The following is a 51,468-nucleotide window of genomic DNA, read 5'->3' on the forward strand; positions in this document are numbered from 1 at the left end:
TAAAATCAGGCTGTCAGACACAAAGTTTGTATATTTTCATCTGTTGCAAAGATTTTTTTTTCTGTTGTTAAAGCATGTATTGACAGAAATATGCTGTCACTCATCCCACTGCAAAAATTTCAGTTCGATTTGTTAGCTTATTAATTAACCAGGCTTTGTTCTGATTTTCAAGGAAGGGTCCCCCCAAAACATTTAGATACAAATACTGACTTCCTTGCATAAATATAAAACTATTCTGTGGCCACAGCAGCATTCAATTCTCAATGAGAACTTTGCAAACCCTTCATTTAACAAATGCCTCCCAAAAATAGGAAGCACCAGCTTTTATTGATATTAAAGGAATAAAATAACATGGAAAAACTGTCATTACATTCCATGGGTGCCCAGTCACCACACATTTCAGGTAAGTCTTGGGTAGACCAATATTATTCTATCACTACAATAAACACAACCACCAAAAAAACTTGGAGGTATTTTACTAATATTCTCATGTTACATTTTAACTTAAGTTTACAAAAATATTGCACATAAAAATTAAAATCACTTAATACTCTGTGTGTTTGAGAGTATTATTCTCAAGATTTGTATAATAATGTGAAACCATTGACTTATTTACTCCCATGATTGCTTAGCTATCAAAATGTCACAAATCTTGGATATACAAGCATACATGGATTGCTCTCCTGTAGATCCCTGACTGCCTCCTCTCTTCCATTTTTGCCTAAGGGTGCAAAAATTGTTATTTCCTTTTACCATTAGGGGAGAGCAATCTTCCTTTTGGTAACAGTTTTAAAAGTAGATTTTATAGACCTGAAAGGTTTCCAGAACTGCACATACAGTAACAAACCCACACAAAAAAATCAGAGCGTAATATTTCTAACAGTTTTCAAAAACCATACATTTTTGAAGAGCATATTTATTTTACATATTGCTTACCTCAAGAATGAATCTGAGGATGTTTTTTATTATATCAAACATACTTTCAAAATATTTTTTTCTATTTTGGCCTTGTCTAGACATCAGTTATATTTTTAAAACTTCATATTTTCAGTTCCCTCTTCTAGAAGTCACTTTTGGGTTACCGAAAGCAGCGTCACTGACTTGATGCTGAAGAACATAATCACTATCTAACCATAACATGAGGCAGAAAAGCTACAGAGAAAAAGCACCTTATTTTCCATACTAATATTAAAGTATTAGAGCAAACAACAGCCTTAGTTACCTGCCTTTTGTAGAAAAGGTTCTTCATTTTAAATATGATGCAATCTAAAGCTATATTCTTCCTCTCCCTCCAAGAGATACCACCCCAAGATTTAAAAAAACCAGTGTCCTGGTGGTTTACCCAGACAATGTAAAGAGATCTCCAGCTCAAACTGTGTGCACAGGCTGAACTGACAAACATTTACACAGTGCCCTGCTTCCTTTCCACTGTTTGTGCTTCGGATCTGGGAGTCTGCATCTCCCCATGACAAACACCTGAAAAAGTAACAACTTCAGAATGGATTCCATTTTCACTCACCATAAATGTGACCAAAATCCAAGCGAGGAGAAATATTTGGGCTCCTAAATAACTTTGAAAGCTATAGTGTTAGAATTTGAAGTGTCTGACTTACAGAACCAGTTTCAGTGAGTGCATTTTAGTTTGGTTTCTCAGAATGAACTAGGAGGCTAGGAAAAAGTAATAAATTCTCTAAAGATACAGGATTTTGACAGGCTCTATGTTTTTTAAAGCAAGTTTCACAATTCACCTTCAAAGTCCAGGCCAAATTAGTAAATCCTTCCTGTTGCTTTCATGAGGGAGTATGAAAACACTCAGTAATTCACTTCCTTCCATTCCAGCTAACAATGTTATTTCCCATCTGCTGATTTTACAAGCCTCTTCTTGCACAAGTTACACTACTTGTAGAGTGCACCCTTGTTTAACCAAGATTTGCTGCTTACATACATGAGTCTTCCTCATTCAGATCCAACACTTTCACACTCTGAATTTTCTCAGAAGGAAACAGAGACATTCTTTATCTGGAACCCAGACCAGTGAGGGCCACATGGAGTCAAATTATAACAAATTATACATTTATTATATGGATAAGAGAAACTTTTCCCTAAACCTGCCTTTAGCAAGAAAAGCTGTTGCAAAGAATCTATTTTAAATTGAAAGATTACTATAGGAAAATTATCTACAGATGTCTGTGGGATTTAGATGAACTTCAAATAAGCTTAAGTACTTTTCATAAGCTTGTTCTAAAGTATTTAAGCAAGAAGAATGTGACACAGATTGTTAATTGAAAAGATTTTGCATCTGTTTTAAAATAATAAATACCTAGAAGAGATAATTCAGAGGAATATGTTTTTCACCAGTTCTATAAATCTCCATGTAGGACTTTATTTATTGGGATTTCAACAGAAATTTCTTAATTAATCAGAATATTCTTTGGATGGAATTCACATAATATATTTCACAATAAGATACCAGAAGTTTGTGGGGTTTTTTTGGAAGGGGTTCTAGTAAAATGTTCTTACAGCCAAAAGCTTTTTCTCACCAACCCTAGTATTTTCACTGTCTTGCAACAATCTGATACATTTTCTGAAATGATTTCACAATAATGAAAATGGATAAACTGTCCTACACCAGAAAAAAACCCCAGTAAACAAAGCTATAGCCAAACTATTTATTTAAAACTGAAGATTCGCATATGCATGAGATTTTTTTTCTCATGGTTTAATTTTAGGCAGCATAATAGATTTTTTTATTACACAGGCTTCCTAAAGGGCCTCTAAATTAGAAAAAATATTCCTCTAAATTAGAAAAAATATTATCTCAAAATTTTGAAAAAAAATTAAATTTATAGATATTGAAAAGATTTAAAACAGGTTTTGAAAAAAGCCAGAAGGTCACATACACTGTGGGTTTTGGCTCTGATATGATTACCTTGCTTGAAATGCATACTCAAAGACATGTAAAGGTACTGTGATTTACACAACTTCACACTGCAATCATGCAAACAGCACCCTTGTTAATGGGACTTATAATGATAAACCACATTAGTGCATTGAATCCTACAGCAAAGCCTCCAAGTACTGAAAACAAAACAAGAGCTCAGTGAGGTTTTTACTCCAGATACTGGGGTTTTATTTCTGAATTTGTTGTGGAAATACACGGAGTTTCACAAAAAAAAAAAAAACTACATCAAATCTATGCACCAAAAAGGCTGCAAAGAAGAGAATGACCTTCCTTTTTGGAGTAAAGGTTTGTTTGTCTTTTGACTCTTGGATAAATGATTATGCCATTTGAGTGAATCCACACTTGAGCAGTTTTAAGAAAACAAAACTACACATTCAAAGCTGTGGTAACTTTCTGCTGTTCATCATCTGCTGCAAGAGCAAAGATGGCCAAAATTCCTGATAAGGGGCCAAAAATATTTCTTTTTAAAATGCCTTACTTTTCAGAATTTAAACATGTATTTTCCGTGTTATTCAATTTTGTGTTTATGTATCAAAAGCATCAAAGTGATAAATATTTACTACTCCACTGTCAAAACTCTGAAAACACCAGTGAAATTATTGATGTCTAGAAGTGCTAGTCTCTTCTTGAAGAAAGAATTCCAAGTGGTCAACAGTTTATCCTGAGTGCATCAAACTGCTCAAAGAATTTCTTTTGCCTCCATTGTACTTATTACAGTTAGCATTTTAAGGGTTCAGCTCATTCCCTCTCTCCACCTCAAATATATGTTATTTGCTCCTGATTTTGTAGAAAATTTCAGTTCACAGCCCTTTTTTCACTGTTTTGTTATGTTCATCTAGGCACCTGAGCAAAACATACCAGAGAACATTTCAGCAATGCTTGTTTTTAAACTATCTTTGATTATATAATTTTTTTTTCCAATTACATGCTTTCCCACTTTGCTAAAATATTTATTCACATGCTACATGTTGAATAAAATTCTCCAAGTCAGCTAGGGAATCATAAAGAGAATCATCTGTGTCCTGACTTCTGAGAAACTTTCGAAGGGTATCTAAAGCACTCAAAGCCTCATTTTTGGATGGTAAAAGCTGTTCAGCTCCCTGTAGTTGACTGCCTTCATCCTTATCTTCATCACCAACAAATGTCTCAGCTTTATCTGATGCACTTTCTTTGGCACACATCCTTTCATTATTTGTAGGCACTTCATAAGTTACCAAGCCATCATCTATAGCTGCATAATCTTCCAGAGACAAGCCTTCTGGAAACTCTACCCCAGCTGCCCGTGCATGTGCAATCAAATCAAAATCACTTTCAACTTCATTGTCATTTTCATTTGTCTCAGTTTCTAATTTGAAAGTTGCTCCATTGCAACTTTTTGCAATAGTCTCTGGTGTTACTTCCCTCCAGCACAGGTACAGCATCTCAATTGCATCAAGAAGGGTCAGCATAAACTCTTTATTACTTTCTACGCAGTCAACAAATCTCTTGATAAGACAGCGCCTGTATTTTACCTTCAGAGTTTTGATAATCCTTTCTTTCATAGCTATACATGAAGAAGAGTCTGGAGGAAAGAACACTAATTTGACAGACTTCAGGTTCTTTACTTCTGTGTGAGCTGGGAGAAAATCAACAAGAATAACCACTTGGCGCTGCTGTGCTTGAAATCTGTGATCCAGTTTGTGCATCCACTGTTCAAAGATTCCTGAAGTCATGCACGCCCTATCATTTGCTTCATAATCCACTGGCAGTGATTTCACATCTTTGAAAGAGTGTGGACTTTTGCTTTTTCCTATAATGAGCAGTGGGAGTTTCTCAGAGCCATCCATATTTGTACCCACCACCACAGTCACGCTCTCTTTGCTTTCTTTGCTTACAGAAAAAGTTTCCCCTTTAAATGTAAACGTGTTATGTGGTAACATCTGATACAACAACCCAGTCTCCTGTATGTAAAACACATTTTTTGGCTGATAATCATTTAAATTACAAGGAAGCACATTTTGGTACCAAGGAGTTGGAGCACCCACTGCAGGAGTAGCAGCTGCTTCTACAGGCTGAGCTCTGAAAACTAAACCGTACCTCGACTTGAAACGATCGAGCCAGCCATTGCTGCATTTAAAATCACTGTGTCCAAGCTTCTGGGCAAAATCATTCGCCTTGAGGCGCAACATGGGGCCATTGACCGGCACATTCAAGCACTGTGCAATTCTGTACCACTTCATCAATGCATCCTCCAGGTCGGCATAAAAAGCAGTCCTCAGTCTTTTCCTTTTAGGATCAAACCGCAAAGTTTCAAAGGCTTCCAAAACTTTTTCCTTATTCTTCATAATCGAAGACAGGGAGTTCCTCTTGATGCCATACTTGGCTGCAATGTCCGCCTTTTTCTTGCCGCTTTCCACAGCGCTTATGATGTCGATTTTCTCCTCGATAGTTATGCTTTTCTTCCTCCTCACTGTGGCTTCGGGCAGAGCCTCTGCCATGGCACCGAGCAGCGTCTCCCGGGCGCGCTCATCCGCGCCCACAGCCGGCCAGGCTCCTTCCCTGCCGCTCCGGCCGCTTTCCCAGCCGGCGGCCCCACCTCAGGGACTCTGCCCTCGGCGGGGCTGGAGCAGCCTCCCGGGCGGTGCCGGCGGTGGTTGCCATGGCTGCGACCATAGATATGACGGCCTAGAGAGGCCGCCGCCGCCGTCATCCCTTTCCGGCCCGGCGCTTCCGGCTCCTGCTGCCACCGGAGAAGGAAGAAAATAAAGCTTGAGAGGGGCCGCCGGCGCCGCCCCGCCCGGCCTCCTCCGTCCCCCCTTCCCTCCTTCCGTCCTGCCCTGTCGTCCCCCGCAGCACGAAGCCCCCGGGGCCGCAGCGGCGCCGCCGGCAGGTGAGGGACGGACCGGGCCGGGCCGGGGCAGCCTCTGGGCCCGGGTTCGGGGAGGGCCGGGCCGCGCCTCCCGCTCCGTCCCGTCCGACGTGTCACCTCGCGGGGGCGGCCGCCCTTCGCCGGGCTCCGGGCCGCCCTTGCCCGGGCACCGGCAGCGCCCGGCGGGTCGGGGTCAGCCCGGCTTGTACGGCCCGGTCCGGGCATGCTGGGCGGCAGGACAGGGAGAGCAGCGCCCTGATCGGGAGCAGGCGGGTTCCCCGAGAGAGAGAGGGAAGCTGTGTGTTGGTGGAGGAAGAAAGCTGTAGATGCTGTGTAAATTTTGTGCCCCTGGGAGTTATTCCACACCCTGGCAATTACTGCTTTAAGTGTGCCAATTTGTGTTTTGCTTACTGTTCTTAAAGCATGGAAGAGCTTTGGTGTTGTGCGACAAGGAGGTGTTGCATGTGTAATTGTCTCCAAAGGAGTGGCAGTTCTTATGGTACCGCTCTAATAGGTTATTTTTAACCAAAAGCCACTAATAGCCTTTAATTGCATGAAAGTCTTTGGAGGGGATCATTCTGAACATCCAGCCCAGGATGTAGTTTCGGTTTCTCATGTGTGCTTTCTGTGCTTGATGGAAAAGGTAGTAAGGAGTTATCACTTTGCAGTTGGCGGCTCTGTTACTTAAGAGTTGATTCTCTAGAGAAGATAACAGAAGGGTTCTTTTTGCAGGGCTGGAGAAGGATGTCATTTGATCAGTGCAACTCCAAAACTTTCTGAATCGTGTTTATGTTTATGTATGTATGTGCACGTGTACTCACACAGTTAAAATGTCAAGAATAAGAAACACAGAAGAGTGTTAGATTGGCAGAACTGGAAGCTGAGGCAGTAGCTTGATCAGCTGTTTTTTTCTGATTTGGTAAAAGTTGAAACCATAATGGCAGCCCATGGCTCAGCTAATCTGGAGATGAGCAGAGCATTAAATTGTTTAGGGCCAGGTTGACATAGCATGGAGAGTGTGAAAAGTCAGCAGCAACCCTGTTCTCCAGTCTTCTTCTCCATCATGTCTTCTAACTCCCCATAATTAGATCTTGCAGGTGGAGCAGCCAGGAAATTCAAGAGCATTTTGAAGAAACTATGGTGAGATTGCAGCAGGAAGTGTTTAATACAGTTCTTTATAGTACTTTTTTTTTTTTTTAAAGGTAGTATTTTTATAGTATAGCATTTTTTTTAAAGATGGTTGATCTCTATCTTGACAAGAATTAGTGAAAGTGTTCTTAGTTAGAAATTGAAATAGTCATTAAAATGGTCATTTTCCTACCAGCACTGGGATATTCTTCAGTGTTACAAAAATTTACATTCTTTATGCAGTTAAGTAATGAGACAACAATAGAAGTGTGTAATAAACTTAATTTTAGACAGAAGGTGTCTTGCTGTTGTCTTATTGGCAGTTAATTTAGGAGAAAAGTAAGTGAAGGAACCAGTGAATCTTTCTTAGAAAAGCCAATCTGATTGTTGAGAATACCACGGTTCTCATTTCTGAGACCATCAATCATTTACCTAAGTGATATAGGTATGTGAGGAATATACTTCTTATTCAAAATTAATTTATTGTTGATGACATTTACTTCATATTTTCATGAATAAGCAAATATGAATTTGCCTTTTTAATGAAAAGTACATAAGTATGCTCTTATAACCATTAATTATAAATGGTTAAATGTCTCTTTATGTCTCCATCCTAGAGGAAGCTTCCCATGTTGTTTGTAAGTTCTTGTTTTGTTTTGCTTTTTATTTTACCAGTTGAAGAAGTGATACTTAAATCCCCAGGACTCGAAAATCATGTGGTTTTGTTTATGATGAACAAACCTTGAAATAATCCAATATGCATTTAAGGTAGCTGCACTATGAGGGGAATGACTCTTAGTCTGATCTGTGTCTTGTGTTCTGCTGTGGTGCAGTATTTGTGTTTGGGATTATCCCCACTGGGATAGTGGGGTAAAGGAGAACCCAGAAGGGCAGGAGTGATGTGGACAGGGTTTTGGTTCTTGTGGAACCGAATATGCATCAACCATGTTTTTTCCAAGTAGAATCTCTTTGAGTTGTTCTATTGCAGCAGATGGGAGCAAATTTCCTGGTACAGCAGTCACCTAATGTGTTCTAAAGTTGTGGCTGCTGTAGTGAAGAAACAAACTAAGCCCTGGATAACACAATCCATGCTGTTCTGGGGATTAGCAGCTTCTTACAAAGAACAGCCCTTTGTCTGGCACCTGCAAGAACTACAGAGATGCTAAAGTCTGTGTGCATTTCTGTAGTGGAACTTTAAATGGTAGATGTGTGTAGATGTTGTGATTACCACAATTTCACATGAGTGTCTTCATTTCTGAATCTTGGTGAAGATTAGAAAGTTTTCATCCTTGCATCCAGTATTTGATGCTTACATCCCCATTTCTTTTCTGTAGAAGCAGTAATCAGGAAATTCTGTAGTTAAATTTGAATGTGCAGTTGAACTTCTTATGAAAGCCACCTTTAATCTACATTTTTTCACCTTCTCATCTTTTAAAATTGATCACTGTGATCCTGCAGAGCTGTGTTGAAACTGTTAGCACTACTTGTAGGAAAATAACACTACAAAAAATTGAGCATGGAGGGGTGTTCTAACATAAATCCTGAATTTATTTGGGTTTAAAAAAATTAATCATTTGCTTTTATGCAGTGTCTTCTACATTGATTTGTGAGATGGTTCTTGTCTCTAGGTTCTTAAATCTATCAAAAGTTCTTAAATCAATCAAAAATGTTTTTGCCTGTAGCATTTAATAGTTTAGAACAGTGTTACCATGGTACATAGGCTTGTATGTGATGGACAAATATAACTCCAGGAACACTGATGTGGTAGAACTGAAGAACAGGTTGTCTTAAAGAAGGCTCTACCACAAGATGAATTTAGCTTTTTGTTTAACAAGTAGAGCAAGGAAATAACACTTATTGTCTTATTCTATCATGTAATTGTTTTAGCTACTCAGAAATAAGCTGTTAAGCACAGAGGTTGTTTTCAGCCACAAGCAGAGTTTGAACAGGACCATGGGGGCAAACAGCATCTCTGCTGTACAGTCTTCCATGTTCAAAAGAAATTTGAAAAATTAAGGAAGCTATTTAAGGACATTAAACTTATTTCTTAATTACTTCAAAGGGAACTTTACTCTGATCCTAGAAAAGTCCAACTTCATTCAGTGGTAGCCCTGAATTAACTGTTTTTCTGGAGAAAATCTCTTATTTTACATATTTGGTTTTCCAAAATAAAGTGATAGGTTATCCAGTGCAATATGATCTAGATGATCTAGGTGATTCAGTTTCTCAGCCTTTGTGTCCTTATTTTATTTCCCTTGCTATGTGAGCTGCTTACCTTATTAATTATTTGCTTTAGTTAGAATGTTTTGTAGTTCAGGAATTTGAAATACAATATAAACACAAATAGTAATCTCTTTATAAATTTTCTTAATCTGGTATGTGTCTGAGCATGTATGAAATGGTGCAAGACTTAATGAACTGAAGTCATGTGTGATTGTATGCAATACTGGCAGATTAATTAATTTTTAATGATTGGTTGTCTCCTCCTCTCAAACAGCTGAGTGAATTGTGGTGTCACCTGTAGTTACCAGCTATTTGGAATCAAATTGAGATAATTTCCTTACTTAAGATAAAATTGTGTATGTAATTCATCTTTCATGATCACTATATTCACAGAGTTGATTTCTTTCTCATGTGCTTAGTGTTAACAACTTTCATTGCTTCTGCAGCTGAGATCTTTTTGAGGCTACAATGAAAGGGATTCTGTTCTAGTAAACACAACAGATTTAACAGCTTAATAAGTTTCAGTGGCTTAGCATTAATGTAATCTTGCAATGTTTGGATAAATCTTATGCCTTAACAAAATGGTGATCTTTGCAGTGGTAGGATACAGTCAGTGTACTGTTGCAAGTGGCAGGATATATGTCACCTGAAGAACCTTGTTTGACTTCCAGGGTTTTATGTTGCAAGCTTAGTTGTCTGTGGGGAAAGGTTGCTTTGGCAGTGGAAGCTTACACTAAACTGTATTCCTAATCCTTCTTAGATTTTTGGAGAGCTGAAGGCCTGGTCACTATCAAAAGAAGGAGGTTTCACTTTGCTTTAGCAGAACTTGTAAAAGAAAAGTTTTCTGAACGCCTGCTTTGGTTTCTGTGAGGTGCAACATCCAGCTCCTTTCACTTCAATTAATGCATGCCAAACCTGTTTGGTTTTCAGGTATGTCAGAACACAGCAGTGAATCCACAACACTTGATGAGTCTCATCCATCTGCAGAAGAGATCCAGTCTGGCTGTGAGGTGATTGAGTGATAGTTATATTAGTGTAAAATCAACCAATCCTAACAAGTTTCAGATTCCCAAAAATTCTGCTTTACATAGCACAGTGTTGTTAGTATGGGGATATAAGTTCATGCACAGCATCTTGAATGGGTGGGGTTGGTTTTGAGATCCCATTAAGAACAGTCCAATTAATTCATAGCAAGGGATTACTTCAGCCACAACGTAGCCTGTTGCTGTGCTGCAGTATTTGTTTTGTAAGTTTAATAGATTTAGGCATGGTAGAAGCTGAAATGTGTGAGTATTGCAGGAAGAAAGAGTTGGTATTCAAAGACATCAATCTTTGTGTAACCTCACTATAACAAGGTATTTTATCTATTGCAGAAGGAGTGAATCTTTTTTCCCTTAGAGCAGATACAGTTTTCACCTTCTCTCTGGAGAAGTTTGTGACAGATTTGAATTAAGAACAAGGTTCCTAAGGTTCCCAATATTATTTAGCTAATCAGATGTGTTTGGGATGCTCTTTTCAGAAAGATAGGGTCAACATTTTCCTTACTGTTCTAGAGTAAAAATGAAAACAAGTAATGCTTACTTTATCACTATTGGAGTTTCAGTAACAGTGAATTGTTTTCAAACTTTCAGTAAAAACAAAATAGTGATTCTCTTTAGCATATTTCCAGGTCTCATATTTGTAAACACAGATGTACAAAGAAAACATAGATTGTTACCGAAGGACAATTCTGTTTTTTCAAAATAAAACATGCATCTGAAATGCAGTGTTTTACTCTAGTGCTTATGTTATTCATGTCTAATACATCAATACAAATTTAGGAACTTATTTAGATTTAGTTTAGGTTGTTTATACATATGATAAATTTTCTTCTGAGGAATCAATTTCTTTGTATGCTTAGTTTAAAGTTTTAAGTCAGCTATGGGCTGCACTTGCCAAAGAGACACTTGATTCAGCAATCATACTCCCTATTTCAGCAGAAATGCTGCTGTGTTTTGGTGGTTTAGTTTTCTCTCAGATCAATAACCTTACCCTGGTTGTCTGGACTTACAGGAGCACACATCCAGAGGTAAAGAGAAATGGCTGCTGGATGTGGCAGTAGCCTACAGTCAGAGTAAGTATTTTGAGATGCTGCACTGCTGATGCTGTGGGCAGTGCTCCATTCTCAGTGGCTTCTTCACTGCATTACTGCCTGCTCTGTTTCATAGGTGCAAGTGTTGGAGATGTGCCTGCTTGGGAGACTTGATGGGAGTGGAAAAATGACCCATCCTCTTTTTGAGCACAGGTCACTTTCTTTTGATCTGCAGTGTTTCCAGAATCTTGTTTGCTGTGCAAATACATTTTTCTGGCTCAGGAAGGAGATGAAGGGATGGTGAAAGCTGCTGGGGGAAAGAGTTGGGGGAAAAGGGCAAGGAGTGGTTCTTAACAGCAGTGCAAGCTTAAACTGTTAACTAAAATGGAGATGATGGTTTCTTGTTATGTCTGAGTTAAATTAGCAGTTTATCCCACTTCCCCTTTTCAGCTGCTCATTTCAAGGCTTTGGTGCTTGTCTGACCTCATTGCAAACTGATTCAGCTCACCGAAGCTGGAAAATTAACCTGTTGAAAAGGTCTGTTGCCAGGCTAGTGAGTTGTGTGTGGTGTCTGTAGTCAGGTGAGTGTTGGGGAGGTGAGGCACTGTGTGGTTCACAGTAGAGACTGGAAAGTAGAGTGGTGAAATGTCCCCTTTTCAGCAGTGGGAAATTGTTGTAGTTCAAACGTAGCATGGAACTGACATTAGCAAGTAATTTTTTGCTTTCTCTGAACTAGATACATAGGTCTGACTCAAGTAGGAATGCCAAAAAAATAGGTTAATTTCTTCTAGTTGTCCAGAGAGGCTCATGAATTTTTGTTTCCTAATATATGTATTTATTAGAGATGTGTGCATGTGCTTTGAGCATGTATATCCCTGAATAAAAGCATAAAAATATATCAATGTCAATATTTGCAAAATTATTTTAGATTCTTGTTGAGAAGCACCTAAGTCAAGGTGTTTTTCCTTTTATTAGAGATGCAGTTTTGTTTGTGATCCGTAGCAAAGTGCCCCTTGACAGAAAAGGACTTTCCCTTTGAACTGTGTTATCTGATAATTTGTGGAAAGAACAGAAGTAGCTGTGAACTGAACGTGGCCTATGCTAATGCTTCTGTATTATGCAAGTAGCTGTGACAGGCCAAGCATTTTGAAAAATACCTCACTTGACCATATCAAGTAGAAGTGTAGTTCCTAGCAGCCTTAGTGCTTAATTAAGCACATATGAGATTTAGAGCAAGCTTAAGAAACTTGAGCTATTGGACAGATTTCCCAAATGGAAATGTGATGTGGCAGGTAACTAGGGCATCTAGTATAATGATGCTGTATAGCAACTCTCTGTGAGGAGCAGGGAGTTGGACTTGATGATCCTTATGGGTCCCTTACAACTTGAGATAGTCTATATTCTATGAAATAAAACAAATTACTGTTTTTAAAGTACTCATAAAATAAGCATAGACCTTTTGGTGTGCTTCAGTAGAAGCACATTTATTGGAGCCTACAGACAGTGACTGTTAAAAAATCTTGAGACACCTCAAGACTAATAAAGGAAATTAGGCTCACAAATGTAATTGAAGTGGTGATATGTGAAAGTGGAAGAAATATTAGTAATGACAGAAGACGTTCCAGTTAAGAATGATGCAAGTGATGCTCAGTAAGTACCAGTAAAATCTTTGTGTTATATGCATACTCTGTAAAGCTTCACATGTTGTTGGAGAAGCTGATGGTATTTCAGATCGTGATCTCAGCTGGGCCTCTTCCTGACCCTTGGGTTGAAAAGAGCTGGTTCAGTTTGATGATTTAAGAACTTTAAGGGTATAAGGGTACCTATTCTCAAGTACCTGTTGATGGTACACCTTGTCTTGCCAGTCTGGCACAGGTGTACGGACTGGTTTGAGGACTTGAGGCAACTTTTATGTAAGTGAACAAATGCTGCCTTGGTTGTATGTTGATTTTTCTTCTATTTACACTTTAGATGACTGGTGAAACTGCCTTGCAGAGTTAGGAGCAGCTTTTTCAAAGGGATGAAATTTTCACTTCCTCTGTATTTTGGAGTGTTAAGCTGCCATTCTCTCTTCAGGTGCTTGTAAATGATGTGCAGTTCTTCTGGGAATGTCTATTCAAGGCTATACATTAGGTTGTACTTGAAAGCAGTGTACTTGAAACACAGCTGCTGCTACTGTTCGTGATGCAGCTGCATTTGAAACTAACTTTGAGTCCTGGATTCTCTTGGTACTTTTGAGCTCTTTTGGCACTTCTGTATTTCACTTCACGTTTGCTGCTGTGGATTTCATGAGAGTTGCATACCAACAGTTTAGTCAGAAGGTGGCGCTATATTATGGTAAAATAAGAAGCAGCTGAAACTATTTTAAAGTTTGGAATCATTGCTTTTCTTGTAACACATAATTAAACATACTGCTCTTCTCTAGTATTTACTGCTTATTAATTGCAAGTACAATTTTTTTAGCCAAGCTCATTATAATTCGAGATACAGAAACTACTCTAAAACTCAAATGTGCATGTAAAACATTTGTCTGAGGCAATGCCTCATTTGTGTCTTACTCCCCCAATGCCAATGGGTTAAATTTTCGTTTTCCTTTTCTCTTAGCTCTGGAAACTTTAAATAACTTCTTACTGAGTGGTGCTAGAGTATTACTGTGATTTAATGATGTGATTAAATAGACATATACAGACTGAGCATATCAGAGGATTTCCAGTTGGAGTTTGAAATAAAATCAACTGTTATGAAACCCATACATCAAATATTTTCATATGGATTACTTATTGGAAATGTAAGACAAACACTAACCTGTTTCTTTTTACAGGGAAGTGCAATGGCTCAAGAATCTCCCAAAAATTCAGCGGCAGAAATTCCTGTGACTAGCAATGGACAGCTGGAAGATTCTCATGAACACAGCTTTAACAGGGTCAGAATTTTCTTTGCTGTCTATTATGGTACCATTATCAGAAATGCTGAAGTTACAATTCCGTGTTTAGCAGTCTTCACTTGATGTAGTTTTCTGGAGGTTTACTGAAGAAACGCCTTTGAAGCTCATAGATAATTGTGAGAGTTGACATAACAGTGGTTGCGTGTTGCAATGATATTTTTCTGTGCAAAAGGCACGTTCGAAGTGGCAGAGGCTGAGTTCTTCCCCCTCCGCTCGGTGCAGGTGAACGATCCGTTCTGCTCGTGCCCGGGCGTCCAGCAGAGGGCGCTGGGGCACAGCCTGTGGAATTTGGGGTTGGGCTCCTTTTATTTGGATTTTCGTTTGAAATTGTCCACGTTTTCTTGATATCTGCTGAGGCTTAGGTTTTAAAAAAAGCTCTTAAGTTTTAACAGTTCCATACTGACTTGCAGTGCAGAATTATTCTTAAAAGAAATACTAAGCAGAACTGCAGCATTTTATTCTGTTTTTAAAATGCTGATTAGAGGGGGGAACCTTCATGAGGTTTGTTGTTCAACTAAGATCTACCAGAGACATAATGTAAAAATTAGTACCGTGTTTAATGAAATAAAGTTAAAACTACATTTCTATGAAGATATATGTTTAGGGAGACCAACTTGGGAAATGCATCTTGAAGTGGTAAAGAATTTGGGTTCACCTCAAAGCAGGGAAACAGACTGAGTAATTTGAAGCTTGATGATCTTGCTGCTGCTGTGACTTGACTGCTGTCTAAGTTACCTTTTCCTTACTTAGTGATTCTTCTGCAGTGCAGTACATGCAACAGTTATGTACAGCAAATGGAACTTGCACTCTTGGTGACTGCATTAGGGTCTGTGCTCAGGCAAAATGTAAAGCTGGAATTTTAAGGTGGTTTTTTGTCTATGGACATATGTGAAAGTTGGAGTAGATTTTTCTTGCATGCTAATTGTTTTGCTGGCTTGGAGTCAACTATATTTTGAAACTTTTACTTTGACAAAAATGGGTCGAATCTTAGGTCAAATTGCAGAAAAACCTGTACTCTGCAAGCATATTTGAACTTGCTGTAATTATTTTTGCAGTGCTTATTCTGAGATCAATGAAGAAGTGCACTTCAATTATTTTTTTGAACTGTCTTGTACAAGTTCGCACCTGCATGTGTGACCTGAAGTCAAAATATGTGATAATCAAGGCTTCTTATAAACAAAACAAAGAAAATAAACTTCTTGGAATTAACATCTAGGTCTGTTTACTAATCTGTTAGTCTCAAATTCTAATATTTAGCTTCTATTCATCTTGCTTCATGTTTGTTATTTCTAATGCTTAATGCCTGCTTTCTCTTTTTGTCCTTGCCAGGTAATTTTTTGCTTTAACCTAAAGCAATATGCATTGCACCACAAGAATTTTGGGGTCTTTTTTCCTACAATTTATGGAAATGATAAGCCAAGTACTGATTTTTATGAAGTCACTTAAGAAAGGGGCAAGAAATCCTGACCACTCTAATTTGCAGTGTTACCACAGTGCTCAGTAAGAGTATGTGACCACAGTAGAGTTTAGAGCACTCCAGTGTGCTGATTTTGATTGCACCTTCTTGGGAAGCTGGGGAACAAAGTTACTATAATTTCCTGCTTCCATATTTGTATGATCAGGGAAATAGTCATCTAGATGCTGTACAATTCAGATGTAAAGAACAAAATACTTCTTGTTCTGTACTTTTCCATCTTCTGCAGCTATTTTGCCACCAAGACTTGAGCAGCTTTTTGCATATTTTTAAGTGAAGAGGTATTTATACAACCTTTTGTTTAGAATTCTTTGATTAAAAAAACTGCACTTCCCTCTAAAGTTGTGTTCTGTTTGGCACTTCCATGAGACCTTGTCCATAAGCTGCTCAGGCATGAAAATGCACATTTGTGTTTCACCAAATGCAGTATTAATATGCATTCAAGCATGAGAAGTATTTCATTTTGTGAGGCAGTGCAGAGCAAATGTATTTACCTGAAAATGACAAGTAGGGTTGCTCCTTCTTTAAAGAAAGATGCCATTAGTTTTGCAGAACATCATACAGCATAGATTGTCATAATGTCACTTCAGAAGGAAGTTTGTTAGTTCCATTTTTGTGGGAATGTGACATAGCACTAATTGGTGCACCTTCTTGGTAAAATACATATTTAAAAGGTAACTTAAGTGTTTTCCTAACTGTAAAATCTCAGTCAGAAATATGCTGCTACATTCTAATTCTCTAATAAGACATGCCTGTGGAATTCAGACAAGTTTTGTCCTGCCCATATGAAGGATGGAAACTTTTACTGAAAAAAGCTGTAGCTTCAGTCATCACTGGATCGAATATCTAACGTTCTTTCAGTACAGAAAAGCTTGACATAGTGGTTTTTAACTCCCCAAGCTCTGTTGGATCTCACTTGAACTTTAAGAACTTGATGTGTGGAACTGTTTGCTAATGTTTGGGTATTTGTTAGACAGAACGCTTCAGCATTTCCTAATCAAAAGTTTTTCTTATTACTTTGTATAAGAAAGCCCAACGTACAAAAAGTCTGGCTAGTTTATATTATTCACTTGTTTTACTTCAATTATCCCTGACTTCCAGAGCCCAGTTTTGGACTGTTGGAATGATGTGATTAGCATAGTGGTGTTTTAGTGTGACTGGGGGTATTGGGAGCTGAGGACAGTAGGAAGGAGTGAGGGAAGTATATTATTGCTATATTCATTTATATATATTATAATATACTATATATATAATATGTATTATATTATTGCTATATTCAAGTATATTATTCCTATATACAAAAGCATGCCATATAGTGTGAGAGCTGCATAGGTATAAACTAAATTTTTCAGAAAACAGTTTGATCTGCCTGTAAAGATATTCAAGCATCTGTAAGCGATTTGTTATGTTTAAAGTATTGCACAAAATCTACGTGATATTCTTATCAGTTTCAGCCTGAATTTGTTTAATCTAATTTTTGATACTGGCTCTCCTCATGGTTCTTATTGTACTTTCATGGGAACAAAATCATAGTTAAGCATGTGTATAAAACCAGTAATAAACTACAGGATGAAAAAAGGTAATGAACTTTGTTGTGTGTCTTCAATTTGTCTTACTAGAATTACGAAATAAGATCTGGGATCTGATGAATCTGAGTGCATGTGTTCACGGTCTTGTTCTGTAATTTTATTGCTAGACTGCACAAATAGATAAGGTCAATTCTCTTTTGTTTTTTGCCTCCTGAAAAAAATGCTAGCCTTGTCACTCACATTCTGCCTGCAATGTCTGAGTTAATCTCTTAGGTTTTGCTATGTTGACTGACATAGTTAGATTTTTACTCAGGGTAATTTTTGTTTAATTATTGTAGGACTGATTTAAAATATATTTCTAGAACTGTGTCTGTTCTAGAAAACTGGTTTGAGGAGATAAAAAAGTCACATGTTCTTCATACAGTCTGAAAAACCAAAAATATGTTTGTTAATGATGAGAGTGGGAGGGGAATGAAAACTGGATTGTAGTATGGCATTAGGTAAATCAAAAGGATGTAGTAGAAAAGGTCTTCTCGTTGAAGAGCAGTGTATTGGAGAATAGAAGAAATGTGTTAGTCTGTTATTTGCCCCTTCATGAAAGATTAAAGCCTTCATGTCTTCTCCCATTTATTTATGTTGAATTTATACTGATGTGAGGATCTAGTGTCTCAATTAATGGAAAATAGGAACTGAGTGATGTAATGGGGCAAAGAGAAAAAGAAACTGCTGAATGTGTACGAGGAGCTCTACTTGCATGTGATTTTGATAAGAAGTTAAAGTTCATAGCCCATGTATCTTACTGGATAGACATTATGTCTATCTGCATAACCTTTTGTTCCATAGGGCTTGTAATCACACTTTAAACTGTGAACTTGACAATCAGATAGATATGTTGTAAATTTTTCCTGTAGTCAACTTGAGTAGTTTTATTTAAAATGTTATCCACCATTAAAAACAAGCAAGCATGTGATTGGTCTGATACTAGTTGTTCCACTGTTGAACTAGCCATTGGTGTGAGGTTTTAAGAATACCTTAATTCAAGGTATTAAAGCCAAGTAAAACTATCTGTCAAACCTCCTGTTGGTATGAAGCAGAAGTTAATGTTTAGTGATGCATTACTAATGGTGTAGTATAACTAAGAAATTAATCCAGTGTTGTTTCCTTAGTTGCTCCTTAGTTAAATAAGTTTCTATAAATTAAGTTTTGGCTGGATTGGTTTCTGCTGTTGGAGAAACAATACAGTTCTTGTCTTTCCCCTCTTTAGATTATTATGGATAGCATGATTGGGAAGTGTCATTTTGGAAATAGTCTGGTAATTCAGCCAACATTCCTTCATGAACATGCATTCTGAATGACTTCTTTGCTGTGTCTGCTGTCTCAACAGGACTGCTATGTCAAAAATTCATACTGGTTCATCAAACAACTCTATTATCTGTATAATAGAGTTGTGTAAATAAGGCTAACCTGACTAAAATATATTTAGTTTAATACAGTGATTTGAAGTCATTAAAATGGGATTTTAACAAATGGTTAAAATGACTTACATGTTCTATGACATACAGGTTTGAATAGTCTAGACTAGAGCTAATTAAGGTAGTGCACTTTTTCTGTTCAGCCATATTTCATGCTTTTGCTTCTTGCTAAATGAGAATAGGAGTAGGTAATGCAGTCTTTTAACTTGGGAATCTTCTGAGTTGTGGTTTTTTTATACCTCTAGCTCTGGGTCTCAGTGACCTTAGAAAATTAAAATACTTTTGCTAAGTGGTAAATGCATAAACATGGTTTCAGCCTCATACAAATGAAAATTATTAATGAAGCATTTTTCTATTTGTTTTTTGGTGATGGTGATCCTATAATAGATTTGTAGGCTTGCCATGTGTCGATAAATCTTGATCAATTCTAAAGACTTGAATTTACCTTTTACAAAGAAGGGGGGAAGTCTTAAACTTAGCTGTAAGAGCAATACATTACCAAAATATAATCATCATATGATAGTAGGGGAATCTGTCCTCACTTCCTATCTTGTAAGAGCCTAACTTACATTTAGTGGGAACAAAAACAAAAGCTATTTATGTTGCCTTCTTACCATTCAAACATTAAGTACACTCATACCTTCCCTTAAGTGACATTTTATGCAGTGTTTCTAAATTATCCCTCTTTGTAAGTTATTGAAGGGATAAACTGTTTTGTCAGTTTGATTACAGATTTTTGGTAGCTTTTTTGTTTATCTACATTTGTGTAAAGAAAAGAAAAGCAAGCACGATCAGTTGCAAGAATGACATTAAAACTTTTAGTTTACATGCAGCAATGTGTCTCCCCTGAACAGTAACTTGCATGTTTGTAAACAAGGAAAAGGTATTGGTTTGATTATCACTGACTTTTTGTCAATTCTGGTCATGTGTTAATCAACAAATGGTAAATTTTTTTTTTAAATTCGTATGTAAGAATATCATTCTTCACAAAGATGTATTTGAACCGGTTTATAGGTGTTTAAAAAGGGGTTTGAATTGAACTTTGGCTTTCTTTAAATTGAACTTTGCCTTTTTGACAATGGGAAAAAAGTAGATCTCTTCAAACAAATATGTGTTTGTATACATATATATATATATATATATAATGTATATAGATTCATGTAAAAAAGTCTGGTGTATATATGCACAATTGTAGATCTTTAAAATTTTCGTATTCCAAATACCAAGTTTTTGTTTAAGAGATGGATGCATTGTAGTATTTTGATTTATTTAATTCTGTAGTTAGTTCATCTTGTGTTTAACTTCAGAGTAGAATTACATTGAGTGTATGGAAGTAGTGCAGTTGCTTAGGTTTTGCCTTTACAAAGCAGCTGTTCTGCATTTTAACCTTAAAAACAGATGATTGCTTAGATTCCTATTGCAAACGTGCTTAAGCAGGTTGGCTGTCTACAGTTGTTTGGCTTCAGGTTTAGATATTTCTGAAAACTATACATCACGCCAGGGTGCCTTCAGGAAAGAAATAATTCATGCCATGTCCTTTTTTTGAAATCAGTGCATCTTCTCTGCAATCTGGTTATCCTTTTTCAAGTCTCTCTGCTTTTTCAGCTTCTAGTGACTTGATACATTTTGAGTTAAATGATCTCTGTTAGCTAAACTAAGTTGAAGCAAAGGCTTTCCAGCATACACCAACTGCAAGTACTTAAGTGGAAGCACCAATGTTAAGTCAGTTGTGAAGACTGAAAACAGTATGAATCTGAAGTTCTGACATGCTTAACTTGGGAGATCAGTTTCTGCATGTGACTACTATTTGTTTTGCATGCTGTTTCTTTTTCTTTCTTTTTTTTTTTTTTGGTATGATGCTTCAGGTACACAGATATTGCATGATCTGTTATCACATAGCCTGTTCATGTCAGTGAAAGTTTGGCTGTAGGAACTGGTTACTCTTTGCAGTAACATGCTGAGTTTTTGATGTTGGTGAAATTTCTGGAATTCACATGAAAAAATTATTTTGCTGGAATTCATATATTTGTAGTTCTTCCTTTTTTCTTCTTCCCAGGGGTTTGTCCTAAACTGAAGACATCTAAATAAATCTGGGGATATGTGATCCAAAACTACTTCTTGACAATCTGAGCCTCTAGGCAGTATCAGTATCATTCTTATGCACTAACTTGCTTCTGGTTTGTGGATTGAGTGACTAGAGTTATAGGTCAAACATGGATTAGATTTTAAAGGTTGTGATTTCTTTGTAATTAGAAGCATTACATGGATCATGAACAGTTACTATCTGTGTCTGGACACAGACATCTTTGAGTTATGTATAGCTTTTCTCTGGTGGTCCTTGATACTTTCCCACTTTTTTACCACTGTATGGAAGCAGAGGGGATGCAAAATAGTACCTGACTCCAGACATTGACAGTTTTCTGATTTCTTGATGTTTTTATTTTTTTTAATTGTCATTATAGCCACATGCTGCTACATTTTACCTTTTTGCTTTCACTTTCATAGTACTTTTTCACTCACTTTTTACTTTTATCAATTAATGGTTTTAAATTGCTTTAAAACCTGAACTTTTTTTAAGTACTATGTCTAATTGCATAACACCAGAGGCTTAAACTTCAATTAGATCACTGGCAATATAGTCCAGGAAACCTGTGGGGAGTTTTTTTGTAGAGGTAGATAAGACCAAAAATGGGCAGTAGGATGGTATGTGAGCTGTGGTGTGTGGAGTCTTTCTTAGGCCTATGCTGGGTTTCAGTGAAGACTTTGGTTACGTGGGAGCTGGTTGAAATGCTTGATCTAGCCCTCAGAAGTTACACAAGGTGATCTCAGGCAATTTTAAATGAAGGGATTTCAAAAGCAAACAAAAGTAAGTGGCAGCTTTGTGCTCTGAGCACTTATGATGCAGACTAGGTGCTCAGAAAGAAGCTGTTTAAATGATGCCTTTCTGGATGTCACTTCTGTGTAAAATATTGAAAAGATTTAATGCGCTATTCATAAGAAATAAGGATGCTATCAACTTTAGGGCTATTCCTTGCTTAGTGATTTTTTTAAATCTCCAACATTATGATAGTTGCTTCCATATTTTTGGTTTGTAAAGTGTTTTCTGCTTGATAATCTTGTATGATTCTGCACGCCTGACAGTTTTTAACTGGACACTTTATTAAACTGACATGGTTGCTTGGACCAGCTTCAGACCACATAATATGATGCTTCTGGCCACATTTTTGGTAATTGCTTCTCTAAGACATGGCATTCTACTTGGTCATCAATATAACAAAAATATCTAGAATAAATATTCAGGCTATACTTACACTATTTCTCATTCATTTATGTTGTATTTGTGCATGCCAGTAGAAAGCAGTGACACCACCAAGGACTTTCTAGGCTAAAGGCAGAATTGCTTGTCTGAGAGCTGCTGAAACTGTATTATAATACTTTAGAGTCACTTTAATTGTTTTTTTTTTGTCTTTAACTTTCCATTTTTATGCATATATTTTCCAGGACTTGAAATGTTCATTACCAGTTGGACTTGGACTTTCTGAAACCAAAATAACATCTCATGGCTTTGATGGTGCCAAAGAGGGAGTTGTTGAGGCAGGGCAGTTTCCAAATAAAGGTAAGTGCTTTTTTTTATATTTCTCAATTTAAAATCTTTATTCTTACATGGTCAGAAATATAATGTTCTGTAGCTGCTTTGAGCAGTTTGGATGAATGTACACATTTGAGATCTGCATTAGTGACAACCAGTTTATTGTCTCTTGTAGCTGGGTTGTTAAAATAAGAGAATACATGCTACACTTGTAGTATCTGTCAAGGGACTGGAGGAAATTACTTAGTAGTAAGTTGGTCTGCACTTATGGGAAGGGAAGGCCTTGGGCACCTTGAACTGGTGTGAGGCTGAAGAATTTTACTATTGCATTGTGTTGAAGTTTTTTTCAGATTTTGCAGGTTACTGTTCTGATTTGAAACATAACTGGAGAGTTATTTATTTGTTATACACACTTCACCTACTGAGAGTAGATTAAAAAGTGGGATTCTTCTTGGGAGTATTAATGTATGCCTTAGAGAATCTAAGTGATATTAAACAATGAGAAATGCAAAGTGATAGACAAGCCAATAATGTCACTATTTCCTGTCTAAGATCAATAGAATACCATGATATTGTATGGGCAAATGGTATTCAATGAATTATGTACCTTTAACAGCTTCTGAATTTGAAAGATTTGAAATTATCTCAGTTGTGCAGCTATGAAAATAAGCTCTTTGTAGTCATAAATTTAATTTACATTTTGCTTCATTTCCTGTTTGGTAAAATTCTTTGCTTATGAAAACAGTTGATTTACATGTTGTACTTTACATATATTACAAAGTGAATGCTGTGTTTCTTTATTCCTTTGAAAATAGCAAAATATCTAGCTAAAAACTGGAGCAGATGGCAAACTGCTCACCATTCCTGCCTTTTTGTATTCTATTACCAGGATAACTGTTGCAGCTGTTAAGTGTATTAGCCTGTAAGGGAAAAGTGTCTGAAGATGTTTCAAGCTACACTAATGTGTTTGAAATGCAAATGTTCTGTGGAAATTTCTGTACACAAATTATGAGCTTTGGACACTTTGGGTATCACAGATTTTCTCCAAGGGTGTTTTCTTAGGATTTTTCCTGATGTTCTAACAAAATCAGAGAGAGAAGTGGCAAAAGCTAGGGCTTCCTTTGAAACCATGGACAAAAGTTGAATGATTGCCCTATTTCAAATTCTGTCTTCTGTTTGAATGTCCTTATTAGGGCTTCACTTTTGAATGCAAAGTAGACAGTACTGGAGGGGAAGGGCTTTTAGGATTTGTGGGATGTTGAATGATGAAGCATGCATAAGGCTGTGTTAATACTCTGTGAAATGATAAGGATTTTTTTAACTGCTTGTCTTGGCTCGCTTGCTGAAATGATTCAGATGAGATCTTGCAGTCAAACTTCTATGCCTGGATGAATTCAGTTGCAGCTCTTATGCAATGTATACCTACAGAAGGACACAGCAAGTGAGCTGTCTTTGTCTCATCTTTTCTCTGCAGTTGGATCCAAATCATTGGATTTATTTACCCCATGTTAGCAGTGCTCTGTGGAATGTTTTAAAGCTGATTGTTGATCCAATTACTTTGAGTGATGTTTTTGGTGTTACTGATAACTAAATTTTGTCAAAACTGCGAAGTTTAGGTTTAATTTTCTTTCCCCTCAGCACACTGTTAGCCCTGAAGTATATTGGAATTTCTCAGCAAAAGTAAATAAAGTTCCTCCCCAGTATGGTGGTCATTTATCATTACAGAGGAAAAACTTACTTACTTCTTTTTTAAATCCTGAAAATTCCATAATCTGCTGCTTCAGATTTCTCTGTTATGAAAGAGTGGCAGAGCTCTGAAAAGCATAATGAGCATAATCCTAAAACAGCTTAGAGAACACACACAGTGCAGGTCATTTAAAGTTGGTTGCTTTTTGTTTTGGTTTGGGGCTTTTTGTTTGGTTTGTCGTTTGTTTGTCTTTTTAAGAGAAAAAACAAGTGCTGTAAAATCTTTCATTTGGGAATGAGTTTACACACTTTCATGGCTAATAACTTGTATGACCTTCAGGATAACTTATTGCTGCATGTTTACACAGACTTAAGAGCCTATGTCAATAAAGTGTATCTGAAATTGGCAGAGATTTCAGGGCTTACTTCACCCTTTAATGCTTTTAGTACCATTCAGTGACAGTGCAGAGTGAATTCTACCTAGACTTGCAAAAGAGTGTTTCAGCTGTGGATTGTTATATAACAATCTTCCATGGAATTTTCTGTATATGGTCTGTACTTCACTGATGAGCCCTTCAGTTATATTTTGATTGTTCTTACAGAAAAAAAGAATGGTCATCATGACCAGAGAAAAAGACTAAATCAAGAAAACTTGGAGTAGTTCACATGGAGAGATGTACCTCTTAAAAAACATTATCATCAGAAATTCCAGCAGCTTTTCTGTGAATACTTCTAAAGTTGCTGAAGCAAATGTTTCTTTGTTTTGAAAATGTGTCTCTGTAAGAGTGCACATTCACTTTGAAGAGAAGATGATGTATTTTCATTGTTAAATGTCCCGTTTTCAGGTTCCTCAGCATCACCCAAATCATCTGTTATATCTCCTAGCAGTGCAGCAGCTAGCAGACTGGCTGGACAAGGTTGTGATTTAATTATTCCCACAGGTATTAAAGCACTGAATGGATAACGCCCTTGTCTCTGCTGAGACTGTACTAACCCCTCCAAGTTTCTAATTATTTGATGTACTATAAGTTGGAAATAAAATTTCTGTGGGATTTTGGTGGCTTTTACTTCTGACTTCAACAGTTTACAAATTAACCTCTGCTTTCCTCTCTCTGAGCTGCTTTTACTCTGTAAAATTAAAATTATAACTAATATTAATGATAACTAACAATAGGTAAAATAGGAGTGACCAAAATCTTTTCTTTAGGTTAAAGCTGAAACTTCCAGTATTTTTTGCCTAAATGATCATATATTCAAATAGACTATGGGGGCAGCCATTAGGAATTCACAACACCCCAACTCAGCTTTGCCACTTGACTCATTTTGTGCCTATGGGCAAATTCCTGAACATCTTAGTCCTGCTTCCTCCTGCATAAAAGGAGAAAACTTAACTCAGTTACCTCATAAGGGTGTTGAGAGGGTTAATTACTTAATCTTTGCACAGCACATTGAAGATGTAAGAACACAGTAGAACTTGATGCTAAAGGAATATCTTGAGGCATCTGTATAGACTTCTTTCCAAACTCTTGCTTGCATAAATAACTTGGCAAGACTAAGGTGACTGTAAGTAGCAGTAGGGATCAGAGTCAGGGGTAGTTAAAATGAATATGGACATGATAAATAAAAATGTTACTTAAAAAGTGACAATACTTAGCAATTTTTAATATTTAGGATACTAGGAATTTTGCAAAATTGAAACACAGAATCCACATGATATCCCATACTAGCTTGAAAATGCTGAATAATGGCACTTTGTGTATGGTGATTTGCCCTAGGTACTTTAATTAGTTGCTTTAAATCTCTTCTTTGCTTGTCTGTAGAATTAATTGTTCCTAATGGAATTAGCTAATAAAACTGAAATAAATCAATTAAATATTGACTGAACACATCTTCTGGAAAGAATGACTTTCATTGGAAAAAATTAAAAACTCTGTACTTCATGACAACAGTATGCCAGTAATCGTTGTTTAATGGCCTTAAGGTTGTAAACAGACTTTTAAATGTTGTAAACAGATTGATTAAATGCAAAAGAGTGTTCAAAGAGTGTTGGAGTTTTTAAACATAGATATAAACGTCTCAAAAATAATAAGAATAAACATGTCTCAAAAGCTGTTTTAAGCTTTCCGTATGCTTAATTCAGCCTATTCATGAAATAGTGATAGATAGATATATATATATATACACATATACACATTGTATATCAGTTTTAACGTAAGTCTTTCTTTCTTTCTGGAACTGATTTAATGTAAGTCTTTCTTTCTGGAACTGTCCCCTTGCTCTGCTTTTGGATGTACAATTGCACAAATCTTCCATACCAGCTACTAATCCCTTAAAACAAACAAACAAAAAGCCCAGACCCAAGGCCTTGAAGATTTGCTTTGTGTCTGACACAGGGGGTAGAGCCCAGCAGAAGAGTGGACCTGTTGTGTTAGCAGATGAAGTGAAGAATCCAGCAATGGAGAAACTGGAATTGGTGAGAAAGTGGAGCCTAAACACTTACAAGGTATGCAGCTAAGTGTGTGTGTATGTATGTATTCTATAAGTGAGTTTGCTACTAGATAGGAATAGAGCTGTATGAAGGTAAGCTGTTGTGGCAGTGAGCATAAGCAAGAATGTATAGGAAAGGCTTAGGTTTCTTCTAAGTGTAACATTCTTTGTTAAATCCCTGGTGCAATGTGGAAAATCTTTAATAGGTATTACTGATTTAGCAAGGTAAAGAATGTTCCATTTCTAATGTTCCCTTTGTCATTCCAAATGTAGAGATTTCAGCACTAAAGCTTGGAATTAAATATTTTTTGCTCTTTTTGAGTTGACTGCGGATACAGTAAGATTTTAGTTGATGAGAAAAAATCAGGGGTATCTAGAAGTTCAAAACTTGTTAATTGCTATTCTGATGGTTTTGTTTCATCTTGGCTGATTGTTTTTTCTTAGTGTGGCAACAGAGTTGCTTCAATTTGTGTGTGTTTTATATGCTTCTACTTCATGATCAGTTGAGATTTGATGAAATTAAAAGAATAATGTAAGAATAATGAAAAGGTGCTTAAATCACACCAGTTTGCTAGAAGTGACACTCATTAAAAAGCTATAAGGTAAGGAACAATTGTCAGGGAATGCATTCCTGTCAAAAGTTTAAAGAAAGACCAGTTTTGAAAAATAGCTTCTTGTTATGCCTACATCTTAAATAATAGAGTTGTGAGCAGGTGCATCAGTGAGGTCTACATCAAACCATGAAAAAATTCACAATCTGTGGGAAGGAAAGTCTGAATCCCTCCAGTGTTCTTTAAGTCCAGATAAGAACATAAGATTCTCAGTGGGGATGAGAAGCAAGGATGGAGCATCCCTAGTGGATGCTTAGGCTGTCTTTCTGTTCGAATCAGAAATTTCTTTTTTATGTCTAATGAATTGGCTTTTAGATTTGCTACTTTTCTTGTCATCTAAATATTGTAGCAAGTGCAGAAGTTGCAGTCCAATGGTATCCTGGGGTGCCTTAGGAGGAACATTGCCAGCAGGTTGAGGGAGATGATCCTGTCCTTCTCTTCAGCCCTGGTGAGGCACATCTGGAGTGCTGTGTCCAGTTCTGGGCTCCTCAGGACAAGAGAGATATGGAGCTCCTGGAGCTGGTCCAGTGGAGAGCAGCAAAGATGGTGAAGGGTCTGGAGTGGCTTTCATATGAGGAAAGGCTGAGGAAGCTGGGCCTGTTCAGCCTGGAGAAGAGATGACTGAGAGGGGGCCTCATGAATACCTATAAAGTATCTTAGGGGAGAGGGCCAAGAGGATGGATCTGGGTTCTTCCCAGTGGTGCCAAGCAGCAGGACAAGAGCCAGTGGGCAGAACCTGATGCACAGGAAGTTCCACCTGAACATGAAGAAGAACTACTTTACTGTGCAGTGGCTGAGCACTGGAACAGGTTGCCCAGAGAGGTTATGGAGTCACCCTCACTCAGTACTTTTGAGATACTCAAAAACCCTCTGGATACAATCCTGTGCAATGTGTTCTGGGATGAACTTGCTTGAACGGAGATGTTGAACCAGGGGACCCACTGTGGTCCTTTCCAACCTGACCCTCTGTGTGATTTTGTCTGTCAGCTACTTTGGAGTGCGCTGTGGTGCAATCAGAATATGTGCTATTCAGCTGAAGCTGTTCTTTAAAATTCTCTTGTCTCTTTAAAACATTGACTCTTGGGGTCAAATCTCCTATACTACGACTAAATAGGACAGGACTTGACCTTATTCTGTATTTTTGGTACCTTGATTTAGAAAACAAACCCACAAAAACTCACTGTCTCATGTCAGTCTCAAAGTCACTGACATGAACCATCTGCCAGAGGACTAGTGAAAAAGTTGGGAAAAGGGGTCTTGGATCTTTGTTTAGAACACTATTTCTTTGGCTGTAGTGTCTGCAAAGTTAAGGTTTTTAGTTTTCTTTTATGTCATAAGCCTTCCCCTTGTTGAAATGCAGAATCACACCAGTAATGACCTAGCAGACAAAGACTAGCATTTTCAGAAAACAACATGTTTACTTTTATCTATTCCTGAACATGCCTACGGAGATGTGTCAGTTATGATCTTTCCCATATTGACTTGCTGCTCACTCTTTCTTTGAGGTATAAGATCATTCAGAGAACTTACAAATTCATTTTGAGTTGATAGAGTATTGTGCAACTGTACTTGGAGATGCCATACATTTGTGTCGTAGGCTTTGTACAAAAAACATATTTAATATGGTTACAGACAGTATTTAAAGTTTTGGACATATTGGCTTGCTTTGGTTCCCATCAGGAAGATCATGGGAAGAAGTGTCCTCCTTATCTCATAGTAGCTAACTGTTCATAGGTTTGAAGATGCAGAAACAAAGGACAGGAGTAAATGTCAGCACTTGAATCCCTCTGAATTTAAAATCCCTGGTATCAATGTACCAGACATTAATCTACAAGGGGAGTTAGTGATGAAATTTGCTGTTAGGAAGTTCTTTAGGAATCTGACATGAGTAGTTCCTATGCCATGGTGTCTGTATCAGGGGTTGAGAAATCCAAATTATTGGGTATGTTCAGAAGTCATTCCCATCTGTAAATGCCTTTGTAACTACCATTGCCATTCACATTCTCCAGTCAAATGCTCCCTGGTATTCATGAGTCTGTGTGAAGAGAAATTGCCCTACTTTCCATAGTCTAGTGACAGGATCTTGTTCTGTTCTTTCTTCTGCCCATGCCTTCCCCTTTGGGTGAGAAAGTGGTTTGCAGTTTAGCAAAAACATTTAGGCCCAAGAAAGTCAAGATTCTTCTTGACTTTCAGCAATTCCAACAAGCTTGTCTTTTTGTTTTTCATACAACTTAAATTTTGAGGGGGGAAAAAAAGGCAAACCTGTTTTACAAACCTCTCTAACACTGGGTTAGTAGAACATTTATTTCTGAGACATGTCCAGTAATGCCTCTGTTCATCTTTGGCATATACAAGTTTAAATATATTTCTCTAAAATGTATTTTGGTAACCTTTTTTTCTCTGAGTTTTTCTTAAGCTTTGCATTGGATGACTTCTTTTTGAGTTGCATGGTCTTTTCTATGACAGCTTCCTTTATAAATACTCTTAGGACAAAGCACAATGGAATTAATGCATGGAATTTTCTTTGCTATTGAGAATATAGAGCAACTTGTGTGCTTGTACTAGTCCACTTAGAACTGGAGTAAAATAGATTGGGGCATTTTCTTTATCTTTTGCTACATCTGAGTTAACAAAGTATCCAGTGTAAGTCTTTCCAATTACTGGTGTTTCTTCACTTGTCACTGCTGGGCTTTTTTAGGTATTTTTCTGTGACTTATAAAGCAAATACCCCTTGGCTGAAAATAATTCCTTCACTTGTAATTTATCCTTGCTTTCAAAAATTTTGCTTTCCATGGTTCAGATTTTTCTCTTGCATTTCCGTGGGGGTTTGTGTGTGTGTGCGTCAGCTCTTTTGGAAAATAGCCAAAATTTGACCATCACTTCCACAGTTCCTAATGAAAGGCTTATTTATGCTCTGAGCATACTCAGAGCTAAGCTGTATTTTGCAATTTCTCATGGAGTCTTTGGTAGTAAAGTTGTATTCTCTGTTATGATTTGTTACGCTCTCCTGAATTTCTGATGCTTAGCAGACTAATGTCACCTAGATTAGCTGTGCTTTTTCTTGTCAATTACTTGACTCTAACAAAGTAGCCCAAATAGTCTGTATCTTCTGACCTAAACCTTATGGATCATGACCAACTTGATCTCCTTGGTCATTCTTGAGTCTCTCCTGTGTTCCTCTATTACCTTAAGAAGGGACGTGGAAATTCTAGCAGGTTGAATGTGCATCTCCTTTGGGCACAAGTAAAGATGGTATTAATCTAAAGTCCTTGAATTGGGAATCCCTGGGAAATCCAGTGCTCTAGAGTATTTGGGGGAGTATGTTACAAGATAGTTTGGGCATTATTTCACAAAAGTAAAATTTAAAATAGCAGCTTTGTGCTTAGGTTAAATCCTTTCAGAGTAGTTGTGGCCTTGACTACTAACTTAATTTCCTTGTACCTTTTGTTTCTAGCAGTAATTTTTCATATGTCTAAGTTGGTAAGTTGGTTATTCCTTCACATCTTGTGACCACAGATTAACTTCAAGCAACTTACTAGAGCAGTAAATAATTCTGCTTTCCATAGAGAAACTGTATAGCTTTGCTACACATCTGCTTTGCAAATGGCTTCTCCTGTGTCTCAGTCAAGGGAAAACCCCAGTGTGCATCTTGGGAGGCTCACTGCCAAGCTGGGCTCAAATCTCTGGCAGAGAAGGTGTCACAGATCCATGGAATGTGGTAGCAGCCTGCTCTGTCACAGCCATAGGCTGGGTGAGAGTGTCTACAGCTGCATGAGAACACATTTCCTGCTCAGTGTGTTAATGAACTGCAAGCCTACTAAGAGCTTGACATGACAGAAAAGAAATAGTCTTTCTGAGTAAATCATGTCCATTTTATAGATGTGTAAATAATAAGTGCATTTTAATACTTTTGTGTATTTCTCAGTAGGAGTTCCCAGTTTCCTATTCAGCTTCAAAAAAAAAAGACATGCTGAAAACCATCACCTTCTTACTTGCCCCCTAAAAAAAAAACCTCATAATGAACATTTTTGGAAAATTTAACATGGATGTTCTGATCAAAAACTTGGTAGACAAAGTCCAAAAGATTACCAACTAGACATTTTTATACAGAATATGGTCCTATAAACTGACTTAAATGCAATGGGCTAAAATGCTTCTTTTAACTTAATGAGATTCACCAAACCTATTAAAAGATAAGTGTTCTTTTACTTGAGAAACAATTAGTTATGCTCTTGATTTGCTAACTTGAATATTCATCTTAGTAGGAGTTGAGACTTGTCCAGCTGTTCTTGCTGAGTCCTGATAAACTTCTAAAGACTGTGTTGTTTTTTCAGTTTGTTGTGCAAACTTATATTGGGAGGGGTGGTTGTGAAAGAATTGTGTGTAATTATATGTCCCTTGAAGCTGAAAATGGGTGTATGCTGTGTTGTCTTGAATATACTTGAATCTTTATAATTTAATTTTTTTTCTGCAGTGTACACGTCAGATCATCTCTGAAAAACTGGGTCGTGGCTCAAGAACAGTAGACCTGGAACTAGAAGCTCAGATAGATATATTGAGAGACAACAAAAAAAAATATGAAAATATCTTGAGACTGGCACAGACACTGTCCACACAGCTCTTCCAGATGGTACATACCCAAAGGCAACTTGGAGATGCATTTGCTGACCTGAGTTTGAAATCATTGGAACTTCATGTAAGATTTTTACAGTGTTAAAAAAATACAGCAGCAGAGATGAAGATAAGCCTAATTGACTCGTGCGGGGTGTCTGCTACTTAGCAGCTACTTTTATAAACGTTGCAGTTAACAATATATTAGATACTCTGTGTTGAAAGCACTTAAAACTGTAGGAAATTATTGAAATTACTGTAGTTCTTTATTGTTTCTTAAATGTTAGCCTCTAGTTGATGATTGAACTCAAGAACTGACAATTTTGCTTTGTAGAGAAGATGCATTTTAGTATTAATTTCGCACCTAATGAAATGTCATCAAAATGTTCCAGAGTGTTACATCATTTCAATTACAAGATGTCTTTGGGGAATGTGCCTGGGAATAAGTAGATTAGGGCACATTACTTCACTTGGGCACATTTAATGTGAGTAAATTATTTTTCTGTAGCATATTTAAGCATTGAGATTTGATCTCTAAGTCCTTTTTTAATCAGAATTTTCCTACTAATAAGACTAATCTGTATTCTTATGTTGTCTGGAGTTGCTGAGCAAGAGAGGCAATCTTGAGATATCTGGGTTGTTATGATTCCATGGTTTAGAAGTTTATGTAACACTGGCACTTTCCTTTGCCAGTGGTAAAGCTGTTTGCTGTAAAGAGAGACAAGATGCATGTTGCTTACACAGTACAGTAGCTGGCTTGCTTCTACATTGCTCTTTCTGTGTTTGCAAAGTTACAACAATTTGATCCTTTGGAAAACCAATATTAAATGGTTTAATAATTCCCTGAAACATAGCTGCTGAAACAGCTTAAATTTTCTTTGTGATTTTAAAAACATCTGTCTTTTCATAATTGACTTTTCCCATTGAGTTTTAAGGGAGTAGGTGGAGTTCATGCTTGCACAGAGGAACCTTAAGTGATAGCTAGCTGAAAAAATGTGAAACTCCTACACTAATGTGGAGGAATTTTTAATATTAGTCTGACAGATGAAAATCTGTGAATGTAGAGCATTTCTAGCAGCTAAGAAATTAAATTATCTGCTGAAAGAAGCTTTTAATAATCAGTTTATTCTTGACAAAAATATGGGCATGTGGTTTGTGGCAGATCTTAGTGATTGTTGTGAAGTATGTGCTGAAACTGGATGTTTCTTCCAAAACTTGGATGGAATCTGGCATCATGCTCATTTAATGAATCTTGGGGTTTTTCCCATGATTAGCTTATAACTTCTAATGGGAATACTGATCTTCCAGGTTCTTTCAGCGTCTTGCATTGGTCTTGGACTTTGCTTCTGTCATTCATCTCTTGTGTAGATTCTTGAATGAGGTTGTCAATGAAAATCAAATAAAGGTTTCTGCTGCTGTAATGAGAGTTATCTAACCTTTGCTTCTTGGAGATTTGCCTGGTGTTTGTCTCTTTCCTTTTTGTGTTTTCCCTCTGTTTAATCTGTAATGTATTATCATCTGTAGCCAGGCCTACTTTTGGATATTTGGGTTTTTGCCTTTAAAACTTGTGCAGGACTAAAAGTAACATTTCTGAACAGTTAGTCTTTCATGTTTAGTGTGATAACAGTATATAAGCTTAAATAAAATCAAAAAGACCCCTGAGTCTCAAGGTAAAACTTTTTCTTTTAAATATGATAACAAAATAAATTTTTAATGTGGTATCTGGTGAGATATTACTTCATGTGAATGGGTTGCTTTTTCTCTTTTGGATACAAAGATAACTGCTGGTTCCAGGCTCATATGCCTCTAATTATATAGGCAGATGAATCCCAATTTTAATTGACCTGAGCATAGAGTATGAACTGAATGTAAACTCTGGGTGTAGAAAGGATTTCCTGTGTGTTTCCTAAGAGGTATCTGCAGAGGTCATGGACAAAACTGAAAAGTTTCTGTGAAACTATGAGCTATTGGAGGGAGCATGCTTGTTGGTTAGCATATTCCTTAGTACTGCAGGCCACTGCAGACCCATCCTTCTTACCTCCCCCTTTGAACTGAGAGTGTTTTCATTTGGGTCTTGGATAATCTGAGTGAGAGACCAGCTGGAAAACTAATTGCAGTCTTGCCTGCAGGAGGAAGAATAGATGGGACTAAGCTGCTGCAAGGGGCATTTCTACTGCTGTTGTCTCTGCCAGCATGCTGCTATTTCTTCTCTGTGCTAGCACTCGTGTTAGCTGTGTAGCTGGCAATGTTAGAGCAAAGCCAGCTGGAAAATACTTGTTTTGGTTTTTTCCCAGCAAAATCCGTAGCAATTTAGCCAACTGCTTTTGCTGTCCAGGCAGCTGTACAAAGCAAAGATGACAGATCTTTAGCACTGTTTACAGGGCTTAGCTTGTAAAAACTTGCCTTGATTTCTCTTCCTTTTTTTCTTCTCCTGCAATTGCTCACTTCCACTGCACCATCTTTTCTAGAGGATTCTTCCCTTACCATTGCCCATTACCTATTACCCTTACTATTGTGAACTTGTTAACATGAAATATCATTTGGCTCTGGCGTTCATTTTCTAGACAGATGAAAAGAAACTGGGAGAATAGAGCACTTCTGAGTCAGTTGTTGGCAGTGTGCAGGCCTAAAAAGACCAAAGTTCCAAATATGAACCTAGTGTGTTTTATAGTCATTACAACCAGGGATTGTACTCTTTTCTGAGAACTCCCATCTGTAGAATATGGAGATGCTATATGGATGACATAGATATAATAATTAGATTCATTTGGCATCCATGCATTGGGAAAATCTTTGCAGCCTTGCTCAGCTTACTCTGCTGTTAACAAAGAGAATGGACAAACATATGTCTAAATGTGACTAAAATGCCTTGGAAATAATTTTGCCCTCATCTCTTTGAAATTTATGGATGAGCTACATTAAAATTTTTATTTGCTATTCATTATAATGCTCTGCTCTTCAATTATTTACAGCCTATTAAACCATGATAGATGTTGGGTTTTTTTGCAGTGCTCCTTTCCAGAATGTAAGAATAAAACTTAATAGCTAGTTAATACTGTGTGCCCTTGTGAATTTAGTTACATTACTGTATTTAATGTAGCAGTGTCTCTGTTCTTATTAAAGTATCACCTAGACAACCATGAGAGATGATGGATTAATACCCTGCTGAATGACAATGTGAAGATTGCATTAGCTCTTGATTTTAAGTAACTTTCAAGATATCAGAGTGCAGAAAAATCACATAAATTAGGATTTAACATCCTGTGTGGTAAAAAAATCATAAACTATGTTTTACTGATGTTGGAGAGATTTCATAAGAACTGTGAACAAAATATTGTATTGAAATCATATTGGTTTAATCATAATCATACCCAAACAGAAGTGAAAGACCTGCCACATCTGTGTTTGCATTTTTTTATATAGTTGCTGATGAATGCTATGATTTCAATTGATCTACAGCTTTGTTTTCTCTGTTCTTTGTTTATAGGAGGAGTTTGGCTACAATGCAGATACGCAGAAACTTCTAGCTAAAAATGGAGAAACGCTTCTTGGGGCTATTAACTTTTTTATTGCCAGTGTGAACACATTGGTGAATAAAACAATTGAGGATACATTGTTGACTGTGAAACAGTACGAAAGTGCCAGGTAGCTATCCTGTGTCCAGCTCCTTTCCTTATCAATTAATCCTTGGGAAGCAGTCTCTATCAGCTTAGGTCTTGTATTTGAGTGACTAACCTGTCAGATAAAAACCTTATAACACAGCTCTCATCTAATGAGGGTTTCTGTAGATGATTGCACAGATCTTCCAATGTTTTGTACATGTTTCCTTGTAGACTGAATTTTACTTGTTAGCTGTAGGAGTAATTATAGCTGGTTTTTCCCACGTGCTAGATTAAGGTGGCTTTCTAAGTAGCATGACAGTGGAAGATTAACACTTCTATCCAGCTGCATTGCAATAGGTAAAATAATCTCCTCAACTGAAAGACACTTCATCTTGTGCCTCTGTTGATGAACAATGCCTGCAATTCACACTTAGGGTTTTATGCAGACATTTCAGGCTTGGTCAGAAAGGGGAAAATAAACCAGAAATTTCTCAGTGAGTGAGTAATGGTTTTCTCATCCTGGAGAAGGCTACTTTTAGATGTGGTGTAGTATTCTAAAGCTGGGTTCCTTTTTTCTGTCAGGGCCTTGTAGCTCTTTCTGATGAGTGGTTCCATCCTGACTTTCTTTCACTTACCAGAATAAAGTGCATTTTTTTTTAATTTTACAAAAGATGTAGTTTATACATATAATTTTTTGTGATATTTGGGGGTTTTTTAGGTCCAAAATTGCAAACTGCTGGAATTTTGAATTTCCCCTCTTTTTTTAATTGTTCTGTTCTAATGCTTATTTTTGAACAAAATAGTAGGTTATTGTTTTGGTATTTAGGTAAACTTTCAAAGGCATGAAAGGTAGAATTAATGTGTAGATAAGGTATTGCTTTATTTTTGACATGTGTTTTGAAAAAAAAAAAGAATTGGTTCATATATCCAGGTATGCCCTGGAAAATTTATGCAAAATACATCTGCTGTAGTTGTTCTTGTCAGTCATTTTCAATATATGGTTCTTCCCTCCTGAAATACCTTCATTGCTTTCCCTTTCTGTTCACTAAAGAAATCAAATATTTTGCCATTTTAATAAGTCAAATAAATTAGAAACGTTCTTCACTGACATAGCCAGTTCATTATTTTGCACTGTGAAAATAGGTCACATTTATTTCTGTGCCTCTTCTTTCCTGTTCCCAGTTGCACTTTAGCATTCATCTGTTCCCCTCTTCTGTCAGTTCTCGATAAGTTTAATGGTTTCCTTTTTGGAATTAAGCCATAAATTACTTATAAATCCTCAATCATAGTGGCAGTGAGAATCAGGAGGAGGAGCCCTGTGAATATTACTCCTTTTACCTCTGAAAAGGTTGTATTTTTCTTTTGAGCAGTTACATCAGCTGAAAATTGTGTTTTATAACCAGTTTTTAATCCTGATTTGTTTCCACTTAAAGAAATGTCTGTAAGAAAGCATGTTTAAAAGGCCAAAAATAGTGTGGTTTGTCCCATTAAAATAGGTGGATATGCTGAGTTACATTATTTGACAGCTACAGAAAACTAGGGAAGGAAGAGTGATGCTTTGGGTGGGGCTGCCCCATCTTTTTGCAGTCTGTTTTTCCATAGGGCAGACAAGTTCTCAGAAAAGTATTTGTGGAAGAACTATGAAACTGTCCAATTAATACATATGGAGCAGCCTGGAGCATGCTGAAAATGCTTTAGGTCAGAGTTTGGTGTAAGTGACCTGTTCCTCAAACATCTGCTTAAAGGGGGCGTCATGATCTTGGTGTGCCTCTTACTCTCAACACAAACTCTCCAGTGAACTGATTCAACAGCAGAAGAATGACCTGAAAAATATTTGCTAGCTTTTTCTGGGTCAGTAGGTTGAGATGTCTCAGGAGAAGCTCTGACTACTGAAGCCTGTACAAAACAGAGGGGCTGGGAGCATGTGGCTGAGACAGGAAGAGAAAAGGGAGGATGCTTGTTTAGGCAGTTTTATACAAAGTGCTTGATGAATAGGAGGAGGGAGGAAAAAACTTGCCCAGGTTTTTTTGGTGTTTTTTTGTTGTTGTTGTTGTTGTTTTTTTTTTTTTTTTTTTTTTTTGTTGTTGTTGTTGTTTTGTTTGGTTTTTTTGGTTTTTTTTTTTTTCCCCCTATATTTAACTCTTTTGTTCATCTCCTGTTGTCTTAGACGTATATCTGAGGTCAGTTTTGAGGCACTGCCCTTAGATGGTTCTTTTTTCCCTTCTCCTCTTTCTTCCCAGGATTGAATACGATGCTTATCGAACAGACCTGGAAGAGCTGAATCTGGGCCCTCGTGATGCAAACACTCTGCCAAAGATTGAACAATCACAGCAACTGTTTCAAGTGCACAAAGAGAAATACGACAAAATGCGTAACGACGTATCTATCAAATTGAAATTTTTGGAAGAAAACAAGGTAAGCTGCTACTTCTTATGTATGATTAGGAGTTTTGTTCTACAAGTTGTTACATCTTGAAATATGTATTCATTTAGAAGTAGAATGAACAAGGAGAATAAGTTGAATTTTTGGAGTTCTTGCTGTATCACTGGGAGGACACACTTTTAGAGCAAGTAACTTTAGAAGTCGCTAATCAAGCTGCTCCAGCTACAAATGACAAACATTGTGACAGTAAGTTTCTTGTTGATACAAGAGGTTTCAAGTTTGCAGAAATATTACTTTTTCCTGTTTACCACATTTGTGGTTAAATGAGTCACATAATTACTGATTTAATATTCAAAGTAACATGTACATTTGGCAACTTTGTCTCAGAGGTTATGCACAAAGAAGGAGACAGAACCATGAGGAGGCTTCTTCAAAATTAAGCTTTCTTTAAGAATTTTAACTGAGAAGTACTACTTTCTATAATTAATGCCTTTATAGTTTCTTAATTTAAAACAAGACTCTTGAACTGTTGGCTTGAAGGGTGGGGTTTTTTTCATGTTTATTTCAACCCTACCATTTCATCCATACCCTCTTAATGATGGGATCCTTACCCTTCTTATTCTACCAGGCAAAGATAAAAATGCTATACAAAACTTTAAAACTGTTCTTTCTCTGATAAATAAGTCCTTTAAAATTGTCTCTAATTAGATGTGAAAATTATGGTCTTTCAAGATCTGATTTTTTCTTACTCATGGTAAATGAGATGGTTATAATCATGTGTGTTTATGTTTCCCATGTCTTCAGAGGAAAGAAAAAGTGATTAAAGCTTACATAGGAGGTAGTTGTCACTCTATCCAGGGTTAACATTATCAGTGGGTTAACATTTTCAGTATGGGTTGATTCATGTATTTTAAAAATTGAAACACAGGTAACAACAGCCTGTTAAAGAATACATGACTGGCCCCAGATTACAATAGCAAACCATGCTCCTTGCCTGGAAGGAGGGAAATTTAAAGGAAAAATCATAGGGACAGGCTAAACCAATTAAAATTGATTATTATTTTGTATTCTTGAATATATTATCACATATTCAGTTGCATCATCTTTTTAGAATAAAGATGGGGCTCAGGGAAGAAACATGAACCATGAACAGATGATAAGAAAAAGGTTGAGAAAATAAGCAAACTACTTTTTGGTTTCCAAAACAATATATGCTTAAAACATAGCTCCTGAACACAGTTCCTTCAAACAGGCATCTGCCTTAGGACTCCCTGGTCTGGAGTCACAGAGCCACCAAAAGTTGGCTTTGTGATGAACCAGAACATCAGGTGACTGAACTGGCATTGGCCTGACTGTATTTCTAGTTCTTGCTGAAAAAAATTGGAAATTATAAGGATTGAAAAAAATCATATTGAAATTAATTTTCTTGAAGAAGCTGAATCTAATCTAAATGCTGATACTGATTCTTAAATTAGAAAATGTTCCTGAGAGCTGGCTTTTAAAACTGTGCTAGATTGAAAACAGGTATGCTGAAGATGTCTTCCTACTCTCCCTACCCTTGTTTTCTTCTTTTAGTAAGTTTATTTGCTATCACTACAGTGCACCTCTGTTAAAATGGTTTAATCCTTCCAGCTTATATCTGTACAAGAATTGTGATGCTTAAGTTCAAATTAGTTAAATATAGGAGTTACCATGCTTCCTCATGGTTTCCATTATCTATATAACACACTTACCAATTCATGTTTAAATGCATAGGAAGGCTTCAGAGCAAAAGCATTTTATTTCCATCTTGTACAAAACACATTTCCATATTTTTTTTAAACTAAATTAGATAGTTTAGCAAACACTGAAGAAGTTGTCTTCCTAGTGACAGTCTTGAATTAGACCAAGCATCCTGTTAGCAGTCACAGCCTACAAATTGTTTCTGAAAGAGATTGTTTTTTCCTTCCTGCCTTTTATATTAATACAGTAGGGAATCTCACATGCTTAAGCCTTTTTATCAGTGGCTGACATTTCTCAGTTTTGACACTGGAGATGTAAAAATATTTACTAAAGGGTGTGTGTAATTTTGTTCCCAAATGAGTTATAGAAAGGACTTCCTTTACACTTAAATATTGGCTTAAATATAATTATCTGCTGAGAGCTTTTCTGAGGTAAGCTTTATTTTTTTTCTATTTATTGTGTAAGATGACATTATGTCATCATGGCAATAGTTTGAAGGGAGTGAAGGAAGCAGCTTACCCTGTAGTGTAGGCGTAGCAGGTAGGATGGTTTGTGCCTGCCTTGGGGAAGAAGGGCATAAATTGGTGGAGAAGCAGTGGAAAGGGAAAGTGATGTGCTGCTGTTTGCAGCAGGGTCCCTGCTCTGGGGCACAGAGCAGCAGTGTATGAAGCTTGCACTGCAGTGGCCTTGGACAGAAAAGCTCAGTCTGTGGCTTGCCAGTCTTTTGTTTCCTGTGGCTGAGACTGCTGGCACAGAAGCATTGCCTTTTACACTTCAGCTGCCTTTCTAAAAAAAAAGTGTAAGAAGGGAACAGGAGCAGCAACAATTCTGTGCTGTCTGCTCCTGGTGGTGTATTTCTGTAAAGTACTTGTTCCCAGCATAAAGTGAGCATTCAAGTTTTTATAATGGCTGTAGGTGAACAGAACTTTGTTTTCTGAGCAAATACACTCAGTCTCATCCCTTGATGAGAATCTGTTTTAAAGAGAATAGCTACTGGAGGAGAGAGAGTATTTGATATTGCAGGAGGAGCAGAAAGACAGATCAGGAGAATCTCTGCAGAGTTCCCGTGTAACACTGGTTGGTAGGACTGAGATGGGTCTCAGTGTGGCTGTCTGATAACATTTCTTAATTAAGTGTAGAGATCAGATCTAGAACAGAATAAACCTGAAAGAACTTTTTAGTTCAGGTTTTCCCTGTTGTTGCTGTTCACGGCAGCATAAATGCCTTGGTTCAGTCAGGAGCAGTTCAGCTATCAGCAGTGTGTTCCTAGTAGATGGTGCTGCAAAGAACCTCTGAAGCCAGTTTAACTGGCTGGTGGGCTCCAGTTGGTCTGTGGTGCTGCAAATGTCACCAAAGAACCCATTATCTAGAAGGCCCTATCTAGGTTTTCCCTATATGGGGAAGAGGCATCACATGGTTGCAGTCTCTTTGTGCCTGTTCTCCTCAGTTCATATGCTAATATTTCAATTAAAAGCCCTCAAAGGCTTAGAGAGCTGCATTTACAGTAAAGCTGGAATTGCAAGTTTCTTTCTGTAAAACCAAGATACACAAGATTTCTATTGACTTTTATTACAGCATTTGATCTTGAAGTTAGAACTCATTTTTCTTAGTGCTGATACAAGTTTTATTGGTGCTATCCCCAGCTGGCAGAGTTCTGTAGAAGTTTATAGCATTTGCTGATGACTATAGTAATAGTTGCATTCAAAATCTGCATCTTAAAAATAGTTATTTTTTTAAATAAGGATGATGGCCTGTTCTTAGCTCAAAGATTTCTGTCATTTCTGAAAACAGTTTTAGAAGGTTTTGTCATTTTGAGTAAAAAAACCCTCTTACTCTTAGACACACTTGAGAAATGTCAAATACCATTTTATGCAGAGAAAGAAAATGACTGCACTTCTGTGAATTGTACTTCAGGAGTTTGATTCTTAAATGCTTGGTTCTACAAATGAATCTGCAGTCCAGTGGAGACCCAGATGATGAAACTGTCAAGACTAAATGACTTCAAATTAAGATACCTAGGAGAAGGGATTGTGATGGTTGTGAGGAGGTACAGATGCATGGATAGATTCGAAGGGATGTTGTCTTTTTGGTCGTTGAGATGGCTGAAAGAGGCTGAATGAGGAGGGTGTAAAGAAATATGCACTTCCTGTGCCACAGAAAATACAATGTTCTTAATATTTAGAAAGAACTGAAATGTTAAGAGCATCCATGTGAAAAATCAAGTCCAACCTATAGTATCTTCTGTGACACTTAAGTCTTCTGTGTAGGATGTGTCTACCTGCAGGTTTTTATGCTTATCCACAATCCTTCTTTTTTGTTTTGAGATGTGTGCCAATTGTATTACAGAGTGCTTACTCTGCTTATAATTAGGAACAAATAGGTATATGTAGTTAATTAACAAGGAACAAAGATTTTAACTGTTATTCAACTGTAAAGCACGATGGCTTTTTGACAGCTATGTTAGTCATACATTGGAACCTGTCTTTTAGCTGTATTTTAGCAGCACACCATTAGCATTCTTTGATTGAGGCAAATCTTCAAACACTCCTTTCCTGGAATCAGTGCTACAGCTTGGTGATCAAGAGTTGGCCTTTACTGCTGCAATCTGACAATTGTTTCAAGGCTTTGATGCAAAAAAAATGTGATCCCTTCATGCCCCCCCTTTTCCCCCATTGCCTTCTCTCTAGTGTTTGTGAAAGTGTTTTTGCAGCTGTGTAGAGAATCAGATTGGGGAACTGATCCAGGTTAAAGCAGATACATTGTTGTCTGCTTAATTTTAATCTAGATCTGTTCTCTGATCCAACTGGCTGCATACCTGCATGAATGTTTTGCCAACAGAGGGCTAAGGTGAAATACAGTGTGGAAATTGCAATCAGTGACTGGATATGGGAGTGGGTAAGATATTTATTTACCCATTCCCCAAGATGGAGAAAGATTCTTTCATGGGAAAAGTGGGTAAATTTGAACTTGGTTTTAAATGAATAGTTGGGGTCCAATCCTTAGCTGTGGTTGCAGGTGGTTTTGCTGTGGACATTGGGTGTTTGGAGGTGTTGCAGCTTTTTCCTCTTTGCTGGTTGCTGCTTCATAGTAGAGCTTCTTTGTATTGTGTCAGACAGTTTAAGTGGTCTTTTTCTAGAAAAATTTTATTTTGAAGTTACTTGAATGAAAATATGGAAAAGAAGATCCCACCATCACTTTTGGGATTCACTAAGCAATCAGCTTCTGAAGGAGGAGAGTAGAAGTTGTAATACTTTGAACCTCTGCAACCAGCTTGATAACAATCACGAAATTTATACCACAATGATCTAGGGGATAGAACCTCATACAATGAAGTGGATTTAGTAGTTAAAAAAATATTTCCAAAACAAACAGTATTTTTTGAGTCCAAATTATCTGCTTCTACACTGTCAATTCCAGCCTCTGTGTGTGTGTGTATGTGTATGTGTGTGTGTGTGCACATCCTTGAGCTTAGGCCTGACTGAATTTTTTAAATTATCAGAAGATTTTTGGGGCAGTTCACAGAAGATTTATGTTAAAAGCTACCCTAACAAAGTACCAAATACAGTCTCAGACTGATGAACTTGGGCTGGGAGGGGAGGTTCGTTACCCCTGTTTTATTTGAGTTCCTATAAACTGTATGAGTAAAACTCTTGTAGCATTTTAATAATACGCTATAACATGAGTGTACTTCTCTGTAGAATTCCTGGCTTGGATTGCATGAAGTCTTGCATGTCAGTGAGGAAAGAATCTGCTTAAGAAAAGCACTGTGCTTTCTGTCTAAACTTTTAAAAGCAAACCCTTCATGTTGTTGTGACATTTTCCACTTATAAAGTGTAATATTTTGGTAATTAACATTTTTATAGATGAAAAATCCATATGTTTATATACCTGTCTGCCCACGCAAACTGAAGAAGAGGCCATCTTTTATGACTCAAAAAATAGTTTGAACTTTGTTTGAACAAGTATAGTTAGCTAAATCCTGTGTCTCCTGGATGTTAAATTCTGTAAATTCTGTAAATTCTTTTGTAAATGAAAAAATGTCATCTGAAGTTATGATGGGGAATTCCTTTCTAACCATTCACATCTCTCATGTATTTTCTTGGAGAGCCTTTTGGTGGTATAAAGTATCATTTTACGCTGTTAATGAGACAAAAAGCCTATTCTTTGGCATGTATTTGCATAAGTTGACCGGAATTATTAGAGGAAACATAGGGAGAAAACATAGGGGTTCCAGTTTTCAGATTATCAAAGCAACTTAGATGAAAATTTGGGCCAGCAAAGAAGAGGTTATTACTTAATTTTTGAATTGAGTCTGCTAGTCAGTTAAAAAAAAAAAGTGATATAATCAGAAATTTTAACTTTGTGCAGAATTATTATATATTCCTGCAGGGATACAAACACACATGGTCAGCCCTTTATTCTCAAGGAATTTTAAAAATATATTTATTACATTTCTGAGTAAAAAATGTTGCACTCTTCAGGTGTCATAGCATGTCAAATATAATGGTGGGGGGTTTAATTAGAGATCTTTCATTAAATGAAGAAGATGAGGTGTTTCTGTATTGAGTTACATGCATTTCAGAGAAGCCCAGTAGCCAATAACAAGTAACCTGTTAAACCAGGCATGGCCCACTGGCAGGCACAAGCCAAACCTGCCCTAAGGACAGTTTTGATTCCTGGCAGGACAGAAGTAGACTGTCCATTGTGGACTGTGCTGAGAAATGAGACAGTGACCTAAAATTTGAGTAGAGAAAGGTTAATCTGTTACCTCCCACATCTTCCCTTGGGGCTCCCTCAGCCACCTCATTCCTCTGTTCTCTCTGTGTTGGCTGCCTGCTGCTGGGCTCAGCCTTGTAGGCTGGAAACAGGTACAGGGCCACCACCGTGGGGATTTGGGGTCTGACACAAGAGTAGGGTGGTGCTGGGCTGAGAGTTCACTCAGGAATAAAAAGGGTTTGGCTGCAGAAGGAAATGGACAGATGCCTTTGAGCATACTGCTGTCCATTCACAGCTTCAGGTTTCCTGGTGTGCTAGGATGGAAATGTAACATTTGCTTAACTTTGACTTCATCAGTGGGGCTGTAGCTTGTTATCATAGAGAAAAACAGTGGTGCCTTCCAGCTTCCCTTGTGCTCTTCTCCCCAGGTTTTGGTTGCTGTTGTGACAGGTGTATTTCATGTCTACTTTTCACAAATGTTAGAGTCAAAGTGCTGAAAATAATCCTGTGTTACAGCAGATGGGCAAGAAATATTGCTGGGAGAAGGACATCAGTTTAATTTGTTTTAGGTGTCCATGAGCTGGAAAGCAGCAACTCTCTGCAAGGGGGGCAGCACATGAGCAGTGTTATACTCAGATAATGCCCTTGCCATGTATTGTTTCAGGGAGGTAGGTCCATTTGGCCTGCAGGCACGTATCTTAGAGGTTTGGCATCTAATTTCAAGGCATCAAGTACTTGTAATCAAGTGTTTGATATTTGATAACATTATGCTGTTTAGTGAATTGTTTGCTCTGTGCATGCTGAGTTGGTTTTGACTGTTAAACACACTTTATGAAAACTCTGAATCACTTTAATGTTAAAGAAATTCATATTTGCATTTCATATCTGTATTTTTAAGCTTTTGTTAAAAAAAATCTATAGGAAGTCTGAGTATTGCAAATACACCTATTTCTTTATAGCTGACCTGTGATGATGTTAACATCAGCCTCCTCTTAATGTCTCTCTCCTTGCCTGCAGGTGAAGGTATTGCACAATCAGCTTGTTCTGTTCCACAATGCCATTGCGGCGTACTTTGCTGGCAATCAAAAGCAGCTTGAACAGACACTTAAACAGTTCCACATCAAATTGAAAACTCCTGGAGCAGATGCCCCATCCTGGCTTGAAGAACAGTAATCAGATCATAGAAGAGGACCCAATGTTAACCTAAAATTCTTTAAATTTGAGAATAATTAAGGGTTGGGGTTGAAGGACTGTTGTAGTGATTCTTGAATGGACAGCTTTAAATTTTTCCCGTTTTATAATACTGTAAAACTGAATTTGATAGGAAAGTGGGTGGCTTTAAGGTAACCAAACATAATTTCTGTAATTTCAAATATAGAGCACTCCTTTTGTATGTAAAGGTTGGCGGATATTTCTGTAATTGGGATAGGGGAGGGAAAGAGGGAGGGGAAACAAAACTATTATAGATTTGCACTGACAAATGATGCTTGTGATTTCTGATATTTTGGTGGCTAGTCAAAATATTTGCAAATGGAGGTTTACATGATTTGTACCAACATCTGGTATTTTATAGATGAATATAGAAAACATCTTTAATAATTTTCATATGACTTTTAAAAAAATGAGAAAGTTAAAAGACTATTTTGCAGATGAATACTATAAGGCCTATATGTGATATCTGCATATAAGGCAACAGTAGCAGATGGCTCATTGACAAGTGGAATTGCAGCAAATGCCTTTTTTACAAATGTACCTTTCCATCAAAGGGTTAAAAAAACAAACAAAAAACACTAAAGCAAGAATCACTGTCAGTCTGAAGCTTCTGAGCACAGGTTTTTGCTTTGCACCAAGTGGTTTGCTGAGTGAGGCCAACCATTAAATGTACTAATTTCATTTAAAATGTTTCTTTCTCTATGAAACAAATACCATACTAGCCTTAAATCACAGGTATGTGCCTTTTTATAAGATAATATTTTCCACCAGTGTACATAACCTAAGAACCTTTCATGTAATAGTTTGTCAGTTCCCAACAAGGAGAAGATGACTGTGTAAATGCTGTGTCATTGTACACTTAGAGCAAGTTAAAGCTTTAGTTAAACTTCATGAGCAGGTATGATTTTGAGAGGAAATCGGGCCAGTATGGTTTTTCTGTTTAATTGAAAAGCATACTTTGGTAATGGGAGTAAAATGGAGGACACATTTTTAATTTCTTCATCATTTCTGTAGTCCTTAAATGTAAAATTATATGTCAGTTTTATCATAGACATTATAAATTCAATATATTGGAGTCCTCATTTGCACATGTTATGTTGCTTTATGTTATGTTAAGTAAAATGAAATACTTCAAATATGTTATTTACAATGGTGTGGATTGTATGATTTATGTACTGTATGTTCAAACGCCTTTCAGCTGACATTCTAAAGTTTTCAGTGTTTAACACAACTGTAATGTAACTGTAAATCAAACTTTTTAATCATTCCTCATTAAATTCTTGGCCTGACAGAGCCTTCTTTGTTTTTGTTCTGTCAGAATCTCTTGTAATAGCTCAATTACGTTCCCTATAATGTATATCCTATGTGAATTTTGTATTCATATTAAACATGTTTGCAGTCAATTTTTCTTGAGTTGTGATGGTTAAAAGTAGAAGGGAGCTTCTGCAGTGAAAGCTTAGTCCTATTTTGTGAGTTGTCACCCCTGCCAAAGAATATCTCATAAAGCAGTGCTAGGGTAGTGATGCTGTTTTAACTGTGGGCAAGTTCAACTGGAAAGTAAATCCATAGTGAAACAAATCTTTTAATATATGTGGTTTTTGACTTGAACTTCTAAAGGAAATTAAATTTTATTTACAGTTCTTATGAAGCCATTGACTTCCACTGAATCCTGGCACACGTGTGGTATGATGGTGCAAGGTAAGCGAGCTGAGTGACTGTAGGCTTGAACTGGGAAAGGCATTGTTGCAGGGGTGACGAATGCAAACCCACTGACCACAACTGAAGTATTGATTGGGCTTTCAGAACACTGTAGGAAAAGGGCACATAAGGAACATGTGCTCTCGGTTTCTCCCTGAGATTCACGTGTCCCCTGCCTAGGATCACTGCTGCTCAGAAGGAACTCGTCTGTCAGAAATGGTAAGAGTGAACTTGAATCTACAGTTGCCTTAAGAAAGACTGACCAATGTGGCATTGTGTAAGCCTCAAACTTTTGCAATGGCTTGAAACTGCTGGAGTCTCTTCACCTGGAAGAAAAGGTGGGACCAAAGAGATTACTTGCTAAAACTTGTCTGTGTGTTGTTTAATACTGGGGAAAGGAAGAATTACTTCCATTTTGCTCAGCAAAGCAATTGTTCTAATGGGAAGCCTCAGTGAGGAGGGTTCTCTGTTCAATAAGTTATTAAACTGATAGTAGCCTGCTGTAGTACTGTAGCTTTCTTTATCACTGCTCAAATACATGTGCTTATGAAATAATTCAAGCTCATATCTTTTATTTAAAATTAGCTTTTTAGAGCTAACCAAATTTTGAAACTTGTATGAAGAGATTGTAAGAGAAAAGACACTTCAGCATTTCCAATGGGAAGTAGTTATGGTTGTGAGGCTTTCTGATCCTCATAAAAAAGCACTATAAATATCTTAAGGTTGTCATGTGGCCTTTATCTAGGTGGACAGTTGTCAGGATGGGAAGTTTTTGTTGTTTGTAGAGGAGGCCATACCCACCTTGTAGAGACTTGTCTGTGACAGATTTCATCTCTGTTAACAGATTGTTACATTAATGCTTACAGTGTTGTGTGAGGTTTCTTAGGATGAAGAACTCAAAGCAATCAGTAACATTTTCAGATATGCTGTTGTAGCTGCTGTACCAGAGACATGGGGAGCTGTTTTGATTCTCAATGACCGTACTGTAAGTTATCTGTACTCCTGGCTTCTTTGAAATTTGTTGCTCATGTTATTTTGTTATTCTGAATTCTACAAACAGTTTTGTGCTCTAAAAATGCTCTTTGGCCTGCTTCATGCTTTTACAAGCCTCTTACAAATAACATTTCTGGTTACAAAATGTCTCTGTATTTTTATTTGGAAAGAGATCTACACAGGCAAGAGTATACTAATACACCATTAACATCATAACATCATTAAAGTAACAGCTTTTTTTTCAATCTTCAGTCAACTGGTTTGCCCAGAAACCTTATCTCTAGTCTGTCTGTCCTTTCAAAAATGATCAAAGTAATGTAAAAGGAAAGCTAAATGTTTCCCTCAACTCTGTTTTGAACTGAATGGGGGGCATATTCACTTTTTATGCTTTGCTTATCTGCTCTTGTTCCTTGTTGTGGTGTTACAAAAAGTGAAAGCTATTGTAATTATTTAGCATTCCTCATCTGCAATTGCCTTCAGGTTTGGGGTTTTTTTTTAGTCTGGCTATCTTTTCCATGTTGCATGTTTGGTGTAAGGGTTGTACTAGTCACAATTTTTTTTATATTAATTGTGAATGTTACCATATTTTATGGTAGCTCCCACCCTAAAATTAACCAAACTACTCGTTGCTGAGCTGTGTCAAGATGAAAGGGTTTTTTTATTAGAAGATCTTTATTAGATTTGACTGCTGCTTGGTTTATATTTCTCTCATTTCTTACTGTTTGTTGCTCTTTGACATCTTTGTGTACTTTCTGGTTGCTCTGGTGGTAAAGGCAGGGATACACAGAAAACAGAGTTCTCTCTCTGTGACAGTGCTCTTGTTCACCTCTCTACATGTGTTTTACCAACATCCTTCCTCTTCATTTCCATGAATCTTGTGTGCAAACCAAATGGCCAGGGACAAGGAGGGCGTTCACGTGTTTTTGTCATCGTGGCAATAGTTTGAAGGGAGTGAAGGAAGCAGCTTACCCTGTAGTGTAGGAGTAGCAGGTAGGATGGTTTGTGCCTGCCTTGGGGAAGAAGGGCATAAATTGGTGGAGAAGCAGTGGAAAGGGAAAGTGATGTGCTGCTGTTTGCAGCAGGGTCCCTGCTCTGAGGCACAGAGCAGCAGTGTATGAAGCTTGCACTGCAGTGGCCTTGGACAGAAAAGCTCAGTCTGTGGTTTGCCAGTCTTTTGTTTCCTGTGGCTGAGACTGCTGGCACAGAAGCATTGCCTTTTACACTTCAGCTGCCTTTCTAAAAAAAAAAAGTGTAAGAAGGGAACAGGAGCAGCAACAATTCTGTGCTGTCTGCTCCTGGTGGTGTATTTCTGTAAAGTACTTGTTCCCAGCATAAAGTGAGCATTCAATGGCTGTAGGTGAACAGAACTTTGTTTTCTGAGCAAATACACTCAGTCTCATCCCTTGATGAGAATCTGTTTTAAAGAGAATAGCTACTGGAGGAGAGAGAGTATTTGATATTGCAGGAGGAGCAGAAAGAGAGATCAGGAGAATCTTTGCAGAGTTCCCGTGTAACATTGGTTGGTAGGACTGAGATGGGTCTCAGTGTGGCTGTCTGATAACATTTCTTAATTAAGTGCAGAGATCAGATCTAGAACAGAATAAACCTGAAAGAACCTTTTAGTTCAGGTTTTCCCTGTTGTTGCTGTTCACGGCAGCATAAATGCCTTGGTTCAGTCAGGAGCAGTTCAGCTATCAGCAGTGTGTTCCTATTACTTAATGAATAGTGTGTCTTACTGTGCTAATTAAATAATTATACATCTTGCTGCCTTTTAAAAAATACTAAGGGCTGTAAATTCAAGCACTTAAGTGATAAATAATGCTAAAAACTAGTGTTGCCTGTTCAGTTTTGATTTGCCTTTCTTCCATATGCATCATGCTAGTTTTATATGATGGTGGTAATTAATTGCAGGATTTTGTTTTGAGATCTTAACTAACAGAGTGCTTAATTTTGAGCCCAAATATAACTTGGTTATTTTGACAGGACGGTCACAATTAACTTTTTCTCCTCCTTTTATCCAAACTCTGTAAAATTGAGGGATTGTAATGAAGATGACACCTTTTTTCAGGTGGTGTAAATTGCTTTATTTCCATTAGATCTGTTCAGTCATTAGATTTGTGTTCAGCCTAAAGAATTAGATGCTCTGTGCTCTGAAGAAAAGCAGAGTTTACAAAAGACAAGGTGTTTTTTTACGTCTCATAAGAAAAAAAATGCTTTAAAAAAAGTAGTAATTCTGAAAACTGTCTTGAGCATTTCATTAATTGGAAATCTTAAAAAATTAACAGTATGATTTGGTTTTGTAGTATACCAACTCATCGAAATGCTATCTGTTCTAGGGAGGTGCATTTGTTGTTTATTATAGGCGGGGCTGCTTGATCTGCCTATTATTAAAGTTGCCTAATACTTCCTACTGTAAAGACCAGTTTTCAGTTGTTTATAACTCAGAGTCATTTTAGCCGTGTGGGCAAAATATTTGCCTGTTGAGTGTTACATGTTTAGGTGAAAAAAATCTAAAGCTAAAAATTTAAAATGAATTTGCTAACATGTTTTGGAAAAGTTCAGGGAGAACAAACCCACAGGCTAAGGAAAAGTGAAGAGTTTAACTTCACATCCGGACTGGCTCCCAGGTCCTCTGCTGTCCTGTTTGGGTTCTGACTTTTCAAATACAATGCCATTATGCAAGTCTCTTGTTTGGCTTGCTCTTTCCGTCTTTTCCAGAGCACATTTGTGCTCATGACTGGCAGCAATGAAAACAAGTCCCTTTGGCTCCGGCAGAAGCAGTTACAGTCCGAGCGCAAAGCGCTTCCTCGGGATGACCTCAGGGCCGCCCTGACACTCTCGAGGAATGTCCACACTGGCTCAGAGCTGAGCATGTCCTCTCCAGCTGCTGCTAACCCTGCCAAGCAGAGATGTGTGCTCTGATGGGAATTGCCTTTTACTGCACTTGAACTCGTTTCATTCAGTGAATTTTCAGCTTAAATGACTGGGTTCTGGCATTACGTTCCTTAAATTTTCCTTTTGTTCTAATATTACTTTTTTTTAAATTGAGGTGACTAAAGCAGGCTGTCCTGCCAGACCAGTAGGTCACACAGATTTCTGGCTGCAGAACTGTGAGCAGGAATGGTGTAACCCCTGCAACCATGGACCTGGGCCAGAGGAGGCCACCTGGTTCCCCACTCTTCCTCTGGTTCCTGCCTCCCAACATCTGAGCAGACTAAATAGCACAGGTGAGGCACTACACAGGTAAGATAAGATTTTGTCCTGCTGCTCTTGCCTTCCCACCCCTCGTTGTATCAAGGTGTTTTCTCTCTCCTGTGCTCAGCTCAGAAGCTTTGGTGGCTTATTAAGCAGGAGTAAAAGTGAGGTTTTTTCTTCCTCCCTCCCTCCTTTCTCAGGAAAGGAAGAGTTCCTGTTTCCACCTTTGGAATTTGCCTTCTGTATAAAGTAGTGTTGGGGCATGTGGGCTGACTATTAATTGACTTGAGTGAGGTTCTTCACCTTTACTCTT

At 37.4% G+C, this 51,468-nt stretch overlaps 2 protein-coding genes across 5 annotated transcripts; one reads left to right on the plus strand and one right to left on the minus strand.

The window, feature by feature from the left end:
* Positions 1 to 282: 282 nt before the first annotated feature.
* Positions 283 to 5,626, minus strand: TIGD4 (tigger transposable element derived 4). The gene has a single exon (XM_071431882.1). It carries the CDS (start codon positions 5,437 to 5,439, stop codon positions 3,913 to 3,915), a length of 1,527 nt encoding a protein of 508 aa, XP_071287983.1. The 5' UTR covers positions 5,440 to 5,626; the 3' UTR covers positions 283 to 3,912.
* A 34-nt stretch (positions 5,627 to 5,660) lies between these two features.
* ARFIP1 (ARF interacting protein 1) lies at positions 5,661 to 46,672 on the plus strand. Of its 4 annotated transcripts, XM_071431883.1 has the most exons (10): positions 5,661 to 5,831; positions 10,092 to 10,171; positions 14,054 to 14,155; positions 22,153 to 22,267; positions 24,772 to 24,867; positions 26,320 to 26,429; positions 31,499 to 31,720; positions 35,123 to 35,280; positions 37,478 to 37,652; positions 45,075 to 46,672. In XM_071431883.1, the coding sequence occupies exons 2-10, from the start codon at positions 10,094 to 10,096 to the stop codon at positions 45,228 to 45,230; spliced, it is 1,212 nt and encodes a 403-aa protein (XP_071287984.1). In that variant the 5' UTR covers positions 5,661 to 5,831; positions 10,092 to 10,093; the 3' UTR covers positions 45,231 to 46,672. The 4 variants fall into 4 exon arrangements, with proteins under 4 accessions (XP_071287984.1, XP_071287987.1, XP_071287985.1 ...); XM_071431886.1 differs by lacking the exon at positions 24,772 to 24,867; XM_071431884.1 differs by lacking the exon at positions 10,092 to 10,171.
* The last annotated feature ends 4,796 nt before the right edge of the window (positions 46,673 to 51,468 follow it).

This window comes from Agelaius tricolor, unplaced genomic scaffold (genome assembly GCF_023055355.1).
Source record: "Agelaius tricolor isolate 1412-34295 unplaced genomic scaffold, bAgeTri1.0.p SCAF_8, whole genome shotgun sequence".
In the NCBI taxonomy this organism is placed as follows: Eukaryota; Metazoa; Chordata; class Aves; order Passeriformes; family Icteridae; genus Agelaius; species Agelaius tricolor.

Excerpts from the sequence above, each read along its gene's own strand:
- TIGD4 (XM_071431882.1), bottom strand. The coding sequence starts at position 5,439 with ATGGCAGAGGCTCTGCCCGAAGCCACAGTGAGGAGGAAGAAAAGCATA.
- ARFIP1 (XM_071431883.1), top strand. The coding sequence starts at position 10,094 with ATGTCAGAACACAGCAGTGAATCCACAACACTTGATGAGTCTCATCCA. Across the intron at positions 24,868-26,319 it reads TGATTTAATTATTCCCACAG|GGGGTAGAGCCCAGCAGAAG; the intron begins GTATTAAAGCAC and ends TGTCTGACACAG. Across the intron at positions 35,281-37,477 it reads AAACAGTACGAAAGTGCCAG|GATTGAATACGATGCTTATC; the intron begins GTAGCTATCCTG and ends CTTTCTTCCCAG.